The sequence below is a fragment of the Amblyomma maculatum genome, chromosome 10 (genome assembly GCF_055883805.1).
Source record: "Amblyomma maculatum isolate TAMU_Amacu chromosome 10, ASM5588380v1, whole genome shotgun sequence".
In the NCBI taxonomy this organism is placed as follows: domain Eukaryota; kingdom Metazoa; phylum Arthropoda; class Arachnida; order Ixodida; family Ixodidae; genus Amblyomma; species Amblyomma maculatum.
The window spans coordinates 122,953,569-123,025,657 of record NC_139353.1 but is presented as its reverse complement, the minus strand read 5'-3'; the positions used below and the strand labels follow the sequence as shown (position 1 = coordinate 123,025,657).

The window sequence follows — 72,089 nt, the reverse complement described above, 5'->3', positions numbered from 1 at the left end:
AAGTAACGACGCCATATGATGGACCTGAACTTCGTGGAGCACATGGCGTCCCTCTGCACCCTTCAGCAAATTGTACAGTTCGAGTTGTTATAGACGGCGTCCGCCACCATGAGCAGTTTTCTGTACTTTTACCGTGTGCGCATTTGGTGATTTTTGGATGGGATTTTTTGTCAACCACTTCAGCGTTAATTCCTTGTGGCGACCGTGTCATCTATATGACAGACAGTGATTTTTCATCTGACATTTCTGCACGGCATCATTCCCCTCATTGCCGCAGCTGATACTGTATTGCCTCCACATTGCGAAACACTTATTACCGTTGTTTCTGAACACATTAGTGACCGGGATGTACTCATCGCACCATCTCATCGTCATCTTGCACGTGGAATCACATTCCCATCAAGTCTTGTACGATTCCGCAGCAGCTCAGCGATAGTGCCGGCCACGAACACTTCCCGTGAATCCCTCGTGCTGACTAAAGGAAAATCCCTGTCATGCATAGTGGATGCTCACCCTATATCCATATGGTGCTCAATGCCCCGCTACCTCCGCAACGTGATTCATCGCAAGTCTCTCTTTCCATGCTTTCGAAGAAAATCAATCCGAACCTCATACCGCACCAACGTCAAGAATTGCTGCAATTGCTTCAAGCCCACCAAGCCATTTTTGATGCCACTTCCCCACCACTGCGACTGACTAGTGTTGCACATCACCGCATCCTTACCGAAGGTAACTCAATTGTACGCCGACGACCTCATCGTGTTTCTCTCTCAGAACGAAAAGTAATTGAAGAAAATGTCAATGACATGCTCCGTCGCCATATTATTCCTCCATTAACAAGCCCATGGTTCTTCCCAGTAGTATTAGTTTAAAAAAACGGATCGGTATACGATTTTGTGTTCATTATCGCGCACTCAACAAGATTACCCGTAAAGACGTCTACCCGATGCCGCGTATTGATGACGCCCTTGACTCTCTCCAAGGTGCGGAATATTTCTCGACCTAGGACCTCCGCTCAGGTTATTGGCAAATACCTATGTACGAGGACGACAAAGAAAAAACCGCTTTCGCAACTCCCGACCGACTTTACGAGTTTAGTGCTATCCCCTTCGGCCTTTGTAACGCACCCGCAATATTTGAAAGAACGATCGATACTGTATTTCGTAGCCTCAAATGGAGAACCTGTTTATGTTACTTCGATGACATTGTTATCTTTTCGTCAACTTTTACCGACCATCTCACGCGCCTGTATGAAGTCCTCACGAGTCTTGCTTCAGCGGGCCTTCAGCTCAACACCAAGAAGTGCCACTTTGCAGAGATAGAAATTAAAATAATGGGACGTCTGGTTAGCCATGACGCCATTCGCCCAGACCCTGAAAAAATAACCGCGGTCTTGAACTTTCCTCGTCCGCAACGGACTACACATTTGCGTAGTTTCCTCGGCCTGGCGTCCTGTTTCCGGCGATTTATAAGACATTTTGCAACTATTGCTGCGCCACTTCATGAACTACTTAAAGCGCGCAGCCCTTACGTGTGGACTGAACAGTGCAACACTGCTTTTAAAGACCTAAAGCATGCCCTCACATCAGATCCTGTTCTTGGCCACTTCAGCGACAGCGCTCCTACCACCCTGCACACCGATGCCAGTGGTCACGGCCTTGCCGCTGTACTTCTGCAGCGCAATGCAACTTCATGTGAGAAAGTGATTGCCTTCGCCAGCCGGACCATGACTCCAGCAGAGAAAAACTACACCATTACCGAGCAGGAATGCCTCGCCGTCGTCTGGGCTGTTCAAAAGTTTCGCCCTTACCTATATGGTCGGCATTTCACAGTTGTGACCAATCACCATGCTCTTTGCTGGTTATCTTCACTGAAACATTTGGCAGGCAGACTTGGCCGTTGGGTTCTACGCCTGCAAGAATACCATTTCGACGTCTTTTTTAAATCGGGTCGCCAACATCAAGACGCCGACGCTCTTTCTTGCTGCCCCGTTTCGGAATCAGCCTGCTGTTTTTCTTCACAATGCATTTCCACCTCTGACCACAGCTGATCATCGCTTCTACCGACGCATATCACTGCAGTTTCTTTTGACGGCTCTGAGAACAAGCACGCTCTCTGCTCACAGCAATTAGCTGATGCCTACTGTCGGCCCATCATCGACCGCCTTATCGGCGCTTCGAGCCCACCAACGCTAGGCTTCGCCGACAGCTTCGCAATTTCAAGATTGAAGATGGCTTACTACGCCGCTACGTGTATTATCCTGATGGAACTCGCTGGCTCCCAGTCGTACCGCGTGTGTTTCGCCCACGTATACTAGCGGCTTTCCACGACGACGCTACTGCAGGTCACCTTAGTTTTAACAAAACATACGACCGCGTGAAAAGACGATTCTTTTGGCCTGGCCTGTCTACCACTGTAGCTAAATACGTTGCTTCCTGCCACCTGCGCCAACGTCGCAAGCGGCAGACTTCCCCCGCTGGTCTCCTACAGCCCCTCCCTGTCCCGCCACACCATTCGACGTAGTCGGCATCGACTTATATACTCCACTACCTCTCTCCAATGGGGGCAACCATTGGAATAAAACAGCTGTCGACCACCTTACAAGCTATGCTGAGACGGCCCCTGTACCGACTGGTTCCGCTGAAGAGGTAGCTAATTTGTTTTTGCGGTCAATTTTATTGCGTCATGGCGCTCCTCGGGTGCTTCTAAGGGACCGCGGGACGGCCTTCTTATCGACAGTCGTATCCGAAGTTCTTCATGCGTCATCCACCCTCCATAAGACAACCTCAAGCTACCATCCCCAGACTAACGGTCTGACTGAGCGATTTCACCGCACCCTATCGGATATGATATCCATGTACATCATATCGGATCATCGAAATTGGGAGACTGTTCTACCATTCTTCACATTGGCCTATAATACTGCAGTACAGCGGATTACCGGTTACTCCCCATTTTTCCTCGTTTTCGGCCGTCCTCCCACTACAATCCTCGACACTTCCTTCTTCTCTACGCCCGACTACTCCTCATCATTACCAGCCCAGTTCTCATCCCGTGTGGCCAGGTGCCGTCATCTTGCCCGTCTCAACACAGAAGCGTGCCAGCAAGACCGCAAGAATCGCTACGATTCGATGCATCGCGTGGTCTCTTTTGTCCTGGTTGCGAAGTACTGCTATAGACACCACTGCGCACCCCTGGCCTTAGCGATAAATTTCAGCGCCGCTATCTTGGTCCCTACAAGGTAATCAACCAAACTTCCCCAGTAAACTACGAAGTCACACCTGTTGATCCCCCAGCTGACCGACGCCACCGTGGAACAGAAATTGTTCATGTATCTCTCTTGAAGCCGTTTGTGCGCCGCGGTACATCGATTGGTTAGGAGCGGCCAGGCTGGCCGCTTTCGACCCCCGGGGCAAATTGTGTGAGCCCTCCACGGATCTTGTTTCATTTGTACATACCATGATCTTCTTTTTCCTCTTGTACATACCATCATCATCGTCCCGCGGCGCCGGCTCCGGCGCGCGCTTGGGATTTCTCCATCAGATTAAACGCTGACACGGCATACATTGCCTTGCCTTCACGACCTTGCCGTCTGGACCTGGCCTTCTTTCATCATATTTACACAGAATGCATGCTTTTCGCTAACTGAGATACCAAAAGTTATTAACCAGCATCAATTGTCCTACCATTGTTTTTCCTTGTGGATGAAATATATTTCTGTACTGTTTCACAGAAAACGTTTTGCACAGTGCATATGTGCGGATAAACTAGCTCGGAGGACGCGAAGCGCTGTACAATCAAGTTATTGTCTCGAATACATTTGCATTGCGACTTCGTTAAAGAAAAAAAAAATGATACTGAAACCGTTATGATGCAACTGGAAACTATCGTATGCTTTTTAATAAATTCACCATATTAAAGCCAAAACAGGTGAAAAAAGCAAGCCTAAATGCACTTGGTAATATATAAGATGCCGCAAATGCATATTTTATACAGAAAACAGGAATTCAAATAAGCCGAAAGTTGAATCTTGCCACATGGCTGCCTAAATTCATGAAGCCAGTCGCATATTTCGAACGTGCGCCACATGTGATTCCGATGCCATTGTTTTGCTTCTTGTACCAAGTGAAGCTTCGTGCAATGCCGTTGAGCCCCCCCCCCCCCCCCCCCAACCGGCTTCCATAAAAATATTATTTCTTGTAAATTTGGGTATTGCAAAGACGACGCTTCAGCTGTGTCGAAACTTCATTGTAGTAAATGACTTTTTATGTTTTCGAGATATCGTCACCAGAAAACATACAAATTTCTCAGGAAAACATGACGTTGTGTTAGAAACATTCGCATTCTTGTAATCAGACATCAGGCAAAGGCATCAGACTCTGTATCTTCCTGCCTCTCCTCACTAACAGGCAACACTTCTCCAGCAGATTCAGCAGTTTGTAAGGGAAGAGGTTGCTATCAGTTGTGTTTAGTATGGTCGTCGGAAAGCCACGCGAAGCCAGCGAGAGTACAGCCATTGTAGTTCACGCTACAAAACAAATACTGATGAAGAACTGAACCGATTTAAACCGTACTTTCGCCCATCTAACGCGGTTGAACCGCATTTGAAAACATGTCCATTTGTTACTTCGTCTGATTAGCAACGCCGCCACGCAGTCGGGTTTGAACCTTGGTACTCCGGCACAGTAAACGAGCCTCTAACTCCTGCGTTACCGCAACGGGGCATCTATCATACCCTAAAATGCGGAGTTTAAATGTCCCCTACAAACATCTGTCTTCGTCAGTGGATGATTTAAGTCCCTGCTCGAAAAGGCTAACAGCCACTAAGCCTTTTCTCCAAATCCGTTTAGTGCATCTCTTTATCATTTTGCTGTAGTTAAACCCGGCTCGAAAAATTAATTTCATTTATTTATAGTCATTGCGAATAAAAGGAGTAAGAGCTGTGAGAAAAAGAAATGGAGGACACGTTTACTGACTAGGAAAATTACTGCATGACTACTGCGCCACCATAGACCTCAGAATTATCTTCTGCACTCAAGGCTATTTCTGGAAATGAAATGTGGCCACAGCCTTGTGGTGGTGGAGGAGGAGGACGATGAGGAGGAGGAAACAACAACTTTATTTAACGCATTACATTAAGCGTTAAGAATCTCCTGGGCCAGGGTCACCAAGGCCAACTGATCTTGCAGCTGGTCAGAGGCTAACCAAGCCCGCCACGTTGGGGGAGGAGGGTGTGGAAAGTGAGGAGATTGGAGGGCGACAGGGCATGAAAAGATGCAATGCTCCAAGTTTGCATAGTGTTCTGGGCAATTTGGGCATACAGGGGAATGCATGATTCTGTATAGAAAAGATCGGGCAGGAGTAAGCAGTGTATTTAGTTGTATGCGCCTAAGAATGCGGATTTGCGTGGTAGTGAGAGATTTATCAGGAAGAGGGATTGCACGGAGAGTTTCTCTAATGTTGTTGTAGTGAACGTTGATTTCTTTTTTGTAGTGAAGAGTAGTGTCCCACGTTGGTGGATAAGGCCAGGGAATCCCAGGCGCCCGGTGTTGAAGTTCGCGGGCTAGGCGATGCACTACCTCATTGCCTGGGATTCCAGCGTGATCAGGAATACACCTCAGTGTTACAGTGTGGGGACGAAGTTTGGTAAGTGCTCTGTGTAGATCATCGTGTAGTTCTTCAGGAATGCGACCCGTGTGAATGGCGCGTATAGCTTGTATTGAATCAGTGTATATGGTATATCCTGAAGGGTTAGGGGGTGCTTGTGCGAGGTCTTGAATAATGGTAACTATTGGTAGGGTCTCGAGAGTCGCTGTAGGAGGAGGATCTATGTAAGGACCGAGGGTATGCGTCACTACATCGCTACAGCTCTGAATTGAGTAAGCAGCCGCTCCGACGTTAGTTCGTGATGCATCTGTGTAGATTATCGTGGAATCGGTTGGGTGAACATGGTTGGAAACGCGAGCGTAACGTCTGCCTGTGTTAGTGTCGGGTGCAACGTTTTTTGGAATGGGGATTATTCTGAGGTTATCCGGGAGCGAAGAAGGAAGGGTAATTATAGGGAGGTCTGTAGGTTTGAGTGCAACCTGCTGTAGTATCCAATGTTTGGTGCTAGAAAGACGTGCCATTTGCCGGTCGCGATGTTGTTGTATGAGGTCTCCCAGGGGCAAGAACAGCCCCGTAGAGTATAGGCGCTCTGTGGACGTATGTACAACGACGTTAAGGGCGGCCTTGTACAATATGTGAAGCGCAACCTCAATCTGATGTCTTTGGCGACAAGTTAGTGTAAGGTAAGGAATTGTATATAAAATTTTGCTAAGTGCTAATGCGTGGACAAGCTGCCTGACTTGACCCTCGCGTAGCCCGGCGTGCTTATTGACTATGCGGCGAACTAGATGCGTAAGCTGATTGCAAACTTTAACGATTGTAGATACATTGGCCTGATTGGTTGACTGATGCATATGAAGTCCGAGGATCCGGCAGGATGATACACGAGGGATGGGGTGACCTGCCATTGTGAGATTGATCAGCTGGTTATGTTGGCGTTGATAGCGAGTTTTTGCAATCAGCAGCAATTCGGATTTTTCAGGTGCGGGAGATAGCCCTACTTTATCAAGGTAACTAACGACTGCATCGATACCTTGCTGTAGGGTATCCTCTACTGCTCCAGGAGACCCCGAAGTGCACCAAAGAGTAAGGTCGTCTGCATAGAATGTGTGTGCATAGACGCTAAAATACGAGATATAGGAGCCATTCCAAGGTTAAAAAGGATGGGTGACAGAATAGCGCCCTGAGTAGTACCACGTGTGAGGGGGAAAGGATCAGATATCGAATCGGGGAGACGGAACTTAGCCGTACGGTCGCGGAGAAATGCTGTGAGGTAGCCATACATCTTTGGACCACAGCCAGTAGAGGCAAGGATGTTTAATAGAGGATCGTGGGCAAGGTTATCAAAAGCTTTTCGCACATCAAGGGCCACTGTGGCTTGGATCTGGGAAGTGGGCGAAGGGTCAAATTCGTTCATCAGGAGAAAAAATAGGTCCTGAGTAGACACACCTTTCCGGAAGCCAATTTGTTGAGGGGAAAAGAAATCTATGGATTCAAGACGAGTCTCGAGCCGATTGAGCACCACCCGCTCCATGGTTTTTCCCAGGCATGATGTTAAAGAAACTGGACGGAGGTTTTGAAGCGCAGTTTTTTTGCCTGGCTTTGGAAGTAGGGTTATAAGTGATTGTTTCCAAGATGCTGGGAGTGTGCTTTCTTCCCAATGTAAGTTTATAATGCTCAGAAAATGTTCTTTGCCCTTGTCAGAGAGATTTCGAATGAGTGAGTATGTAATCTGGTCTTCACCTGGGACTGACTTCCGCTTTAGCTGTTCTAGCGCCCAGTCGAGATCCCAGAGGGTAAACGGCTGATCGAGTTCTACATTGGAAGCACTAGTGTACGGAGTATAAATGCTGAGTAGGGGAGGAGAATTGTAGAGATCGCGGAGTTGGGCTGTTAAGGCATCCGCGCCTAGTTGATAATAGTGCTTCTCGAGAGTGGGAACAGGCGCCGGTTGAGGACCGAGTAGTTCTCTGAGTAAATGACAGGTTCTTTTTTGATTTAGTGTGCCGTTAATGGTGTTACAACTTTTGTTCCATTGATTGGTTTCAAGTGTAATGCAGTGTTCTTTAACCTGTCGCGTCAATTCGGTGGCTCGGTCGGAGAGGTGAGCATTGTTGGGCTGAGTGCGAAGAGTGCGCAAGAGTCGTTTCCGCCTCTTCCAGATGCGTACAAGGTAAGGGTCCGGATTATCTGACGGGGCTGAAGTGGAACTCTCCTGCGTAGCTTGTTTCTGAGCATGTTTGAGTGCTTTTGTCTAGCTCTGAAGACTGCCAGTAGTATGAGAGGTGTCGCGTATAGTGCGAAAGGTATTCCAGTTTGTGTGGGAAATTTTACGTTTACGCGGACGGGTACGGCTAGGGTCAGTGATGTTAGTAATGTAATGATCGCTGAGCAATTTTTCATCTGTAGCTTGTCAGGTGACCTCTCGCACTCCGCGGCCCACTGTGCGGTCTGGCATTGTGGATTGTTGGTTCCTGTAACCTTCCCGGGTAATGGAGTTTGGGGTATTATAAACAGTTAATTGAGCACCGTTTAAGGCGTCGTTGAGTATACGGCCAGGTCGGAAGGTGTGTGGGTAACTCCAGATAACGTGCGGGGCATTAAAATCACCTATCAAGAAGTCGGAGCCTCGAAACAATCTTGAAGTAAAGTGAATTAGCGGTTTGAAAAGCGTACCCTCCTTAGAAATCTCCTGCAGGATGACGAACGCATGGATTTCCTAAATCATTCTCTTAAACGGCCCCGTCCATCTACATCCCCTGAAGCAACTGCTGCATCCTCTTCTGTCCCTCCCGAGAAGCGCGCTAACGTAGCTTAAGAATGGTAGGGAACAATCACATACACATTGTACAGTGGAATAGCAGAAACCTGCATACCAATCGAACACTCTTTATCCAATGGCTCCTGACTTTACCCTCGCAGCCCCACGTCATACTCATTCAAGAATCGCGTGCTCTTAAAGGTATTCCTGGCTACCGTGCCCTGCATGCAGCGCATGACAGCGACTGTGCCCCATTAGTGAGCACTCATATTCGTCGGGACATCCGATTTGAGGCCATTGAAGTCCCCAGTCGTCTTGAACGTCACCTTATTGCATTTACACTGTATTCTGATCACTTATCTCGCCCTTTATCCATTCTAAATTTTTATAACCCTCCTAGAGAGTACACGCTTTTCAAACCGCTAATGTGGTGGTAGAGAACAGCTGTGGTTGCGGCGCGCATCTTTCTCTGCCTCTTCTTCTTTTTCTCGTCTATTTTTTCTGCTGTCTGCACGAGGCAGCGGTGGTGGCTCAGCTACAGAGCCAGTAGCAGGCCCGTGCATTTTTTTTTCTTTCTTCCTAAAGCCACAATAACAACAACATATCCGCAGAGAGGGTGAAGGGTGGCTTACTGGCTCTGATGGGGCTGGGACAGGTAGGTCACAGCCGCTCGCGGCTTGGTCTAGCCTACCACTGAATTATAATCTGTTATAGACCGCCATTGCACCCGCCACCGCTTCACTGGCAGTGGACGACGGCTGCTGCGGCGCGCGTCTTTGTCTCCCTCTTTCGTTTTTCTTGTCTATTTTCTCTTCGGTCCGCACGAGGCAGCGGAGGTGGCTCAGCTACAGAGCCAGTTGCAGGCCCGTGGATTTTCTTTTCTTTCTTCCTACAGCCACAACAACAACAACATATCTATTAACAATTTAAACAGCGCGAACACGAAGACAAAGGACAAGATAAAAGAAAACCGCAGTACAAGCGCTGTCCTTGTACTGTGGCTTTCTTTTATGTTGTACCAACTCGCCCAAGAAACTGTCTTGGTAAACAACATATCAGCTTCGAACACGATTCATCTATTTAATGAGTAGTGGGCGTTTTTGTATGCGTGTATGCAGTACTCTTTGTGTGTATTATTAGAGCATGGTTTAAAAACCCATTACACGAAAATCCGATTATACGCGTGTGGACACCATGGTACGGGTGGCCGCCGAATAAGTGCTACAGATACAGTGCCTTTCCCTTCCTGTGAACCAATTATTAAGGAGGAAGTATTTCGAAGCTCATGCTGAAAATATGACAGTGGCTTACCTGGACTAAGCAAGGATTTACATACTGAGAGATACTTTATCCTGGCTGAACTTGTTGTGCTCATGTATGTTTAGCAATGAGAAACATTTGGGTATATAGATCTTTTATTTATTTTGCTTGACAGACAAAGACTGTGAAGAAGCATGCAGCGGTCTCAATTTATACAGTATCTAGATTTCGAAGAGTGTCCAAACGCAAAGTTTCATACATTGAATAGCTCACCGGTGTCAAGTCCATTTGGTGCCACATTCCAGAAGAAATAAACCACACAACGCCAAACACCTCCTGCATATGTGGCAGGCCCGAAAGTCAATCCGGAACACCTTGGAAATCACGCGCTGAAACTGAAAATTGCGCAACTTGATCAACGAATTGAGGATTACACCCTAAACTCTCTCACCAGCAATGGGGACAGGTGTGCGATAACATGCAAGGACAATTAGGTCTTTCCCGCACTTGGAACTTCCTGCGGTACCTCCTAGAGCCAGCCAACTGCAAAGCTACCCAATTTGACAGTATGGCAGAGGTAATATACAAATGCCCGGGAACCGACGCAGACCTCCTACGAGATTTACAAACGTTATATATCAGCTCCCATCCCTCGACCACCCTTCCGACGTATGCTGGGCCTGCGAATCCCGAACTCTATGCCAACATCACGGAGGCCGAAGTACGACTATCCATGACGCAGCTTCTCGTAAACTCCGCCCCTGGAGCAGATGGTGTCACCAACAAATCTCTCCGAAACTTAGGCGATATATCCATCACAGCACTTACAGCTTTTATGAATGAATGTTGGGCGGAAGGCCGAATCCCGGAATCATGGAAGCATGCGAAGGTCACATTCATACCTAAACCGGGTAAACGGCTATCCATTGAAAACCTAAGGCCCATTTCTTTAATATCATGCATGGGAAAATCAATGAAGCATGTTGACCTCAACCGACTCCACGCCTATGTTGAGGATAACCACATCATGAAAACCACTATGCTTGGCTTCCGTTCTCGACTGTATGCGCAAGATGTGATGCTGCAACTTTCCCATCATGTTATACAACCCCCAATTGGCTCAGGTACCAAGGCTATTTTAGGTCTAGATTTAGCCAAGGCGTTTGGCAATGTAGCACATGAGGCTATACTTACCAACCTCCACTCAATAAATCCCGGTCCTAGGACCTTCAAATACATTCGGGGTTTTCATACGGGCCGAACGGCCCAACTAAATTTTGGAGCCATCAAATCTCACACTATAACACTTGGCAGCCGCGGCACCCCACAGGGGTCCGTGCTGTCTCCCTTTCTCTTTAACTTGTCACTCTTACTCAACCTCAAACTCAACCGCATACCAAATCTGTCCCATACATTATACGCCAATGATATAACACTCTGGGTGTCATCCGGTAATGACGGAGAAATTGAAGAAACTTTACAACTAGCTGCGGACACCGTTACGGAATGCGTAGATAATGCGAGCCTCTTCTCCTCCCCCACAAAATCTTCTGCTCAAGCGTGGCAAACCAGGCGCTGAGGGTTATCCCCAAATCCGGGTGTACGCTATGGGACAACCTATACCAGAGGTATCTTCTATACGGGTTCTTGGAAGTAACATCCAGAATAACGGCCGAAGCACGGACTCCCTCAATCGCCTCAATGGCACTGTCTCTCAGACAGTGCGCCTTATACGTCGAATCGCCAACCGATACCCGGGCATAAAAGAAACAGATCTCCTCCGTCTGGCCCAGGCATTCGTCATTAGTAGGAATCTTACACACTACCCTACCTTAAACTTAGCGCAGCAGAAACACAATGGGTCGATTCCGTAATCAGACAGGCGAACAAGTCCGCACTCGGCCTCCCCATAAATACCCCAACTGAGCGCTTCAACGGGCTCGCAGTACGCAACACCCTCAGTGAGCTAGTAGAGGCCCACCTCACTTCTCAGTACGAACGGCTAACCCACACACCGTCAGGACGCTTTATTCTTAACACCCTCTCAATTGGTTACCCCGCAGCAAGGCAGGACAAAATATTCCTGCCCAAGAACCTGCGAGGTCAATTGAAGATTCCACCTCTCCCGAAAAATATGCAGCCTGAATTTCAATCAGACAGGCGAGTACAGAGAGCCAAAAACCTACACAAGCAATACCACTCCAAACAAGACACTATCTATGTCGATGAAGCCGAATTTGCGGACCGCAGTGCCTTCACGATTGTGGCTGTAAATTTCCAAGGTCAACTGCTCACGGCCGGCTCAGTCGTTACAAATGACCCGGAGGAAGCGGAGGAAGCGGCAATCGCCCTTGTGGTAAACTCGACCTCAGCCCTACATATTATTAACGACTCGAAAACCGCAATAAGAAACTACAGCAAAGGCAGAATATCCCCTCTATCGCTAAAATTGCTGCTTGCCTCTCAGACGACAAACCGTCCCATTCAGCTGATCTGGACAGCAGCACATTCCTACCTTCCGGGAAAATAGGCTGCCCACAATTTCGCCCGAGGACTCCTCAGCCGGGCAGTGGGACAACCCCTCAGGAGGTCGGCGAGAGACGGTATGGCTTCATATCAAGAAATTACCCAATAGTTTCGACAAACACGAAGCTTATACTTTCCGGGACACAAATCGCTCTCGAAGGTGCAGGAGGTCACCTGGCGAAAATTAGACACATTCCTTCCCAAATCCTGTCACCTACGTCCATGCATATCCTGCATTATACACCCTATATTGTAAATTATGCCAACAGAGGGCCAACCTAGACCACATACTGTGGGCCTGTCCACGAGATAGCCCTCCGCGGGATCTGCAGCTCTCCACATGCGAGCAGTGGGAGGCCTCTATGCTGAGCTCTGACCCGCAAATCCAACTCCGGGTAATCGAGCGTGCAACCCAGGTCGCCAGAGCCCAAGGACTCCTGGCCACCTAGAACGGTAGCCCCTGCTGCCTGACTTCTTCCTCGCCAAATAATTGTTTATCCTCCTCCTCTCGCACACACTCTACATGTGTCCTAGCGGATGGTTAAAAACGTCGGCTTCAAATGTCCGGGATAGCAGATGCACTTTCGAGAACTTGAACAGAGTGATCAGTGACACGATGTGCCTTGACATCCTTTTCTGTTGTTTCCCATTGACTGAAATCATCCATTGGCCCTATCTCGGCGGATATGAGCCGTCTATTACGCTCGGCAGTCTTGCATTATTTCGCAAGCAATTCCTCCCTCTGTTCGGGCGTCTCCGCTGCTCTCTTCACATGCATACGCTCATTCCCTCTTTGCGTCTGCTATGCGCTGCTTTTTACAATCTGCATCTTGACGTCTCCATTTGGCAATGCGTCCTTCATTTTGTTCCGGCGCCTTTGCTTCGTCGACAGTACATTGGGCACGCTGCCGAGAGCTCTGACGTCATGCGCAGCACGCCCGTTACTCATCTCTGGTTATCGCGCATGCGCATTAGGGACCCCTCCCAAACGCTGCGAAATGCTCGGCTGGATAGCGTAGAATAATTGATTGATTGAATGTCCATTATTGGATGGGAAGGCTCATGGCCATGGATGGAGATAAAGGGGAGTAGACAGAATCTTCATTGTTTAGTTCGTCACTCAAATCACATTGCTCTAACCAGGCCACTAAGCGAGCCATACTTGGCAAATATCATTTGTGTGTTAGCATCAGTTTCCAGAAGGGAATGGTAGCTCACGCGGTAGGGTTTGATCTCGAAGCGTCGAGTAGAAAAAGCAGGGCAATATCAGAGTAGATGAGATATGCCGCCGAGAGATAGAGTCGTACGGTAGGGGCGCGTAATCATTTTCTCTGTACGCTGACGCCAGCGGGCCATAATACGTGGCGTGTAAGCCGCGTGGGCAATGAGCTTATTGAAAAAGACTTCGTGTCTTCGGGTGAGGTGGGTTTTTCTCGTAAAAGGTGGGTCTAGTGTGGCCACCTGCATGCGATGCTGACTAAGGCTACCAAGACTGGCCCGAGTATAGTGCATAAGGGCAAGATAAGAGGTGAGTTGCCCGCCCAAGGTCGAGTAAAGATGAAGCAAGGGGGGTGGGGAAGTAAATGTGGACATCCCACCTGCCAAGGCAGCCGCGCCGTGTGCCGCAGCATTGCTCCCTGATTCGTACGAGTGACCTGGGGTCCAGTGAATAGCAACAATTCTGGTCGCGAATTGGTGGTGTTTGAGGAGGCGCTGTATGGCCGTAGCTGTTGCATCTTGGGGACCCGGAGTAGCGATTTTCTTGTAAGCTTCATAGGAATCAGTAAGAATACATAATGAACCAGACCCGGTGCAAGGTACTCCTGACAAGGCTCCTCAAATCGGGAGTCCAGCATGAAGAGTGGTACCTTGAAGTAGGTGGCAGTGGCAGGCATAAGCGCCTGAAATGGAATGGTTGTCATCGCATATCCAGCCCATAAATGCAAATTCGCTTCTAATCGATGCGTCGGTGTATATATCAGTCGTATCAGGGATTCGCTCTTGTCGTGGTGCAGCTCTCGTAGTATAGTATAAGTTACTCGCGTCGGCGAGTGATGATACTGCGCCACTCTTTTCCTGTAAACCAATTATAGAACGCCGGTGGTGGTGGTGGTGAAAAACGTTTATTAAATATAGAGTCACATTGAGGTTGTTCTAGGATCAGGCTTAGTGCCCTTCCCCTCACAAACACTAGGTAGAGGCCCTAGTACGGGGACCCAAATGGCTTCCGCTGAGGTTGCTCTGCGGTCAGGCTTAGTGCCCTTCCCCACACAAACACTCGATGAAGTCCCTGGTACAGGACCCCAGTGGTTTCCGCTGCCGCCATTGCTCCTTGACCAACACCTTTTTGTCTTCTAGGTAGGAGCAGACGAGTAGGGTTGCCTGCCAGTCCACTCGGGTGAGATTTGGATTAGGTGCAGAGACAGGGTTGAAGGGGCATGCCCACACCATGTGGAAGAGGTCGGAGGATATTTCACCACAGTGCGGGCACTCCCCGGAAAAGGCATTGTCAAAGGGTTTAAGTGACGCCGGGCACATCATGGTATTCGTAACCATGTAACACTTCTCCTCCACTGAGGCAAAAGACTGGAAGCTAAAACCACATCACAACTTAGTTGGAGGCCATTTTGGCTCCCAGTTGCGCGCTAAAATGCATCTAATTGATTACCTGATTAGCACCTCAATCTTTTTATTACTTGCACACCTTTCCTTGCCGCTCTGTCTGTTGGTACCATTCAATCTGCAATATATTAACTAGTTCGTCTTTTAAACTTCCGACAACGGCACGCTAACACGAAATCCGCCTACATAGCCATACAACGGTTCAGTTTTAGTTCAGTTCAGTTCAGTCGTGTCCGACTCTTCATGACCCTATGCACTATATCACGCCACACTTTCCGGTCTCTCACTATCCTCCTAACATCACATAACTTCATCTGCAGTGCCTTGAGGATGCCATCTAACCATCGCGTTCGCTGCCTACCCCTTCTGTGGTGACCCTCAACCTTTCCCAACATCAGATCTTTCTCCAGTGACTCCTCTCTACTCATCAGATGACCAAAGTAGCTGAGCTTTAACTTTAGAATTTGACCCTCCAATGAGCACTCAGGGTTTATGGGCGACAATATCGACTGATTTGATCTTCTGGCCGTCCAAAGAACTCTCAAGAGTTCCTTGAGGACTCTTTCCCCCATTAATTTTCCCATCCTCCTTTCCTCAGCTATTTGCAAAGCCTCTTAAGATAACCGGTTTGCTTTCTTGCATTTCTTTTGCTTTGGAACTACCTTAGTAGCAACTTCTTGTATTATATCACCAACATCATTCCACATCTCTTCAGGCTCTGTCTTCTAGATCTAATTCTTGAAATCGATTCCTCAATTCCACGGCATATTCTGATGGAATTTGATCCAGATCATAACTGGATCATCATACCATAAGAAAGCTCGCTAGCTTTCCTGTTCGACTTCCTGTATTCGTGTCTTCCTCGGCCACGGCAGTACAATCAGCACCCCGAAGGCAGTGTGCTATATAAGTGAAAGGTGCGGCAGCTCCCCTTACGGGATGGAGAGGCGTTTTGCTTCAGCCGCTCCGCTGCCGCCTGCCTCCTTTCACGCTACTAGACCAGTGCTCTAGTTCAGTATTCCGCATTCTAGTATAAAACGTCGGGGCTATTATCGTTCCCTAGAGTTGTGGTCCCGATGTTGGTGCTTTTCTAGCTAACGGCTCGCTTTGCTCATTTTCCGACACTAGCTTCGTGCGCTTCGCATTCCGGATGCTCTCCTGTGATCCAGTTCACCGGGCAATATCTGAGGGATGGTCAAGCACAGCTTGCCGAGAGAGGCTAAAAGTTTCCCGCTCTTGCGCAATGCTCAGAGAAGGGCCGGTCGAGATGTCGCTCGGAAAAGCAATGGGGTGGAAAGATCGCTGGGGAAACTGGCAGTTCATGTTTTTTTTTTTGCGGTAAAGACTCGGATTGCTAAAATTCATTCGTACCTAACCGACAGTAGTAAAAGATATTTATCGTATTAAATGTCTATGTTTTGCGATTATCAGCACTGAAATAATGTAAGACTTAAAACCTCACAATTTGCTGCCAAAACCCTTACCCGGCCTTGCACTCACGCATTGGACAAGCTCACACTGACTAGGCGAGTGCAACGCTCTTTTTAGCCATGAGCTGCTAGACCCAACCAACACCATCTAAAATAAATTAGTTGTGACCGAAAACGCATCGGAGCTGAGCGGACGCTCTCCGCGTGCGCTCCGTGAAAACTCATGCATTTGTCCGGTCCATCAGTTTTGATAGCGGCGAACCCTCTATTTCCCTGATTCCGCCTTCCGTAGACAGCAACACCAATAACGTGAACGGATTTTTGTTTCAACTTCATGAGACTTCGAAGTTATTAGCGATCGCCAGAGCGCTAACCCTAACGAAGAATATGGCACACACGACCGGGAAGACGGCACCGCTCTGCACAACGTTGGCATGACCGCAGCCTTGACTCTCCTGCCATCGCAGCTCATTCCTTCGGAGTTGAGCACTGAGCAGAGGAGAAGGGGAAAGACAATAACTTGATGAATATGCACATGAGGTTTGACTGGATAACCTCTAAGGGGCTGGTAAACAGAAGCACTAGGCGGAGTCCATTATACGGGACGCCAGTGGCGTCGGCCGCTGCCCGGGCGCGTTCCACCAAGGACTTTTGGGCCTGTAAGTCAGAGCAACCAAGCAGGGTCGCCTCCCAGTCCTCCCGGGTGAAGTTGGGGTTAGGAGAGATAAAAGGATTGGATGGGCAGGCCCACAACATGTGTTAGATGTCTGAAACCTTCTACGCACAGTGCAAACAGCTGACCGAGAAAGAAGGGTCGCAGTGTTTTAGAGCTACCGGGCACAGCAAAGTGTTAGTACAGCAGAATCCGCTCCTCTGCCTTTGAGAGGCCTTTATAAGATGAGGATAAATACTATGGCAAGTTAGTAGTGAATAACTATCTTTGAAAGCGTAGGCAGGAAGAATTGTAATTCTCAATTTTCGGGGTCGGAGGGGAATGCCCGGTGAGATAGTGCGCGGGCGGTGGCGTCAGCTGCCTCATTTCCCTCAAGTCCCTTTTGTGCAGGAGCCCAAACAATATTCCGGCGCAACGACGGAATTACGTAGTTTTGTAGAGGGTGGAAGGCTAGGTTAGTACCCAGCTTTGCTCGACGTTCCGACAGGTCCTTCGCGAAACGGAAATATATTGTTTTGGAAGTGGGATAAGATGCAGCCAACACAGTTTCAACCTCCTCAGCGTGTGTTATGTGCCGGGATCAAAAAGCAAGCCCGTTTACTGCCTTTGCCTGATGGAAGACTGCGGCGCGGGCGTTCACGCAAAATCCGCCGGGTTTTAATCCATAGTGACGAGCCCGGGCTTCCGTCCGCGCCAGGCACCGTCCATTAAGGTCCTCTCGGGTCATGTTCGCGGGAAGAGGGCATACGTGAAGGGTGCGTCTCTACTGTGATGGAATGCGTACGCGCTCTTCCATGAGAGTGTTATGCTGGATATGGAGTCGGGCAAGGAGGCGCCGACAGACAATGTTGGTCAAGTGAGCTTCCCGCCACTTCCGAATTGTGTTCACCATGCTCAGCCCCAGGAGACGCTGATTAGAGGTGTTTACGTGGAGGTGGAGAGCTCGTTTTATAATTTTGCGGAGGATGACTTCGATGCGTGATTCCGTTCTCTCAACGGCAGGGTCCTCTGAGTAGCGTCACCTGGCGACAGATAGCGGGACTATTGTAAAAATGAATAAGCGCATTTAAAGCATGCTGTACTCGTTGCTTCAGTGGCGCAATGGATCAAGATTACTTACCTGAGCCTTTATTGAATGAAATATGTTAGAATCCTGTGCTAAGTTTTTCTGATTTTTTTTTAAATTGCAACATTAAAATAAGCTACCGATATCTTTCCTGAGGGGTGTTCCCCTTTAGGTTGCATCATATGATGTTTTTATTTCTCAATAGCCGCAAAACCAGCCGTGAACACAGCAACGAGACAACAGCATGACAACGCTAATACTATTTATTTTCACTATGATCATTTCCTGCCTTTAGAGAGTGTATGTTACCTTTAGGTTGCGTTCAGACTCTTCTCGGTAACAATCGTTGTTCAACCCGCTGAGAGGTAACCAATGACGAGAAAGAAGTTGCGGGACCCTACCGTTGAGGGGATAGAATTACGCGACTTCGTGTGCATGGTCGTTTTGCGTCTGTAGGTGGAGGTACAACGTCAAATAAAGAATTCGACTGATTACAGAGGCATGCGCCAATCGTAACCCCCAGCGCTTGTTAGAAACCCTACGAACGATACGGCCTACCTAGTCCCCCACCTTACGGAGTTTGGCCAATGTTGCTTCTGACCGTGTGTGGTGATGTATAAAGAGCCCTTACACATGTTCACAGATCGGTCCTGTCTTAAGGGACAATGTCATTTTGACAGTGCACTATGATTATGGGCATATGAGCACAAGTTCAGATATTTGTGGGGGGATCGGAGGCCGCACTGCGAGCATAACGGTCCACTATGTTCCCGCCGGTTCCAGGTTAGCCTCAATGTCTCTGAGGGAGCTCTCCGTTGGTTGGTTGTAAAACTTTTAATTTCATCGGAAACGGGGAGTCCTGCGCCCGCGGATTAGAGGCTTGCAGGCAGCCCTTGGCTTGTTGCGGCCTCTTCCGCCAGATGGACGGTGCGGTGCTGGATCGCAGGGTCCGCGCTTCGCAGCAGGGTATTCCAGGCTTCTCTACTTGTAATATTTTGCCCTATCCCTGGAGATTGTGGGCACTCCCAAATTATGTGGTCGAGGGTCCCTCTTGCCGCACAGTGTTTGCAGAGATCATTTTCCCTAAAGTATGGTAGCGCGTGAAACGCCCAGACCGGGTTCATGAACGTATTAGTTTGTAGCCGCCTCCACGCGACAGCTTCTCTATTATTTAGTCTAACATCTGGCGGGGGTACCAGTCTACGTCCCAATTTATAATGGTCGATGATTTCCCCGTAATTTTGCAGACGCTAGTCGTATGCCCAGTGTTCGGGGGGCTCGACGGCTACCCGGAAGTAGAGAGCTCGGGCTAGCTCGTCAGCCGCCTCGTTACCAGGGACGGCAGAGCGAGCGGGTGTCCAAATTAACTGATTTTTCCTATTTATCGTTCTCTGGGTGAGGATTCTGGCTGCCTCCGGCGATATCCTCCCCTTCCCAAAATTTCCACAATGTCACACACGAGATCATTCTGACCCACCTCTCTCAAACTGCGGCAAAAACGTGTTTCAATACGTTCAGCAATTTTACATCTGCCGGCAACCTTACATTCGAATCCAGGATAGGGAGCAGAGCGTGGTGCTCTCTCCGCAGTTATTCAATCTGGCCATGATGCACCTGCCAGCCCAGCTCGGGGCTATAGCCAGCATGCAGCATGCTCTGTACACTGATGACATCACCTTATGGGCGACGGAGAGCTCATTTTTTTTGCTGTCGCTAATTATGAACTTGGCTTCGGTTGCGTAGGAACACTTGACGTACGGGGTGCCTCTACGTCACATTAATTCACTTCTTGTTTACCCATTTCAGTCTGGTACTATCAAATCGCGCGCCGATTCCTTCCTGTGCCCTTTTCCGGCTCCACATCTGGTTGCGTGAGTTCGCATCCTTGTAGTCACATCCACTACAGCACCGTTTCTTTTTTTCCACTTTCACTCCCACCTTCCTCCCTTCCCTTACAGCGCGGTTCAGGTATCCACTGAAGAGGTGTGACAGATACTGCACCTTTCCTTTTCTGTAAACCAGTTATTCTAATTACCTAAATAAGTTATTGGCCTAATTATTTTTCGGACACAACAATACATTAACCTCTACCACTTCTCAATTACTCACAACTGCTGCAAACACGATTTTGCGCACTTAAATCTGTAAACATAGCAAAGCAATGTTTTCGCATTATAACGCAGCAGAATCGTGAAACAAACAGCAGGCAGACCCCGCCGGGGTGGTGCAGTAGTAAGACGCTCAACTACTGTCCGGAGTGACCGGGTTCGAACCCGACCTCAGCGGCTGAGTTTCGATGGAGGCGAAACGAAGAGGCGTCCGTGTGCTCTGCGTTGACAGCGCACGTTGAAGATCCCCAGGTGGTCGACGTTACTCCATAGCCCTCCACTACGGTTCCTCTTTCAACTTTCACTCCCACCTTCCGTCCTTCCCTTATGGCACAGTTCAGGTGTCCACAGAAACAAGTGTAACAGATACTGCGCCTTTCCCTTCCAGCGAACAAAAGTGGTATTATTAACAGCGGGCAGCAGGCCGTACGCGCGCACGTAGATCTTAAAACTGACGAGAACGAGCATCCACATTCAGTAGGATACGCGGCTACTCCGAAAGATGGCGCCTATGCTGGACCTCATGGCAAATACCGCACAAAAAAAAACAATATTCAACGATGGTTTATCATGACTTCCCTCACGCGATTCATGCGTCATGCGACCTCAATGACGTCATTAACAAAAGAGAGTGACGCTAAGGCTAATACAAGTGCGTCGTCGATTGCCAGCACCACGTCGTGGCTACTGTGCATCACGTATTACCTCAGTGACGTTGGGCCTACAGGAAAGAGTGTAATGCGAGCTGCTGTTTATTGAAATTACTTTCGAACAATTTTTGCATCTCACTATTATTGTATATTAGTTCATTACGTCAAGCAGCAAGTGAACAATCAAGACAAATATAATGCATGTAAGAGGATGAAACCATCTTCAGTGTAAGGGCAAAAGAGGCTCCCCCGTAAAGCGACTGTCAGTATTGCGGCACGCCGACATCAACTGTTTTTATCAGGCTTCAAAGCGGAAGCAGCTGATAAGCTCTATCATCCTGTGCAGGCTTCTCCCAAAGCTGCATTCACTCCTGCATTGCCCTGATCGCAATCGGCGTTAAGTCTCACCAATGAACAGATAGCAATGTTCCCAAGCCGAACCCCAGCAGCACGAATAGTCCAAGAGGACGGGTATCATTCCTTCAAACGTCCAACTATAGCGGCTCTGGTATGAATGTTTCACAAGACGTTGCTAACATTGTTTCGACTCAGGGGAGCAGCCTTTTTACAAAACGCGTATTCGCTCCACATGCAATATATCAGAAGCAGAACATGTGCCTAAAATGCAATAACATCATAAATCCGAGCCCCCCTCTTCATTAAAGGTTCAACTACAGGCTGGTCAACACGTTGGCACATTCACACTTCAATACCTGCATATTAAAGCGACCTGGAAAACTTTGCAATAAATGGTATAGGAGAAATTCATGCAAAACACATCAGTTCGTGCGTACAGTCATTCGCGTAAAGTCAGGCGCGGCCGCTGCGTAGAAAGTATAGTCAATAAAAATGTGTTGCTAACCCAACGCCACGTGCTCCGAAAACGATCCTAAAATGAACATCGCAAATCCGCGTAGTGCGAAGTGGCTGAGAAACAACACTTCATGAAGATTCAGCGTTATATGACGATGTCTGTTGAGGTTGTGACGGTTCATATCAAAAAGATTGTAAAGACTTAAATCTACGCGTGACATTCACAACCTCAAAAACACGCTACGTTGTCAATATTCTATCAAATAATGCGTGAAGAAAAAAAAGAGATGAAGCGCTAGATGACGCTGGCAGCTTGGCGATTAGTCAAAAAAGGTGCACTTGGTAATTGGGTTCATGATGGATCCTGGACGGCACTGGAAGGCTTCCGCGAATGGCGCGAAATTGGCCACCGCTTTGTTGCAGTCGCCGCCGTACAGGTTGTCAGCGGGCGTCTGCGAACAGCTTAGGAGGCACGCGGTGATGAAGAAGACCTGCTCTTCGGTCATGGTCTGCGACAGACAGGAAGTACACTCAGCTACACTCAGGTACTCAGCTGGAGTAAAGGTAGATAAAAAGTTCAGGCATATGCTCATAATATGCCAACCGCTTTGTCGTCGTTTCTAGCTGTATTTTGTCTTTATTCTGTCAATCCGAATAACAAAGAATATGCTTTGTATAGCCCTCTAGAATCAATTGTTCGTGCTTTGGCTACGCTACAGCGATATCTGCAGACAGAGTTTTCTGTGAGAGCGTTACAGAGATCGCAACATTCCGGCGCCTGAATTTCTGTCTCAATCAAGAATGGAAGCGAATTTGAGATAGGAAACAAAATTTAAGCTATGGAGTAAAACCCCGCTTTGGTGCAAGCGTTTCCTGACCCGAGGTCACAACGACATACGTTGTGTTGACTCCACAGATAGAACATATACTACAGCGTCATACGTTCGTGAATAGTAACTTAGCAAAATTTGTATCTGGGCTAGACGGTAAATTTATTTGGGGAGAGAAAAACAAGTACACTGTAAAACACACATGGAAGGAAACGACTGGACAAGTGCCAAATCTCAGGTTATTTAATTGTCGCCACGACAGCAAATATATTGGTAAACTGAGACATGCGAGGAAAAAACGTCGAATCCATCTGCTTTTAATGAAGCGCAATCTAACGCTGTGTGTGCCACTGCGAAATTAAGACTCCCTCAAGAGGTTCAATACCTCCTTTTGTCTGGCTTCCTGGGCAAAAACAATCGATAATCAATTGCTGCCCTCAGCAGCTAATAGATGTCTCCGCGACACATTTTCCCCATTTGCTCTAATATTTCTCACTTGCCACAACCCCTGCTCAGTATCTTAATCATGTTCAGCCGTGGCTCACACGCCCCGCAGTTTTTGTTATGCTCCGCTAAATTGGCCCCTCTCTCCCGTAGCGCCTGCAAATGACCCCTGCCCGTTCATTAACACAACACCCAGATTGGCCTATATAGGCCCTCCCGCATGCAAATGGAATCTCATAGGCATCTTCCGTACAGAAGCTGACAAACTGCTTAGCATGCTTCTTATGCAGCAATTCTTTTTTTTTTCTGCAAACAAAATGTGTGAGCAAAGTCAGAATAACTTCTTTGGTGCTAAAATCACAAATGCAATGCCATGTCGGCTTGGCACCTTCACATTGTGAGCAACCTTGTGATCTACGGAAACAACAAGTTTGAACGTGTTTCTTTCCAGCGAGCTCTTTCCCATCCATGGCTTGCTTTGTTTCTCAAAGGAGGGCCTCCGTCACAGACACAGTGAACGTGCAGGAGTCCCCGGCCGTAACTACGATGTCCACTTGCTTATCAAAACTAGACTGCATAGTATAGAGGCACGAATTCATGAGAGCGGATCTCAGACAGGCTCCCGACAGACCTCTTCACTGTTTTTGACGCCACAGACTCGTAGATAATAAGCCCTTTTCTGGCCGTGGACCTTATTCACGAAATAGGTATTTCAAAACAAAAGTAAAACAACTTCTAAAAACTGCATCGACCCGTGTAAAGAGAGTGAGTGCGTAGAAGCCATTTCCTTCCCTCTCTGCTGGAAGGTGTAAAAATACTGCCCACTGCATGAATGTACGTGAGCCAGTTTAGTTTGTTCAGAAGAACAACAAAATCTTTCAGCCAAGTCAATCCGTTCAACACTACCATGCCAAAAAGACATTATTTAAGCGCATGGTCAACAGAAGCTAAAATAAGATTACACAAATATATGCTATGCAGGATCTAATACATATACTCTGTCTCCGCAGACAAGTTTTATCTCGAAAAAAGATAAAAGTGGCTCCAAGATGCAATTAAAGAATATTCAGTAAGTAAACCCCAACAAATTCGTAAAATTTACCGCTCTGCCTTCTCCTATAGCACACCTGACTACAATCAGTAGTTCACATTTAGGCAGAGAGCAAAACAAATTTACATCAACATAGAATATATATCCCACTGGAGCATCGCCACAGACGATACGCACGATCTTTTTGAATTATTGCCTTTGAAAAGGTCATGGGCCTGTAGCAAACTTAGGTATTTCACTCTGCACTAGATTTCACTGCCCTAATATTACTGTGGATAGCATCCTCCGCCCTTCTCTGGAATTCCCTCAGGCCAGCATGACGTAGCATCCTTCCTTGTAGTAATGAAGCAGTCGTAGGTTATGTTAGAAAAGGTAGCGCTCTTTTCCAACCCATTTTGGAGCGCCAAATGGTAGGGCGGCTCGTAGACTTCTTCATTGGTTTTCTCTAAAGGACGTATTGAAAACGTTTATTACGTGGAAGCCTTCACAGCATTAAGTACTTGGACAACGTGGATAGCATTTCGGACAGTTATACGCACTGTGGGAAGGGACTGTATTTTACGCACGAACTCTTTTAACAGGGTTCGATGCAGTTTTAGATGTTTTAAGGAGGCACATGTATGTTGGGAGAAGGCTCGGCGAGAAAAGAAAAACTTTATGCGCTACGAGTCTCCGCACTCAAAACCCTGAAGAGATCTATCGCGAATCTGTGAAGAGGATATGCTCTTACGAAGTGGTGCTCGAATGTTCTCGAGTCTAGTTTTGATATGCACGTCCACCAGGCAGCACTGAGAGGTCATTGTATCTCTGACGGAGGACCATCTTCGAAAAACGAGGCACGCCATGGGTTTGAGAGCGAGTTCACTAGAAGGCAGCCGTTCAACCCTGCTGTGGTTGCTCATAATGTGAAGAAGGTAGCAAGCCGACATGGCGTTCCAGTACCATTTTCAGTACCAAAGAAGCTTTCCTGACTTTGGTTACCGAGTTCGTATGGGAACCAAAAAGGTGTGGCTGCAATGAGAAGCATGCTAACTACTTTGTCAACAGGTGTACGAATTATTCATGCGATTCCATTGACGCGCAGGAAGGCCTATATAGGACAAACTGCTTGTTGCGTCACCCACAGCGTAGGAAATAATTTGCGGGTACTATGAGCTAGAGGAACCAATTTAGCTGAGCGTCGCGCAAACTGCGGGGCGTGTGAGCCATGGCTGAATGAGATTAAGATGCTGTACAGGGGTCGTGTCAAGACGGAGCGAGAACTAGTAGAAGGGTATTACATGAGGAAGAGGAGAGAGAGAGAGAGAGTAAACTTTAATTCGTTAATGGAATTGCGCAGGCGATTTCCTCAGTCCAGGATACCATTTGCTTGGGCTGCCTCCCGAGCCCTGGTGTACAGGCTGCGCTGCTCAGAGAGACCCGTGTGGGCCAGCTCTGCCTCCCACTCCCTTTTGCTGAGCGCTGTTTTCAGTTCCATATCATGTGCAGGATACCCGAGATATCGTATGCAGTACATGTGTTATTTTTGAATTCAGTAGCCTGGAAAGCAAAGTACCACAAAATCTGGCCCGAAGAGGAGGAAAAAGTGTGATAGTGATACGTCAATAAAACGTTTTAAGCAAAAAATTGATTATCTTCAACGTGTTTTCCGAAAAGCTGCTGTGTTTTTTTTTCCGTGCATGTGTTCGTTTACATATATATTTGCTGGTGTGCCTGCAATAAAATACATGCGTTATCGCTTGTCCTGTCGTTTGCTTACTTCCGTGTGGTTGTTTTACCCCTTCAAAATATGCGAATAGCAAATACTAAAACAAAGGTCACAGTTTAGCTCATTGGTAAGAATTCCTAATGCATGCACTTTGCAAAAAGGCGCAAATATTTCACATCATACCCACTCAACTACAGGCACTGTTATGACGAAAGTAAACAGACGTAAACAGAGAGGCTCAGTCTGGAAATGCAAGGGTTAGCAAAATTGCCGTGCGTTCAGCCGAGAGGCATAAGAAAGCATTTGACAGGGAGAGAGAGACGGGGAGACGTAACGAAAACGGGAGTGTGAAAAGAGCACTTCAAGTGCCGTGTTGGCGCATACTGTCAGAAGAATGTGCCTTCGTTGAGAGCGCTGTAGGTTTCGCGATTCGCAATGCCGCGCGCCTCTCTGCAGCAGCTGGCTTGTTTACGCGAAAGATGCATGGCAGCTCGAACTCCTGTGTGTCGGCGTTTCTTGCTCAACAGAAGAGATCGTGCCCAGATCGATGGTCTCAATGAAAATAGCCCGTGTCACGCAAAATTTAACCTTGTAAAAATTGAACCAAATTGAGATTCAAGTACAATGGCCACGCGCATATCCATGATCGCATGCACATTTGTTCCGGGGCGCTAGCGGTCTGGTTAACATAAATGCACCTCGTAAAACATGTTTTTTCGGCCAACGCTCGAATTTAACACGGGCTATGAAGAATAACGTAGTGATGGGCTTTGCGTATTTACGACCACTGCGGGTGTTAGCGCGCACTAAATAACGCAGCACACACGAACCTGTCGTTTTTCTTGCACTGAAATGCGACCGGTACGATAGTGTTTGTCGAACACAAATTTTTATTAATTTCGCAATCACATGGCTGTTGTGAGCTCCACGTGTCTCTTGTGAGCTGTTGTGAGCTCCAGCGTGCAGAGACGAGCGCTATGGCGCTTGTCACTGCACGCTGCTGCAGACCATCCTGACAGAGAAACTCCCGTATGCTTGGGGGGCAGTGGCGCTGTATAGAGCACGGGTTTTTCAAATATATATTTTCTAGTGAAAGATAGTCGTAGTTCATTCAATCATTGCTCCGAAGAAAATTACGTTTTCATAATTCTACAAACTACACGTATATATTGTTACGAGGTGGCATGACAAGGGATGTAACACGGCGACACAACAGAAACAGAACGACATGATGACATGTCGGTGAATTATGCTTTCATGGCCAGCGTGCCTGGCGCGAGCGCTCCGCCCCGCGCCACTGGCCGCTTCGTCATCTTCGTAGCACTACCCGGGGCCACCGACCGATCGCCCCGATCGATTGCTAGAAATCCAATGCATGACGTGACGATGAACACAGACACAGGATTGGGACATGAAACGCTAGACAACACAACGAATGCGAAGATGGGAAGAATGCCTGCACTGGAGCATCAAGTCCAATCTTCACCGTTTGCCGAAACCAAGGCTCATGGACGCGCTGAACGGCTTGGGCGGGGGTGCTGTCTTCAATTGAGTGGTCGTGAGGTCGCTTCGTCGTGGGGTTGGTAGTGTCGGTAGGGTCGGTAGGGTCGGTTTTGGGCTCTTCCTGGTCATCGTCCCTACTGAAAAAACTGTATGTGAGCTGTACAAGAAAGTGTGAGAGTGAATGAGAATGTATAAGAATATCTGAGTTCTTGGGAGATTAAACGTGGATTTATGAGAGCACGTAGAGCCACTGTGCGGGAACGCATGAGATTGTACAAGTTCTTGTGAATTTGAATGAGCCCATGAGCGAGCTCACAGAAGCACGCACAGCCACTGTGCAAGATTGAATGAGAATGAGCTGGTCACGTATTTGTGCGAGCTTGTAGAAGCACATGGAGCCAGTGCGTGAACAGATGCTCTAAGAGAGCATGCAAACTACGTGGCCATGTACATGCTTGCATGCTAAAAATTTAGTCGTTGAGACTGTGTAGATCCTCCCAATATGAAAGAGGTCAAAGTTAGAGCTTTTATATAATGATTACTTCATGATTATTTGCGACAGGTACACTTTTTCATATTTCGCAATTTTGGTCTTGGCTTGCAGCACATTTTCAACATTAGTAGAAAAGTGCTTGCTTCCTTTCATTATGCAGAAATCTTTATATGACAACATGCACGCTGAGCAATAACTACTCGACATATCGAGCTCACTGTAAAACAATGTCAAAAGCGAGATACTTCAACTAGATCTAATAGCATCATTTGCTTCTCTTTCAACCATTCGTTTCTGAAAGTTGGACGAAGCCATAGATGCACGACAAAGGCTGTGTGCACAACATTGATGTGTTGCCTGCCAAGTAGATGACGGTCAAACTGGCGATCAAAATCTCCCTTACATTGTGTTTTGCATATGAATGGAGGCAACTCACTATAACTGCACACTATTACCACCATTAGGCATCACAAGTTTGTATGAAGAACTGGCTTCGAGTTTCATCTGTAGAAGGAAAAGCAAATGTGATAGCAGAAATGTGAAAGCCAACTCCAGTACTAAACTTCACGAGCTCATATTCACTTGTAAAGACCACAGAAAGACAATTCTTAAACGACTGAACAGCACTAACAGATGGGATGGGAGAGAAGATGACAACAATTCTGCTTCTTTATCTCCCTTACTATCTTAGAGCACTGTCTCAATCGACTCATTATAACCAACCAGCCTGACTCTTTTTCAGCACAAGGATAGGCTGAGCAGAACAGCTCCTACAGCCTTTTGAGTTTTGACTTGCACATCTACACCTATATACACCATTTTTAAGTTTCCTGAGACTATAGCAAAAATTTGCTAAACTGCACTACTCTGAATTGAAGCTTTCTGCTGCGTAATGACACTTGCAAATGTTGTCCGTCTCAATGTCAAATAAAAAGAAAAAAAGGAAAAGATTGAATCGGTGATCTCAGACTAATGAAGAGATACACAAATCCTAGTACTTTATGAGAGGTGATACCAACAGTATGTGTTGCATCTTGAAGCTATGCACACTATACACATATATGCTGAATCATCATATTGCAAGGAAATGTATTTTAGATGGCATATTTTTCAGTGTAACTGTAGGCTGCGTCACGCGAGATGCATTGAGGAAAGCTGCACGTCCAACTCCACGAATATATGTTGTGCAGTTTCCACGAGCAGTGCATAATCAGTATGCTGCATGGAAAGAGCAGCTTGATTGCTTTAGCTTCTTTACTGTATGCTGTAGGCCACAGAGATAAGTTGAAATATTTGTATGGTCAGTTTCTTAATTGAAGTAAAGAGCGTGCAAACACCCCACACTGCCTTCACTTGAAGCTTGACCGGTAAGCTATTTTTGCATATCGCATATCTTTCCTGATTGAGAGTTCAAGCTTTCACCCCACTGTCCTTGCTTTTGCTATAAGCTACAGGCACTAAAAAATTTCGTCACCATTTAAGGGTTAAACACTGAAGTAGTGAGGCACATATCACACAAGAAATGATCACTCTCAGGTGACCAGTTGGAGCTGACAGCCATAGATGTGGCGCCTATAAAGGAACAGCGGGCGAGCCGAATTGGGCTCGCCCACTGTTTTTTATGAGCGAGCACAATTCAGCATCTTCTGTTTCCAAACAAATCACTTGATCTGTAAAACGCCGTATATTCTTTCAATATTAACAAACAAACAATTGCCACTGTAACTGTTTATGAACAGGAGTTTTCGCAAGGAACATGGCAATGAATTTGGGCCAAAGCTCCGATTCGCCGAACCACAGACCGCCGTCAACCTAACGTCCATGACAAGCAAAGCACGCAGTTAGTTTGTCCAGCATCGCGAGAAAAGAAGCGAAACTCACGGTGGTCTTTCGCTAGCACTGCTAATTTTTGAATGTACAAACTATAGGCGCGTATACACGACAAACATGCAGCGTTAGCGCGTAGACGCCCGACATCGTGCTTGCCACTGTTCGGCGAGCAGCAAAGTCGTTAGGTCAGCGACTTCCGAAACCGAAACAAGTCGAAACCAGACGAGGCAGCCGAAGCGGATCGAAGTGCTAGCCGTAGCCATTATGAGTTGGTGGCGTCGCGCCTTTTTCTCTTGTGTGCTGTTGGGGCGCCTTGATGCTTGCGGCTTCATTATTTCGAGATATACGAGGCACAGAGCGCAACAAAATAGCTCGTGCGATGTGCAGAAGCGTGGTAAGGTTGTGTGAATACCTGTGCAAAAAGTGTGCTCGCGTGCCCGACAGGTAGTGCGTTTCCTTTGTGCGCTCTCACTGCAAACACTACGCTGACGACGGGACTATTGGAGGGCGGCCACCACCCGGCATACATACGACATCTCGGAGGTAAGTTAATTTCCATCTTCCCTGTACATTCTTCTAAAAACTTTGCGCAGAACTGATGATGCGTGCCAACACAGCGCTAGTTCGCAAGCATCAAGACGCGCATGTCATTATAACATACGGTAGTTTGCTTTTGACGAGGGAAGGGTGAATGCATTTGCTGTGTCTAGGAAAAGAGACAGTGCCAGGGGCTGCACGCTCAGAATAGAATATGCCGTACAAATCATCACTCGTAAGACCATTGCGGGGTGCACGATGCTGGCGCCTACTGCAATTCAGCCTTCGGCAAGAATTTAGAATGGGCCAGTTCCAAGTGCCTCGACCAGGGCCTTATGTTGCGCTGCAGTTGAAGATCCGGCGCTTGTGCAGTTGCAACTACACGGATTGAATAAGCGGTAAAACCTACCTGCGTCACTACAGGGCTAGAATTATTCTTATGTTTTATAAATATTGCGGATTACGAGGTATGGAGCCGGCGAACATGCGACGGCAGTATGATTCAGCAGCAACCGTACATAAACTATATTGTCGAGCCTTGGGTAGTAGAAGGGAAAAAAAAAACTTTTTTAGCTATTTTGAATTTTTTCGCCTGTATTGGGCTTGATATTTTCTTTTTCATACTTTGGTCGTAACTGAAGTAATCCCCAAAAACTACTAAGCGCATATAAATGACAGACACCAAACTCAGACTTTCAGTCCAGACATGTCAGTAAGGTGTAAAGGTAATTATGCATTCAACAGTACCAATAGTATTGATTTTCTTGTTTAATTATTTACAAATGAAGCGAAAAAAATCTGACTTGGTGCTGAGATGCCCCATTGGCATCTTCTCTAATATGAAATGTGAATCAAAATGTGCAGTTTTTCCGTACTCAGTATATCACTGATTCATCACAGATGTGAGAATATGAAATTCATGCAAGTTTCAAAATGAAGAGTGCATGCAGAATTCCAAGCAAAACAAGTCTTTGATTAAAGTATCATTCAGTTGTGGTGTTTTTGTTTAAATTTATGCATGTTTTGTAGAAGCAACGGTAGAGTTGATATGGAATTAGTGTTGTGTCTGGATCTAGATTATGAATGGCTACCACATTTATGAATTGCTTGGTTGCCACATGCACTTCCAGACATTGTTTGAACAGTCACATCACATTCTGGATTTGGCTTCTTTTTACTTTTTTTGCATGGAACTGTTTCCACTTTAGAGTGTGTAGCCTTTCACAATTCATAATTGATCGGGTGAGCATGTTTTGGCATGATAAAAGGTTTGGAAGTTCGAGAGCATTGGCCCTTCATGATGCACAAGGGGCAGACTGCTTACTGCACTGGTACCACTATCTTCCTAGATTCCTAGATATCACTCATATTTCTATACAAAATACATGTTTTCAGAAATCCATATTTCTTGTCCGACTTTGCACATTCTTCAGTTGACATAATGGGAGCTAGGGACGAACTTTTGCCTTTCTTGGTGCACTGCTCCTATTTCGTTTAAAGAGCCGCCACATTTTGTGTAACCCGAGTTGGGGTGCAAACACTACATGTTCATAGGGTGGTCAGGGAGCAAACTTGGTGGCACTGTGAAGGCCATGAACAATATGCTGATGATAGGCTGCCTTTAGACTGACTGGCTTGCATTTCTCGGTGTGTTTTGTATCTGCGAGGGTTCCATAAGCTGCCACATATATTGCTTTGATTTGATGTTGAGGTGACTGGCATGATTAAAAAGTCAATGTGATGATCGATGTCTTCAGAACATTCAGAATATGCTGGGATTGTACTCCTGGCTTAGGTTGCAGACATTGTTTGCTGGTTATACCTTTGAGAGGAAATCTAGTAGATGAAGCTATGGACAGAGTGCTTGCTTGGTATTCCAACCTAACCACCCAAACGTCACTGTTTACTGGAAACAGATTGTTCAAGCTTCCAGCCTTCCACTTGTTTACTCGTACATTGCAGTGAAGTGCATTTATGCCTTGGCACATGGCAGGCTCAGGGGCTCGTTCGTCGCCACTGTACTAGGTTAGACCTCCAGTTGACTCGAAATGGCTTTTGCCATTGCCATGAAATAGTGTTTAAAAGAAGGTTCGATGACAGAAATACTGTTTGCTCTCTTAGTAGGTAAAGAAGAGTTAGCATAACATTTCTTTCGAGTTACATTACCTGGCATCTCTAGATGCGCGTTGTGCCTGTTATGGGCACTGAATTCTTGGTGTGCGATCAGAGGTTCCTGCAGAATCGCAGACTTTTATAATGCTACTTAAATTATGAGCAGAACGAGGTGATAGATGACAAGACTTTACTAATGGTCAATTCCAATCACAGGGTTTAGTGACTTACAGAACATTATTTTCTGCTCTTTTTGGTGTAACTGTATTCCAATTGCAGATCCGGAACACAAGTCCCATCTTCCCAATGCAGATGGAGAGCGATTGCTGAGCCAAGATCGGTCCCTGGAGCAGTGGATTGTTCTTCTGAAATCAACAGAACCGGCTAGAAGTTTGCTTGAGTATTTGTTCAGCTGCACCTTCTATTTCCAGTAGCATGCTCTGCTGTGCTGACTGTGCCCTCTGTGCTCCATAATAGATGATCGTTACTTGCCACTGCTATGAATGCAAATTGCTGTCATGAACTAGTGCTTACTCTTGAGGACAGCAAGTCTAAGAGTAGCAGTATTATGCAATAATCTTTTTTAAAGACCTCAGCTCGGAGTGTGACTAGAAGATTTTGTGCAGAAATCATCTTTACGTGCTATTCATGATCTTAAAGCCATTCCTGAACTCTGAAACAGTGAAAAGGGTGAACTGCGACTTCCTTTTATTTGAGAATAGTACCAAAGAAATTTTACCCTGCTTGCCCGCACTCGGCTATACGAAAGAATGGCATAAACTGTTGATGTTATTGCCATCCCAAAAGGCAGCGGGAGAAATGCAGACCTATTACAGGTTTAAAAACAGCTGGCACGTGTAGACCAAGCATGGGCTAGCACACAGAATAACAGGCAATTCTTCTGTCAGTTCATGGGCACCACCTACTTGCGCTGGCATGAGTTCCAAACGCAATCGGGACACAATCTGTACTGGATGCAGGTGCTCTTTTGCGGAGCAGGCAGACCACTTCACTTCTTGGATTGTAATTCACTGTATGTGCAGAGGAAAAGCAGGTGAACGTGTCTCTGCTGGCATATGTCGCATTGCCTGCTGTCATCCTTTTTACTTTCAATATGTGCTAATGACAGGAATGCTCATAGCACAAGTAGAGTGAAGACACTGATCTGCGCCATTATGGAAATGCCGAGATGTTAGCATGGGCAAACATCTCTTTGCATCACCGCGAAGCTTGCTAAGGCTCAGTTCAATGTACGAGCAAGCTAATACAATGCGGGCATATGTCAGACAGCTCTTTAGCTATGGGCCTACACAACTGCTGCCATACCTTTAATGAGAACTCTTGACTAATAAGGCAACATTTTACAAAGAGCAAAGTAAATGATAAGAATGACTTTTTTTTTCATTTAACAAAGCTGGTGGTCACAGTGAAGAACTCATGCCACGATTGTTAATATGCCTCTACTGCCCCATTTGTAAAGCAAGCATACTGAAATTCTCGAATGAGCATGGTTACAGTCGTGAGCAGCTCTGTTAGATGTATGTCCATAAGGGTGGCATATTGTTTCGTTGTTCAAAAGAATTCTAAACAATAGGTGGTTTGGAACTTAAAGGAGAAAGAACAGAGAAGCTGGCTGTAGAGGCAGAAATACTTGAAATGGTGGGTGGTGGACAGGTGCCAAGCTGTCGGGATCTGCACTTTGCAAGGAGCCTCGTGCTACTCACTAGCCGCAGCTTGGCCATACCCAGCTTATATAAGCTTGGCTTGTACAAAACATGCCTGCAAATGTAACCCTCTTCAAGGCTGCCTGCACCCTACTGTGGTGGTTTCAGTGTTTAGGGCATTTGACTAGTGAGCTGGGTGACCCTGGCTCGGTCCGAGCCGGGGTGGTTACATTTCGGTGGTAGCAAAACGCTAAGTCCCCATGTGCTGTACAGTGTCAGTGCACATTGAAGAAGAGCAGATAGTCAAAATTATCCAGAGCTACCTACTATTGCTGACCCTCATTGTCTAAGTTTCTTTGGCATGTTGAACCCTGTCATCAAATCAAGGTTGCCTACTGTTAGCGTTAGTAGATGACCTTCGTAATGCCACAAAGTCTGCCCCTCACCACTCTCCGAAATTTCGTTGTTTGCAACTCAACTCAGGTTACAGCTTGATGACCCCTTTTTCTGAAACACTAGCAGTTGACGAACTCACTCCCATGCAGTGAACTCTGAGAAAAGTGCTGATTTGGTCATAAACATTTTTTTTTCATGAGAATTTGGTCAGTCATATGACCATTGAAAAGTCATCTGTTGATATGTTCATGTGACAAGCTAGGTAGCTTTATAGATGGCTTGTATATGATATCAGAAGTGCTATGATGGTGAACTATGCTTAGTGTCTGCAAAACCTTCATGATAATTGTGGTGAATGCAGATGACATTTTGCTCCACTTTTATTTCACCAGTGGGTTGAGTTGTCAGTGCAAGCTATTGATAGTTTCACTTTCTTCATGCAGTTTACATAGCTGTGGAATCCTCACAATAGCAGAAGTATTATATTTATGGTTCACTAACTACTGTTTTTTTTAAATATAAAATAAGTAAATGCGCCGTCAGCAACCCTGGAGTGCAGCGTGCTATTCACCTGGACACCATAGATATTTTAATCATGCCATACCCCTTTGTTACTTTCAATTTTCAGTTCTACAAGTCTTGATCACGGTAGCACAGCACTATACTCTGGGATAACTGTGGCTATGCAGCTGAAGTTAGGCAGAAAGGAAGAGGCAACATACCTCTTTCCCCTTGCCATGTAGAGTGGGTTACTTCAGCCCTAGTGACCTTGCATTAACTCTCCAACTATCTCCCTTCACTTCAGCCCAGTACACTCCTAGCCCAAATAGTGAGCAAACCACTCTTCACGGCAAGGGGACAGAAACTTTTCTCCTTTTCTTTCGTACCTAGACTCGGCTGCATAGCCCCAAAACATTGTCCCCATGTACAGCAATATTCAATGCCACATTTCTTCTGTGTCAGAGCACCCTCTGCTTGCTCTGTACCACCCTTGCAGCAGCCCAGTGTTTTGTTTACCACAGAAAATCATGTCTGTGCAAGCTGTGTTGGCATGGAGAGCTGCATATCTGAGCCAACGTTCATGCTTTATGATGAGGCTCTCATTGATTGGCTTTAAGTTCCATGAAATGTGGTCATGTGTGTTGATTAGTGTCACATGAAGTAAAATTTCACTGACTAAAACACAATCATAAGGATGTAATTTGGGTGAGTTGGTAAGGTGTCATCTTGAAAGTAGCAGCACGAAAAAACAAGGACGTGAAAAGAAGCAAGCAGATGCTAACTCGCAACTAATGTTTATTGATGCAAATAAGAAATATATAATGCCAAGCAACACTGCAAACCGCTCAATCACCAATAAGCACACAGAAAAACATGAATCACTAAAACTTCCGAACGGTTCCATTTGAGTAGATATAGGTAGAGGTCAACTTGGCTGTGCATTGTAAGAATGCACTGGTTGCTTTCAGTTTATTTCTGCTGTGCACATTCTGGCTGTCATCCATTGCAAATCAGCTGGGAAATCATTGAAGCTAGACATATTTTACAACTAGGTAATGGATGTGTTAGTGAGCCATCCATCACGTTACCATGCAGTGAGTTGGGTTACCTAGATAGGGAACTGTTCTTAAATTTTAGTGATTCATGTCTTGCTTTTTGCTTATCAGTGATTGAGTGGTTTGCGTTGTTGCTCGTCTTCTTTATATATTTCATGTGTGCTTCAATAAACATTAGTTGTAAGCTAGTGCCCGTATTGTCTCCTTTCATACCCTTGTTTTTTCTTGCTGCTTCCTTCAAGATAAAATACAATCTTTGCTACTTCGTCATAAAATGAATTTTAATGAAGTTCCACATCTCTTAGAAAAGCAGTATTGTAGTTGCAGGCATGTATTAGGCCCTGCAGTGCCAATTAAGATGCTCGCTCGATGTAAAGCATAAAGAAAGGCAGGGCTTGTCTGATCTCGAACCTAGTGGGAACTGGTGGATTATGGATAGGCTGTTAAAATGCACTTGCAGTTAAAGTCAAGTAAATGCTTTTTTATTTGTAACTAGGGGAACTGTGATGGCTGATCTGCTCTTTTGCCAGGCTGGTGACGAGATGTAGTGAAAGGAGTTATTTTATTTCACTGTTGGTATGTCTCGGGTGATGGCAACATTGTTTCTTCTCTGGCATTGTAGGCAATCGCCCTTCAACTAATTGAATCCCAAAGTGAAATTTTGAATTAAAAAAATAATAATTTAAGATTATTTAGCAGGCAGAGGCAAATTTTATGCAGTGACCTGCACCAGCATGTCGTGCATCATTTCAAGAAAAAAACAACAGTATTGTGGTGTTCCTACTCTGTGCCTTTATTTCTTGCTCACAAAGCCTCTGCATGTACGTGTTGCACCATATTACGTTTTCACTAATTTGTTGGGTCATGGTACTTTTTACCTTGCAGCAAGTTCCATGTGACTTCGTAAGCAATGGCTCCTTCAAGCTCTATACCCTTTGCCGGAATTGTGCTGTGCTGTGGTGGGCAAGAAGCAGGACATTGATGTAAGTACTGAAGACATCTTTCAGTATGTGTAGTTTTTTATTTGCCTAACCCACTACTGCATTTGTGACCCCTCATGTTTATTTTGACATTTAGGTTTCTTCAGTGTTTTCTTTGCTTGCTGCCGTTGCTTATTGGCTATGACATTTGGCTGTTGAGTTTGAGAATGTGGAGTGGAATGGTGCCTGTGGCCTGTTGATAGAGGCAAAATGCAAATTTGCCTGCCCACATTTGGTGCCACTGCATAGCTTGAAGAACTTTTGTGGAAGAGGGCTCTGGAAATTAACCCAGAGCCCTCCCTCATGATGTCTCTCATAGCTCATGTTCAGCTTTAGAGTAATAAAAGGACATTGAGGACAAGCTGAAGCTGTCTTTTATTATAAATTACTGCATTCTATCCACTAAAGTGATACTTACTGAAAATGCGAGCTTACTTTAAGATAGGAAAAGCCAGAAGTTTTGACACAGATGTCATTACCAGCTGATTTCATAAGTTCTACATGATGCATCCATACTTTATTGGGCACAGGCCCCAGAGGCTGGGCTGGTAAGGCATTCCCTTCAATATGATGATCATGGAGTGTGGTTTACACAGGCCTTTGATATCATTGAGTACCCTTGGTTTTCAGGAACTATTTCAAGGAGCTTTGGAACTCCTGAAATTATTTGCTTCTTAAAATTCTCAAAAAATTGCATGGTTTTTCTCTAAAAGCGAGCCTACATGAAAACTAAAAGTGCACTTCAGAGGGAACAATCGAAGAGAGCATGAGCCTATATAATATAAACCCAAAGTGACAGCCTGGCATGCGTCCAGACCATGGTTACAGGCGGCTCTCTTTTTCGCGGTAGAGCATGAGCCTATATAATATAAACCCAAAGTGACAGCCTGGCATGCGTCCAGACCATGGTTACAGGTGGCTCTCTTTTTCGCAGTTGCCACCTCTCTTGTCCCTATTTAATTTTTCTTTTTTTCAGCATGTTTGTCTTTGTTTTGCTAAATTTCACACATTTATGCAAAACTGCTGTGAATAAATGTTTCTCAAATTGGAACTCCTTGAAGACCTTTCTGGAGGGTTATTTTTCTGGTCTTCCTGTCTTCAACTAGACCCGTTGATGGCTGCTTTCTTATAAATCAGCTCTGACAAATTTCCTCTCTAAAAGGCCCCCCTGCACTTTTTTTGGTAGCTAAACTGAGTGCGAATATAATTTGTATGTAAAGTGAAAAGAGAAAACAGGGGAGTGTTATTGATAATACTATGCCATATGTAATCATAGACCATGAATGAAGTATGGGGTTTTTCTGGCAGAATATTTCTGCAATGCTTCTCTGCTCAGCGCAAACCCCTTCACTGTGGCGGCCAAACCTGTTTTGGGGGCAGAAATAGGTGGCTGCCAGGAGACATTTCTTGTGACAATGACCACATCCATTACCTGCTCCACTCAGTAACAAAATTCATAACCCCCCCCCCACTTTCGCCCTTCTGGTTTTCAATAGGGAAGGCATGCTCGTCGTCAGATTCGTGCATAACATGAGGTTTGATACAGAAATATTCAGCATTGCACCCAATTTCTGCCCCAAAGGGAATTGGGAGGATATTTTTGCATGTCTTCAGTGCACAATCACGTGATACATCAGTGACATAGCCTATGTGTTACGTACACATATCTTGTGGAGTTTGTATTCTTTTTTTCCTTGAGAGAGAAGCGCTGCTCAGTCAAAAAGCATGATGCAAGGGAATTTAGAGTGAGCGCCGATTCTGTGCGTTTGCTATCTTCTGCTTAGCTTTCATTCTTTTTCTTCCGGTGGTTTAGTGGCATTGGTGGTATTCGAGCAATGCAAGGACACGGAGTCAAGAGTCTGCTCCTTCATAGTGCGCTGCAGGGATTGTGCATTTGTTTTCCTCATTGTAATGAAAACATGCAAGGCTAGTGCATGAGTTACTTGCACACACGCATGCCACACACATGCTGTTTTGCAGTGGCAGAAAAGAAATAACTGTCAAGACTGAGAGCATCTTCTAAGGGCACAAAACGTTGGTGTTTGAAGTTAAGCTGTAAATTCACAAAAGATGTGGTTTAGCTTATGAACCAACAATTTTCTGGCACTATCGTTTCACACAACGGGTTTAGCTTAAGGTACAAAGGTGGCCGATCGAGCCCTGCGCTGTAACGCGCTGCGCACAGAAGCAATCAAATCTTGAGCGCTCCCTATACTGCTGCTCAGGTCAAAGCAGCCCAAACCTTGTTGAAACGAAAGTGACGTGGCTATGTCACTCCTGCATGTCCTGCATGGGCTTCTTTTTTTTCATTCTACTGGGAGGGAGTGAGAAAAGGGTTGCCTGGTCTGTGCGGGAAGGACGCAAGGGTGCTGGGATGTTGGCTGTCCTTTAAAATGAGTGGCGGGTGGGAAGGGGGAGTGGAGGTAATGGGAGGGGAGTCTAGCTGTCCTGCGAGCTAAACGCACAGCAGTATACATGCTTTCTTTTTTTTATTTAGCAGTGCGGAAAAAATGAATGAACGAGGGGGGGGGAGGGAGGAGGGCAGGCTGGCCAACGCAGGCAGCACGGTTTCAAGTGAGTGATAGCTTGGAGCTACCTCGGCAAAGCACAGAGCAGTGTGCATGCTTGCCTTTTTTTTGTTGTTGTAGCACCGAAGGTTTGACTGCTCTGTGTCCGGACATGGGCCGGTTTTGTACCTTGAGTTAAGCCCCCCATGTGATACAAGCCTGAGTCGCTTTGGGGCGTTAAACCCCATAAAGCAAACCTTATGTGAAACATCATGTATAATTCTATTGCTTAATCCAAACGTCAAAGTTTACGTGCCCTTTAGAAGATGCTCTGTCTTGACAGAATTACTTATTTTTGCGCCACTACAAAAGTGCATGTGTATGGGCACGTATGGGCATGCGTGTGTGCAAATAACTCTCACTCTGGTACTCAATATGTATGCAGCCCCGCACACAGCAAGTACTCTTGCACATTTTTTTTAGACTGCAGAAAGCAAACGCACCATTCCGGCGACATGCTGCGAAAAAACAGACTCACGACTCCAGAATCCCGCATCGCATTGCATATCAGCCGTCCCACCAAACTATCGGAAGAAACAGAACGAAAACAAAAAAATTGCAAACGCACAGAATCGGTGCGCACTACACTCCCGCGCATCGCGTCTTTTGACTGAGCAGCAGGCCTCTGTAAAAAAAAAAATCTAGGAGATATGTGTATGTGACATATAGACCTCCTTCATGTTTGCAAACAAACAAGACGATCGAGGTGGCGCTGCTCTCGTCAGCGATCCCACAGTAGGCAAAAAGCACGACCGCGGCCGCGGCACTGTGGCTAAGCTTGCCAAAGCCGTGTTATTGTGATCTGTATAGGCGCCTTCTTGGCAGACGAAATGACCATGTGCTAGTATTTCGTGAGCCTCAGCGGTGAGGATGAATACGATACATTGAAACGTACACGGCGTGCAGCGTACGCACCCGCACGCCGTACTGATGGAGATTGGGTTCAAGACGCCCAAGAGAAGCGTTGCTGCCAGCCAGAGAAAATGACCGACGTTGACATCTATTTGCTGTTTTCCCCCAGAAAATTAGGCGCAGAACGTATAGAGAATTACAAAGCTTCGGATGCTTACAACTACTTTGAGTCGAGTAAGCTGACGGTGATTTTTCTCGCCATAAATAGCGCGCGCAAACCGCGTACGAAATAGTCCGCTCGAAGCATCATTGCGTTATCGGATGATTCTTCACACCGAGCGGCAAATGAGCGTTCTTGATAAGCACGAAGCACCTCGCTAGCGTCGAGTGGCTGTATGGTTAGGATGATTTAGGTCAGCACGACAACAGTAGCCTTGACACCGCACGGATTTGCGTACCAATTCGTTGAAATCACAAAGCGGCGCTTCTTTTATATCTGCTCTGTTCGTGGGCGGCTGTCGTCGTTAGGCTAGCAATTTTATCCCGGGTAGTCACGCTTAAAGCTTCCATTACCATTACGAGCTGCAGCGGCCGCTGTGGTTCCATGGGTTCCGGCAAAATCGTCCCAGGAAAAAATGGCCCCAGATAAAACGTCCCCAAACAGATGGAATCAAACGTACTGCAAAGTCGAGCTTTCGCCTTGCCTGGTGCTTGGCTTATCAGCGATGAATAGCGCTCATTCTAATCAACTTTTACTGTTCTTATCTTACATCTGCGTTTGTGATTTTAGCTTGAACTTTATTTATATCTTGAACCCCGCCGTTTTTTTTTTCACGTTTTGTAGTTTTGTTTACTAAAGGCGTAGACTGAGTTTCCTCGTATCTATAGCCGCAGTAATGTATGCTACAGTGATTCTTTCTACCCGTCCGCTTGAAATTTGCAAAACATGATACTGATGCCATGCGTTTACAAAAAAAAAAATCATTATGGCGCCGAAATTTGTGCGGTCGAGGACAAGCACGTCTCTCGAATGTGTAATATTACCCGGGTGATTAGACCTATAATAAAGAGAGATATTTCCCAGCTTGGAAACTGCCAACACTGCATAATACTCGCTGGATGTTATATAGTGGTGGGGTTCTTTTTTTTTTTCGCAATGCTTTCTCGCCAAGCCTTCTCCAGTTCCTGTAAATGTGTAAAGCACCCAGATGACCCAGTGGCCCGACAATGGTTATATCTTTTCTAAAAAAAAAAAAAGGCATCCAATAAGATGTTCAGTTTTTTGCGAAGTGAGTTCCGGGCAGATTTTCAGCCAATTTCTTCGGTGACATTTTTTCCTAGGGGCAGCTTCCTGAGGGGACCTTTCTGCACATTTTTTCCGGGGCCGTATATTCCACGGACCTTCTTTTTCGGGGCTGTATCTTCTGGGGACCCCTTTTCTGGGGCCGTTTTTACTTTCACCCGTGGTTCCGTAGTTAAGGCGGCCAAGTTCGGTCTCGGCCACTGTGGCCGCGTTAATGTAGGATAAGCCCTCCCAACTCACATTCACAATCAACCGCTGTGAATACAAATAAAAGCACTCAGCATAAATAAAAAAATGCAGCTCCAACCCAATTGATTAGTAGCTGCCAACGTGAAGTGGGAATGTTCATCAGGAAGTAGATTAAAATAATTTGACGTGAACGCGGTCAAGGTTATGCAACATATATATATATACCACGGATCGAGGAGTGCAACACTGATCTCTCGCGTAGCAGCTCACTGCGCATACATACAATTACCAAAGTAAAAAAAAAAAAACGGGCTTGAGGAACAGTTTACATAGGTAAAACATCTATGCATGCTCCAACAAAGAAACAGGCCTACGCATTACAACATATATATATATGACGGCCTCGTCTACATATGTTACCTGCGCACCCGCGCCCGCACCGGCACTAAAACAGTACCAAGATCCCATCACGCGTCGTAAGAAGGCCAAACCCGAGTTATTCGCGACCTTTAATCCAGTAGACCGCTCTGGCGTAAAGGTGAATAAGCTCCAGCTTAGCCGCGACGAAGTGTTTGCCGCATATTCGATGAGCAGGCATCGGTAGCCAGCCTTGGCGCTTCACCACGGCGGCCCACCACTGTTTACGGCGACCATTGTAGGGCAAGAAACCTGTGCAAGCTTACTAAACTTCCTCTAGTGTACCTTTCAGCACATGTCATAGCGACGCGATAAGTCGGCATGGTGCTCTGCATTTCCCGGCAGCAGCAAGCCATCGCGTAATCACGGTAGGCAAAGCGACAGAAGTGTTGTTTTGCCTACCAGGTGAAAGTCACTAACGACGACAGCGCCACCGCATTTTCGTGACGTAGCCGGAGTGAAGGAGGTCTATAGGCTACATCACCCATGTGTCACGTGACTGTGCACCCAAGATGTGCAAAAATATTCTCCCACAAGGATTTTGCTATATAATATAGGTGACGCATTGAGTTTTGCAAAGGGTCCAAGTAGGTCATTGTGCTCCTACTTACACCCTGGCCAATTCAAGGGGTGAGAGGCACTTAAGAGCACAATTACCTACTATAATCTATATGATCTCGAATGGGCCAGGTGCAGCAGACAGCTTGTGAGATTGAGTATAGTGACATAAAATCTTCACTTCATAAGAATACATTCACTTCAACTCCACGTAGCCTTGAATGCCTGCTTTTCATTTATTGGCAGTTATGTGACCTTGAGGGCTCATAGACTGGCACTCAACTTGTAAACACTTGTCATCTTATCATTTGCTCTCTCTGTGGGCTTTGTTCTGTGGGTTTACAAGCTTTTTACTAAAGTGGATACAGTGAGTATGCACAGATCTGTTCTCTGAAGCATTGGCTGAGTGACAGCCCAGGTCAACCCTGGTTAACTTAGAACTTCTAGCACATTATTTTTTCTGGGTATGGCTTTGGCATCCCTCCTGACATCCCAGCTTCTGACACCAAGTATGCATAATCATGGTCTATCACTAACTCCAGTGCTGTAGTTGATCATCACATACTTCTGTGGTGCTACACATTTTAAGTTGTCGCTGTATATGAGCAGTGTTTCAGAACCTACTTAGTGCTGAGCTACGGTACAAATTTGAGGACTAATAGTAAGTGCTCTGCTTGGTGGCTTCCACAGACAAGGACACACTTGTGGGGAAGGCATGTTGCGTACATACCTGCAGCCAACCCTTCCGACTTTTTAGAAGACTTCAGATGTTTGACCAAACTTTCTGATTGCACGATCACTGCCCTAAATCTTCCGATAAGGGGCTTCTGCCTGCAAAGAATGGCTTTTGCGGAACCAGCACCGAGAAATCAGCAGCGGCATTATAATTTCGAGCATCTCCATCAGAGGCCACACTAGCACCATCGGCATCATTGGCTAAGCAGGAAATCAGTCAAAGCAGACTTTAGCCGAGCAAGAGTAGGTGTCGCTGGCTGCGAAAACAGTTGGTGTACTGCGTTTCATGTAGGCAGCGATGCACAGCTAATGCAGCCACAGTAGATATAGATGCTGTGCTGGCTTCGCTTTCGATCTCAGCTAAGGGCAGCCACTCAGTGTACTTGAGGTTAAAGGCTTTGTCCAAATGTCATGTTATCTGACCCTTCTTATTGAGCTCAGCCACATGCCTTATGTTACTAAGCTGCTCTATGCTTAGCAATGGCGTGATTGCTCTTTTTTCGGAACCAACGCAGCCAACGACGGTCACGGATGAAATTACGTGTAAAAGGGCTAGTTATGGTTTTGCATTAAAAAATTTAAACAGCGCTCCGATGGTACTGAGAGAAAACTGGTGGTGGGCATGCAGATCAGTTTTGCGTTGCCTATAGAGACGTAGTGAGAAGATTTGCTGGCGGCCTGCAGATATCTCGACGGACGCACACCTTTAGATATGCATTGCATGCTTGCTGCTGCATGTGTTTATGCTTAGGATGTTTAGATTAGGACGCATCCGACACTGCCTGAAAGTAGCAGCCACCTTCCCCTTTTGTACACAAAAGCTGCCTTCCCCCCCCCCCCCCCCCCATTTTTGCAGTCTTCCCATTTTTGGTCTTAGCAAGTACGTATAAAGGAAGCTGGGGCCACTAGTAGCGCGATTGAGCCTTGTGAACAATGTCAACATCTGTGCTACAGGCATCAATGGCTTGCTTGTCACATCAGGGTACTATGTACTCTTCGGACACACGGTGCTGTCAAAGTGGTTGGTTCACTTGTTCTGTGGAGAGATATTCACGGTAGGCAGAAGGCATGGCTTTTCAAGTGCAGTGACCATTGTGGCTCCAAGCTTTGTTTGGAAACTGAAATCAGCGAGTTGAATTTGTTGGTTTGGGTGTATATGTAGTGAAGAAGCACGCATATTTTCTTCCCTCTCCCCTGAGCCCTGCAAGCTCAAAGATCAAGTGTAGCAGCAACTTCAAATCAAATCTTAATAAACAAATTTGGTCACTAAATTTCACAGCATTTCTCAATGCATATTTCATGTTCTACATGAACAATATAACAGCAGCAGCGACATTTTGCCTAACATTAAGCGTTTTCAGCTGTTTTTCACAGCTGCCTTTTCATGCAGCCTGGTAAACATGTTCTGTTAGCCTGTGAATATCGAGTTTGCTTCTGAACGTTCAGAGGACTTGACATTAGGACATGAGTGTTTTGCGTGTGGAATAGTTAATTCAAATTTTACCCTTGTGGCCGAATTCAAAAACATGTCTCCACTCGACGCTATCTCAGCTCCATAAAGTGCAGAAAACAGTCTTTTCTCTACTTAAGGTTCAGTTCAGATTCTTGAATGCTTTTCAGCATTTCCTCCGACTTACCCTTCAGAAATATTTCTCCACTCCAGACAGCACAAGTAGCATACGGGGCGAGACTTATGGCGAATTCGAGTGGGAGAGCAGGTGCCCTCGAGAGCACTTAGAAAGTGCTCTCAGACAAGCGGGTGCCCTCCAGTGGTAGAGCAGGAGTAGAATCACTGGCTTTCAATGGTAGAGGAGGAGGTCTTTTCCTTTGCTGAGAGCACCTGAATGCACTCCCGGCTGCTCCCTCATCTAAAGCGAGTGTAGAGGAAGTCACATGACATAAAGCGGTGTATACGCACCATCTTTTTTCTTTTCTCAAGTCGGTGACGCTCTAAATGGTGGCTGCAAAGCATTTCTCAGGTTTGAGAGTCACTGCTGGCATCGAAAGGGCCAAAGGAGGCAGATCGCCGCGCTGTGAGAACAAAGGCATGCAAAGCAGTTCTACATGGAGTGTTTGCTTCTCCTCGGGTTGCAACTGCTGCTACAGCGGGTAGGCGGAGAATGCTGGGGAGGGAAGCGTGGTCACAATGGTCGTGGCGTACGGCTCTCGACACGCAGAGAGCGTTCCCGTGGGAGGAAAATTACACCCTCGCTCGGCGTGCTCCTGTACTTCTCTGTACTGCTCGGCACCTCTGCTCTCGTCCCCCAACTGAATGGGCCATAAGGCCAAAATTTGGCCCGGAAAGTGCATGCCACTACGTGTAACATGCTCATTTTCTAATGTCAAGTCCTTGTGAACAGCATCCACAAGCTGCCTCAAGAGTCACAGGCTAGTAGGCTGTGGCGGCCGCTTTTCGATGGAGACTAAAAGCAAGGCGCCCATGTGCGGTGCGACATCAGTGCACATTAAAGAACTCCAGGTGGTTGAAATTTCTGAAGTCCTCCACTACAGCATTTCTCATAGCCTGAGTCGCTTTTGGACGTTAAAAAAAAAGTCACAGCCTAGTAAAATATGTTTTGCAGACTGCATGAACAAGGCAGCTGTGAAAAATGGCTGAAAACAATTCACATCTACCAACATTCACTGCCAGTGACATATGGCTCATGTAGAACAGAATTTAGGCATTGAGAACTGCTTGAACTGCTGTGAACTCTAGTGACCTAGTTGCATATTTGCCCTCTGAGTGCTCAGCGGCGAGCGTTGAGCACATGTGAGGTTCAAAGAAGCATGTTATAGCGCATGCACTCAAGCCAACAAATTTGTCTTTCCAGAAGCAAATGCCGCTTCTGTTTCCAAGCAAGCTAGGAGCTTTAATTTTAAGTGCACTTGAAAAGCCATGCGTTCCACCAACTGCAAATATCTCTCCACAGCTAAAAAGACAGAATTGACCCTCCCCCCCCCCCCCTTCAGCACTGCATCTAGACATACAAGTATATTTGAGGCAGTCAGAAAGCCATTGAGACGTGCAGCACAGGTGTTCCATGGCACAACTGCACCTCCGGTACCTCGCTGTCTTCCTATTTACAATATGACATTCCCCACGATTGCACCACTGTCCCCAGTGGTTCACAGAAACCACCACTGCACATGTTTCATTTGCTGTTAGCCATCAAATGCTTTCTGCAACTTGGCACTCGGCGTGCTCTGAAATGTTGCTAAGGTATCTGGTGATGACTTGAAATGTGTTTACACCACAGTAGCGTAATGCGATGATCAACTACAGCATTGAAATCTGCAACTGATGATAGTTATCCATGCTCAACGTCAGCCGCAGAAACTTAGGAGGCTTTTCTTGGTCGTACTTGAAACAGTGTTTCAGTATTTTCGAGTCAGATTGAGGTTCTCGGAGCCAATGCTTCAGAGAGTGGGTCTGTGAATCCTTATTATATCCACTTTCATGAAAGGCTTGGTATGCAGTAGAACGAAGTCTGCACAGTGTGTGAAAGCTGCGATGCCCCATGTTTGCAAGTGGAAGTCTAGGTGTCCCCGTAGTAGTGCCATTGCCACTTATAGATGCTCTGTTTTCTCATGCACTCGAGGAGCAATTCAAGTGGAGCTTCATTTAAAAAAAAAGGCCTCGAGGACTGCTTGGAGTAAAGGTGTTAGTCACGGCATGTTTGTGAATATAAGTTAACCTGATCCCTATGCACTGTTTCCACTGCCTCGGATGGTTAGCGTATTTCTCGAGCTTATTGGAAGGAAGGCTGAGGGGCCGTCATGAATCCTAACCAAGCTTTTAGTAAACTTGGGGAGAGTTGTGCCACTTCTACATGGCATTCTCGATCACCATGGAAAGATTCCATCATCTCACTAAGCTCTTGTACCCCGCTATTGCCATTGATAATTCGCTGCTGGGCTCAAGTAATACTCGTGCACTTTTGAAGATGTGTTATCAACTGTTTTTGTACAAGTTGCAATGATGATATACTTTCCATACTGTTCTGTGTGAAATTTTGTTTTTCTTCTATGATCATATATGTAGAATTGCATAATCTTTCATTTCAGGTTTGGTTTTATTCCTAGCCCTGTGTGCTAAGCCATATCCTAGAATGCACACTTCTATTTCTCAAAGTCCATTTAAATCTCTGGTTTTGCACTGCTCTGTTCACTCTAGTTATTGTAGCTTTCCATGAAGCAGTGTTCAGATGTCTTTGATTGATAGGATATGGTTCAAAGACCCTTGAAATATCTGTTCGACTAAGGTATTAGATTTTGTGATGAACTGATGCTGAACACCTGTATTCTTGTGTCAGTTCGTTATATTTCTGTAGTTCAGAATCGAAACTTTTTGAATTGTTATCAATTAAAAATAGAGCACCTAATTACCCCTTTCTCAGAATGTCTTGTAAAGACAGCTGAATTTTCGGATTTTGGAATATAGTCCGGCTTTTTTTGCATTTTGCAGACGTCGCACAGTGAAAACCTGTATCCAAGCTCGAATCCAACAGGCCAAGAGCAGCTGAAGAAGGAAACCTGCATCCAAGCTCGAACCTGGTGGACCGAAAGCAGATGTTTTGTGACCACAGTGTATCAGCCAATAAAGCCAATCCAGGTGACCACATGTATCTTTTGGAAGCTTGCATTCTTTGCACTTGAGACTCATCTCATGGAGAGCATCATTTCTGCAAAACATTTTGTGTCATAACTGTAGCAGAAACTGATTGAGGCCTTGCACAAGGCCTAAAGCTGGCATATTAGTATTATGCACAACACAAACATGAGGTGTCATGTAGGAGCCTTGCAACCATGCAGAGTATCACCATAGCATGGTAGCATTCCCATGCTGAATGTCTCATCGTCTGAGATAAGACTAATGTCTTGCACCTTCAGAGTGCACTCATTCCTTGCACTAAAGGCCCCAATATAGTCTGACGTTTTCAACGCGACTGGCTAAGTCTGCGACGTTAGCCACGGCACGTCGGCTACGACGGGCGCGTCAAAAAACTGCCGCTTCTACAGTCTGGCGCGGCTGGCGTGCCCGATGCCACGGCGCGCATGCGCACAAGAGGCCCTCGAGGGCTGGTACGTTTTCGGGGTGCATTTTCGAGCAGACGACAGGGCACCTACAGGGACCTGGCTGCAGCTTATCAAGGCACTAAATACTGTTGTGATCAAGGCAATGACGCGATGTGTTTACTGCGAATGTTCAAATGGCACAAGGCATTTACAGCCAGCTGTGGAGACGTCCAGCCCAGCAACGGCCTGAGCCCGCGCCGCCGCCGGCTACAGATGGAACGATGATTGTATATGTGCGTGTTTTACTGAAAACTAATCAAAATTTAAGTATATGTACGATTACAGAGGAGTTCGAGATTACACAGTAATGAGGATCACTTTCTCGGCTGGCCGCAGTTCCTGTAGAATTCCATAAATTTCGCGAATTCCCTGGTTGTTGAGCCACTGACGTTCCGTGAGGCCAAATTGAGTACGACCTTCGATTCCGGCGTGTACCGGTCACAACTCTATGCGAAGCCGCTTCCGCAGTTTTTGGTATTCTTCCTATGAATGTACTGCAGATAAGTGAAACAACATCATTGTTACACCACCTAGAGCAATGCATTAAAACGAGCATGGCACACGCACCGCAGCGAAGAACGCAGCTGTGCCCAGCCGCACTACTGACAGTTTGCATCGCAGGCATTTTTCTTTCCTCTGAACGTCTGCAGAGTCAATCCGCTTGGTATCATAGATGCAGGGCCGCCCTCGAATTCCTTCTAGCAGCTTTTCAGCAACAGTGTCTGAAATGCGCGCGTGGTTATAGCATGGTCTCTGTCTACATGCAAGCCGCCATCTTCACTGCGCGTGAGGAATGCTGGAATGTGTGGCCGACGCGGCTGACGCGGTCGGCGAGAAATAGGCGAGATTCTATTTGCGCGTCGGCGACGTTAGGCCGCGTCAGCTCGCGCTCGCTACGTCCATCACGCCGTGCCGTTGGAATAGACCTCGGTTTTTCGCCAAAGTGCGCACGCGCGCGTTACATCGGACTATATTGGGGCCTTGAGTGCCCACATCCATGCACTCTGAATGTTGATAGCTATGCACAAATTTTGACGCACACACACGGGTACAAAAGTCCTCACAGTGTGCACGCCTTCGCGCCGTGAGCACGTTGCACGTTCTCCCACCGTGCACACATCACGCGTCCTCTTATCGCACATCCTCGTTCGTACATCTTCGTTCGCACATTCTCGTTCGCTCATTCTCGTTCCTCATTCTCGTTCGCTCATTCTCGTTCGCACATTCTGGCGTTGTGCGGGTCGATAACCACGCACAGATAACCACGCAGAGCCTCGTACAATATTTTCAGTAGGGGTGTGTTGTGGTAAGGGCTGGGGACGAGGCTGGGGACAGCAGCTGGCCTGGTCTGAGCAAAAAGAGCGGCGGCAGAGCTGGGCGGCGATCTCCATGGGCTTTTGGCAGATGGACCCGGCGTACGGTTGGTTGGCTTCAACGGTCCAAGGCGAGGATGGGGATGAACCACACCTCCAACCAAATGTTACGAGGTGGCATGACAAGCGATGTAACATGGCGACACAACAGAAACAGAACGACATGATGACAACGCGATGAATTATGCTTTAATGGCCAGCGGGCCTGGCGCGAGCGCTCTGCCCCGCGCCACTACCCGCTTCGTCATCTTCGTAGCAATATAAAACATGGTTGATAGACTATTGGACCCCCATAACTCAGCTCATACATGTGAGAGGGGTTCGGATTATTATTGCTTCCATAAATAAATGCAAGCTGTCAGCAGCGAATGGGAATGGACTTCGAAGGTAGAAATTATGCATTAACAAAGTAGAAGTTACAGAATCATGTTAATAACAAGATTATGTTCAAATGCGCCTTTAAAACCTTGATAGCTTAGTGTTCCCGCAGTAGGCCCCAGCTAGCCCATTGAGCTGCAAGTGGAACATAGCCAACCGTGGCCTACCGAAGACGACCGGCCATTCGTGAAGGGGCCGGTGCATAAAAAAAAAACAAATCAGTTGGCACTGAGACTTCCGTCTCGTCTCGGTGTTAATTGCGCGAGCCAACAATAATATTGATTATTTCTATGCTTGGCCGCAGAGTATTACAATGTTTAAGAGCAGTATATGTAAATCGGAACGCACTGTAATTAGTTCTAATCTGTGATAGTAACGCAGCTGCCAATGAGCGTTTAGTCTAAATAATACTATGTTGCTGAATTGCTACTGACAGAAAATTGAATATATTTCTCGGTATTTTGAAACATTAAACAGGGAACGCGGTGATGAGTGCTGTGTTCAATGGGTAGAACATTCAGTAGTGGATATGCGAAATGAACGAATGGGCGTTCATTCAAAAATATCATAAGCAGTGCAGTGTTCTGCACAACGTTTAGTGGAAAAGGCTTATTTCTGTACGTTAAACTAACAACAAGTGCATAAACGATAAATGAATGAACAAAGACCTTAGAACTGGTAAATTTCTATAAACTTCTCTGTATACTTGCTGCACATGTGAGTGCCACGTTAACTGGTGGTCGATGGTAACTCCAAGAAACTTTGTTTCATTACCTTTTCTGGACAGGAGGTATTTAGAAAAGGTTGCACCTTTTAGACAGACGAGTGTTGTTTGCACAAAAGATCATACAATTGCTGTTTGTTGGATTTGGCATATAATCATGAAGACAATTTGGCCAATGCTTCTTCAGCCATTTCATCAAGCACAGTTTCATTTTCAGGAGTATTTTACATGAGATATCATGGAAAAGTCATTAATATATGTCAAGAATAGATGCGGGTCTATTATTGATCCTAGGGCGCTCCAGTATTGGCGCTCAATCGTTCTGATGCATTTCCGTTGAAGACCACACCCTATTGTCAGTCAAGAAACTCTTAGTAGGTTCAGTGGAAGAACTCTTTCATCATATCTTAATACATTCATGTGACTTGACTAATCAAATTTTTTTTAAAATCAATGAATATGCCAATGGTGGAAAGAATTGTTCCGCATTTTGAAGGGTTATTTTATGTGACTTTTACTAAAACGGGTTCAGTCGATCTTCCTTATGTGTACCCATATTGAGAGCCATTTAATATATTATTCTTCAGAAAAAAATATTTAGACGTCTCTAAAGAAACTTTTCCATAACATTAAACGTAGGTGATATATTAGATACTGGATGGCAATTCTCTACTTTTAGCTTATCATACTTATGAAATGTCCGTACTATTTCGAAATGTTTAGGGCTGAATGGAAGTCGCCTGTCTAGAAGAAAACATTATTTGTATGGCACATTGGTGGCGTTACGTGACATAAAATTGTATTGAGAATTTTAACTAAAATAGCGTGATCGAGTGATTAAGTGTGTTGTAGTGTTAACATCGAGGCTACAGCTGCTTCATTGATGAGGCTGAGAAACAATGAAGCTGAACTGCACTCATTTTATGGGCAATGTAGCTTATTATTACCATGGTTTGTTTCGGTGCTCAGAAGACTACTTCCAGTATATAGTTTTTGGTCGGGAGTCATTATCTGAAGACTGCCTGATAACTTTCCCCGTCGTAGCGCTCGTATTCGCGGAATGTGTTACCTTACCTTCAGAATAACATTTCTTGAGTTGGATTAAAAGCTTAGCTGATGTTTTTCTACGCTATGTATCCCTCCAGCAAAGCATTGTTATGAGTTGTTTTGTTTTCTTGAATATATTGTTACTGTGCGGGAATGACTCCAAAAAACTATGGATTATCCACGGCTTGATTTTAATCCCTTTTAAGTAAAAACGCAATGATCTTTTCCTGCTTTAATAAGCTCTACCAAGGCATATGCGAATGATATGCATTTGGTACTGACTGATTTAAGAGTATCAATATCTTCCCAGGAATATTGTGATAAGGACAATACATAGATGGCCATCTGCTTTGACCTGTGGGCGTGACCTTAGTTCAAGAACAAAAATAGCGAGGAGACCTCAATGTCACATGCTACGGTTCCGGTTATGAATTAAAAGCTTTGAGAATTAGTAATAATATGACCTAATTTTCTTTTGCTAGTCACTGAACAATGCCTGGGAGCATTACTCACCTCCTGAAGGCTATGGTTTTTCAGTAAGTCAATCTATGCAAAGCTGGTCGAGTCACAGTTTAATGTACAGATATTGAAGTCGTCCGTTAAATGTAAATGTGTATCACTGTTATGCATGTTGCCAGCAGATTGCTGGCAATTTCGAATATTAGCTAAAACGTTCACTATTTAACATCATCCATTGTCTGCTCTCCACGAGTACTGGAAATATGGTGCTGAGTACTCCCCACACCATAAATGTATGTTCCTAAATAAGAGGAGCCGACTGTTCCGAAACACCTGATATATTCAACTGACCGATCCCACTGATCGATCTGCGCTTGCGCCAATTTTCCAGAAATTGCACCACCGCCATGTTTGTTGTCGGCTGTCGGCTGGTCAGCGCGCCCACGTGCAACTGCACTATTGCAATCACCGCTCCACAGGCATTCAAAGCACATTTCTCATACCTCACCACCGGGAAAAATTTATTGTCTTTATTTCACCAATTTACAGTGACTGGTACATGCAAAGCAAGCCTTTTAAGGGTCTTTTTTTCTGAGTTTTTTTACCAATGGCCTCGTTCATTTGTGAAGCGTGTGTCCGAAATAATCGATGGCTACGTACAAAAAATCGTATCATCGTAATTTGTGGTTCTCGTGATTGGTGGTTGATTGGTCTATGATAGGCGATGTCGAGTTAAAGAAATTATTTATTTTGTTATTGTTGTTATATGATGAAAAAAAGAAACAAAATGAACCAATTGGATAAAGAGGAGTTCAAAGGTGTCGAAATGCTCAGAATGAAATTCGATGCATGAGAATGCTAATAAAAAATTTAGATTATGTCACTGATCAAATAATTACAAGAACAAATTATAAAATGAGAAACTGGAAAAAAGGGTTGAAAATTTGTAAAAAAAACTCACAATAAAAATCCAATGCCTGATGATCTAATAACACACATTTAAAGTGCGTAATTGGCCAAATAATTGAAATAAAAGTTAAAAATATAAAAATGGTGTTCAAACGTGCTAAACTGTATATAACGAAAATTCAATGCTTAGTTATTCGAAATAAAAGAAAAACTGAAAAAAGTATGAAAAAGGTTAAATACACTAAGGAAAGGTCAATGCTTGATGACGATAATGAGAAAATTAAAGTGTAAGCGATCAACTAAAAATTTTAATAACTGTATGAAAGGAAAACGCGCATCAAACGGTGTCAAACTGATTTTGACACCACTGAACTGCTTTTAGGGCTTTCTTGGCAGCGCGTACAAGAAGAGAGTGAGAAGTTTGGGCTTAAAATGAACATTAAAAAGACGAAGATCATGGCGTCTTGCCGTATCAAGTCCTGGAGCATCAATGGAGAAGAAGTGGAAGCTGTGACAGATTTTCTGTTCTTGGGCGCTAAGATTACCTCGGAAGGAGACTGCAGCCATGAAATTAGGAGACGCCTGCTTCTGGGAAAGAGAGCAATGTTAGCCTTGACCGCCTAGTAAAGAGCAGAGACATTAGTCTACCAACCAAGATCCGTATAACCCGTGCTATGGTCTTTCCAGTTGTGATGTATGGATGCGAGAGTTGGACTGTGAAAAAGGCTGACCGCCGAAGAATTGACGCGTTTGAATTGTGGTGCTGGCGAAGACTCTTAAGAGTTCCTTGGACTGCCAGAAGATCAAATCAGTCGATATTGTCGACCATAAACCCTGACTGCTCATTGGAGGGTCAAATTCTAAAGTTAAAGCTCAGCTACTTTGGTCATCTGATGAGAAGAGAGGAGTCGCTGGAGAAAGATTTGATGTTGGGAAAGGTTGAGGGTCGCCGGAGAAGGGGTAGGCAGCGAACGCGATGGTTAGATGGCATTCTCGAGGCATTGCAGATGAAGCTATGTGATGTTAAGAAGATAGTGAGAGACCGGAAAGCGTGGCGTGACATGGTCCATAGGGTCACAAAGAGTCGGACACGACTGAACGCCTGAACTGAACTGAACTGCCTTTTCCAATACCACAATATTTTCAATTATTTAAATAATTATTTTACCAATTACACACTCTAATTTGGTATTTAGCGCCGTCAAGAAATCACCACATTTTAAAAATAACAGCTTGAGGGGCAAGTTGGTGCATCATCGTATTAAGATGATGCACCATCTTAAGATTTGGGGCCATGGGAGTTTACAGAATTTTTCCCGTCAAGTACATGGGCCTCGTGGCTTCTTAGATGTTGGCAAGATAAAGTTGCTCATTATATAGGGACTACTTAAGTTTATGGGGTGTAGAGTAGGACATGTCCTACTGTATATGTGTGGTGGTGTTTTTAGTGAATGACTTATGACTTTGTGGTGATATTTGCCTGTCCAGCGTGGTAGGAGCTGCTGGGCAAAGCAGAGGTGTGGATTTACAAGACAGTATAGATTTTGTGACTGTCATGTTTGGTTGATGTTTTCGGGCTGAGAGGAAGAAAGTGTCAATATTCCCTTGGGAAAGAAGAGGAATAATAGAAGAAGAGGAAGAAGAGATTGGTCACCGCCATGTTTGGACAAGGTTAAGGTCTGCGAGGAAGTGAGTGCCTTTTTCCCCCTGGGCAAAGAAGAGGAAAATGAGAAGAAGAGGAAGTTGAGACGTGCCTGAGTGTAGAAGAGGAAGTGTTTTCCGGTTCTTCTTACAGTTGGTAGTGTGCGCGTGTGCTGTGTATCTTCTCCTGTGTTTGTGTTTATTTGCGCCACATATCCGAATACCACATTTTAACACTTGACCCTCTTTTCAGGATTTGTACTTTTTATTTATTTCACTGTATTAACTAATTACAGACTTTAAATTTCTTAATTAGCAACATCAGCGTTGGCTTTTCATTCCGAGTTTTTGACACCTTTCAAGCCACTTTTTCTAATTCATGAACTTTGAATTATTTCAATCCCTGAATTGACCAATTACACTCTCAATTTTCTTCCTTAGCATGGTCAAGCAAAAAAGGTACAGAATTTGAGCCCCTTGAAAATAAAAATAACTCCGTTTTTTTTTTTAATTTTGCACGCTTTTCAACTGTTAAAAATTTTAATGAATTGCACACTACATCTTAATAATTAGCATGATCAAGCACTGACTTTTCATTCTGACAGTTTTGGTGCCTTTGAAGCCCCCTTTTTCGAATTTTCGCTTTTCATTTCAATTTAATTACACATTCTGAATTTTCCTTTTCAAATTTTCAACATGACGCACTGGCTTTTCATTCAAAGATTGGGACACACAAGTTTTCAATTTTCAGTTGTTTCAACCTATTATGTGGTTAATTACGCTTTATTTTTTAAGTGAGCATCACCAAATTGGCTTTTCATTCTGTGGGTTTTCACACTATTGAACCACCCATTTTCCAAATTTTTATTTACTTATTTATTAAAATAATCACATTAATTCCAATTAGTTCGCCATCGCCTATCACACAACGACGACTATAACAAGTTACCATGGTATGGTTTTTTTACGCACTCCCATTATTTCCAACAAGCGGTGCCGACAACTGCTACTTCGACTATACTTCAACAACGTCGACGGCTTTTCGGCTGAACGCGCTCTATAGGCTATCCCCTAAATACATAAAGCTGGAGTAATGTATGTCCTATGTGCTGTTATAGTGCCCAGGATCAAGACAGGCGAATTTTCCCTATCAGCTCCGGCATACACACGAGCTAAAATTGTTCGGAAGCACGGCGCGCAGGCTTTCCAGGCTGCTGGAGCGACCGGTTGACTAAATGTACCAGCATGCACGGCGACAGTGGTGGCATCGTGAAACCGGCAGTTGGGATCGGTCTATTGATACTGCCGAAGGAACGAATTAGTAGCCGGCAATACCAATGCACCTGATATTTTCAATTGATACAGTAGATTTTACGCTTCAGAAGAGTAGTAAGAACAGGAAAGGGAATCAATTTGCATCATGGCCAAAGCATTTGCCTGCGGAAGAAAATGGCGTACTGCGAAGTAAAAATTTATAGATCAATGTAGCCGATATTCGATTTTCGAATCGGCAAAGAGTATGCCACGCACTCCATTTTCAGCTTGCTGTGGTTCGATGATGGCCTTTACAGTTTAGAAACAAAATGCTCTCACAGTATTGAACTACTGGTTCACCTTACAATATAAGTAATTTCTATCTTTTAGACGGCCAATATTCTCCTCTCGTTTTTGTACGGTGACAAAGCAAAGCCATTTTTCAGAAAAACTGATTCGAAAATTCGTCACTTCACAAGGATTCGTAAAATCATGCACGAGCAGATCATGTACAATCTCTTACAATGCTTTCCAGCCCCCTTGCGAGTCCAATACTGGAAGCTACTTACTTCGGATAGGCGGACGTCATCATGTTTGAGGTTCCGCTTCCAAGCGGCGAACGCCACCTCCATCGCGGGAATTTCTTGAAAGAAGTCGGGATTGCCACCGGGGAGGCAGCCCAGCACGCGATCTTCAAATATAACCTTCACGGCAACGCTTAACCACGATGACACAATGTTGCCCTGATGGTCCACCTGCAAGAAAATGTATGGTTTCATTTTATCCCCAATCACTGGCCCTTATTACCGCCTGATTGGTGGTAATACAAAGTTACGCACTATCTCACGTAGCCTATTTTACACAACATAAGTTTTTTAGCGATTAGAAAGAGAAAACTGACTTCCAGAATCACGTAAGATAGCTATACGTATTGGCGCAGTGTGTGAAATGATGGTATTGATAATAAGAAGAGTAGCGTCATCTAAGAATTGGAGCCAAACAAACTATCGAGAAACATTTGCAAGCAATGCCAAATAAAATCGAGCGGATGACAGGTTGTGCCTGCAGTCTTGGTAAAGGAGGTGGAAGCAATTAGGAGTTTATACAATAGTATAACCTTATAAAACATACGCATTTTCACTAAGTATTATTTCTATGTAGCGCTGCGAAATTATCTCATTAGTAGTGAGCTTTTACTCAATGCTTTAGCAGAGATTATAACCCTCCGTAAACTGCACGGCGGACAAAAGAACAAAGTAAGTCTAGGCACACACATACGAGCTCGAGCAGGGGCACTTCGTCGTTCTCATCAGTGTCTTCGTGATATCCTCACATAGTTCACTACAATTTCGCAAGAGCGAAGAGGCGCCACCCTGGCAACCTATGGGGAGCGCAAGAAGAGCAGGTGGCAGTACGTTTTGAGGTTGCTCACGTGCACAGTTTCGCGACCTTGATGAAGCATGTTCGAAAAGGGAGTGAGTGGCTCCGTGATATAATTTACAGGGGAGGTTTGGTAATAATGGCGTACGGGTCAGTGGTACTCGGTTCGAAACTTTGATGACAATCCTGGTGGGGTTACAGGAACCCAGAGCTAAACGAGAGATCCTGTAGTAAGAACGTGTGGCGCCATATATCGTGACGACGTTTCTGGTGGTCTTGAGAATCCAATGTAAAACTCTGGGTCAACTGGCGACATTTCATCCGCATTCTTTGCAATGTCTGAAAAGGGAGTCCACTCGGAGGAGTTAGTACGATATAGTAAGATAGTGTCCATCGTGAACACCTCATATCCATAAAGGAGAAAGAAAGGGCTAAAGGTGCGTACGTCCCGAAAGGAAGAACAGCGTCCCAGTTGGTCAGATCAGCGGCAACTTACGTCGTGAGCATAATTTCGACAGTGCGATTGAAGCACTCAGTCAGCCCTTTAGTTTCAGTGTGATAGGCTTTGGTGGATTGATGTATGATGCGACATTTAGTCAGTAGAACTTCAACGACGTTGGAAAGGAAGAAGCAGCTTCTGTCACTCAGTAGCTCATGCGGCGCGTCGTGACGAAGAACAAAATGATGTAGCAAGAAAAGGGCAACATCACGGGCAGTATAGGAGGATAGGGCGCCGAGCTCGGCATACCGGGTAGGGTGGTCGATGGTGACAACAATCCAGCGGTCCCAAGAGACCATGCAGGGAAGTTACCCATACAAGTCAACGCCAAGACGATCAAACGTATTGGCCGGGTGTGAAAGTGGTTGCAACTGGCCAGAAGCAGGGGATGTGGATGGCCTGTGACGCTGACAGGTGATGCAGGAGCGGACGTGTTTACGAGTATAATTATGCACGTCACGCCAATTGTAACGGTGAGAAATACTTCGAAACGTTTTGACCTACCAGGATTGGCCCACTGAAGATCGGCACGAAGAGGCCCTAATTTCAGATCGTAAATGGCGGGGAATAACGAGAAGCCACTGTCGGTCATCAGGCATATAGATTCGGCGATAGAGAAGGCCGCCTCGTATGACAAAGTGTGGTGCTTGATGGCGTAAAACCGAGAAGGCGCAGCGTTGGGAGAAGAGGACACGATGTCGATAAGAGCTGCGAGCCAGAGGTCCTTGCGGTACCCCGAAGGCATATCAGCGATGGTTAGATATGAGAGGGCGGAATCAGTCGCCGTGGAGCAAGCAGTGTCACTAGATAGGGAAGAACGATACAGAGTGTCGGCGTCCATGTTTTTTCGACCAAAGCAATATATAAGCGGATGTGAAATTGCTGAAAGCGGAGAGCCAATTGTGCGAGGCAACAGGACGGGTCTTTAAGAGAGGACAGCCAACATAACGCGTTGTGGTCCGTGACGACGTCAAACTATTAACCACGTAGGCAGGGCCGGCAATTTGTTAGTGCCCACCACAATGGCCAAACACTCTTTTTCCATAACTGAGTAATTGAAGTCAGATGCATTCAGCAATCAGCTCGAGAATTCAACGTCGTCGTAGCAGTCGCCAAAGCCATGAAACTTCGCCCCAAGCATAGGTGACGTGCCGACGGCGCTGATCGCCCCGTGCCTTAAAGCGTTCATGCGAAGCAATGGTCCGCACCTTCTTTGACAAGGCGCAGGGTCACCGTAACGGAAACATCATCGCTTGATGAAAACGGCAAGTTGTCCAGGATGTACAAAAGGTGGGTTGACATACAAAAGAAAGAAAGGGCTGCAGCTCGTGTCTAATGCTTCCCAGTAATAAAAGCATAAGTAAAAAGCAGCATGATGCCTCAGTTTTGAGCTTCAGTCACGTACACTGAATACACATTGGTATACGTGATATTTATGCGCTCCGTCAAGTCATTTGTTGCGGGTGCTAGGGTGTGAAGTGGCAAAACTTCGTGGCACATAGACCCAAAACTCCTCAGCTACATCCGCAGGAAACTGATATACCCAGTCACCTATTTGACCCGAAGGGGTTCATGGCGTGAGATGACAGAGCGGAGCAGAAATAGGGGCACTTGATAAGCTGTAACCGATGTGGTAGCGGCTGTTTCGCAGGCCCAGGCAAAAGGATATGCTCAAGCGACAATCCAGCGGTTTCCAAAGCAAGGTTTTGGAAATGGACCTAATAGGTTCATGCTGACTGACCATACAGCACGCTGGGGAGTTGTACAGGGAGCGACCGCCCAGTTGGAGCAACTTTAGTGTAGTTGTGGTCCTGGCATTGTGTGCAACTGGTCGCATATGTGTCAAAGGGTGATCGCATGTTAGGCCAGTAACATCGTTCTAGTGCGCGGCGGAGCTTCCGATCCGAGATGACCGCACATGTCTCGTGCAGTATGCGCCAAACATGCAAAAAATGCCACAAATAGAACTAAAATAATCAAATTACTTCCTCTTCCAATGGAAAACCTTGTGACGCCGTTACGACAGCTGTCACATAGCATCAATGCTTTGAAAGCATTTGCCCGTCAATATGATGGCTTTACCCCTTCATGGATCACTGCCTTGTCGTGGCGGAGGGGCTTGCGAAACTCGATGAAGTCGTGAGCTCTGCTGTGTAGGGCCACCCAAGATAGACAGGTCACGGCAGAGAGTTCTGACAAAATGTGATTCACTGGAGAAGGTAATGGCAACCCACTCCAGTATTTCCTGCCAAGAAAACCCTATGGCCAGTCACAATACCATTAATGATATGGCGCCGGAAGATGAGCCCCCCAGGTTGGAAGGCGTCCCACATGTTACTGGGGATGAACAAAGGGCGATTCCTAGTAGCTCCAGGACGAATGAAGCGGCTGGGCTAAAGCCAAAAGGACGCTCAGTTGTGGATGTGTCGGGAAGCGACCGGAAAGTCCGATGTTGCAAGGAGATGTATCACATAGCAACATGGAATGTAAGATCTATGACGCAAGGTAAACTGGATATCGTCAAGCGAGAAATGGACAGATTGAACATTGATATCTTGGGTATCAGCGAGCTCAAGTGGACCGGAATGGGAGAATTTAACTCCGGCGACCATTATGTCTTTTATTGTGGGCACGAATCCAAGAGAAGGAATGGGGTCGCTCTCATAGTAAACAGAAGAATGGGCAAAGCAGTGCTAGGGTACAACCCCAAAAACGACCGAATGATTTCACTTCGGATCCAAGGTCACCCTTTCAACATAACAGTTATCCAAGTCTATGCACCGACCACTACTGCTGAAGAAGCTGACGTTGAGAGATTTTATGCGGACCTACAATGCCTTTTAGACCGCACCCCATCATCAGACGTCGTTTTTCTCATAGGAGATTGGAATGCCAAGGTAGGGAGTGAAGAAATATCCGGAATTACAGGCAAGTTCGGTCTTGGTGAGCCAAATGAAGCTGGGCAGAGGCTAGTAGAGTTTTGTCAAGAAAACAACCTGACCATAGCGAATACTCATTTTCAACAGCACAAGAGGCGCCTGTACACATGGACTTCATCGGACGGTCTGTACAGGAATCAGATCGATTATATTATTTGCCGGCAGAGATGGAGAAGCGCTATACAAGCAGTAAAAACAAGGCCTGGGACCGATTGTGGCACCGATCATCAGCTTCTTGTTGCCAAGATTAAGCTTCGATTGAGGAAAACGCAGGAAACTAGAAGGCCTTTCAGGTATAATCTGGATCAAGTTCCATTAGAATATGCTGTGGAAGTGAGGAATCGATTTCAAGAATTAGATCTAGAAGACAAAGAGCCCGAAGAGATGTGGTCTGATGTTCGTGATATAATACAAGAAGTTGCTACTAAGGTAGTTCCAAAGCAAAAGAAATGCAAGAAAGCAAACTGGTTATCTGAAGAGGCTTTGCAAATAGCTGAGGAAAGGAGGACGGCAAAAGTTATGGGGGAAAAAGAAAGATACAAGGTTCTCAATGCGGATTTTCAGAAAATAGCAAGGAGAGATAAGAATGCCTTCTTGAACATACAGTGCCAAGCAGTTGAGGACAACAGCCAATTAAGGAACACAAGAGCTCTGTATAAGACAATCAAAGATATCAAAGGAAACTTCTGTGCTAAGATGGGCGTGATAAAGAACAAACGAGGCAAGGACCTCACTGAAGCCGCAGAGATAAAGAAGAGGTGGCAGGAATACACTGAAGAACTGTACAAGAAGGACTCGAATGTGCAAACCCAACATAAGACGGTTGTGATAACTGATCTTGAGCCGGGCATCCTGAAGAGTGAAGTTGAATGGGCCTTAGCCAGCCTTGCTAAGAACAAAGCTAGCGGAATTGATAGCATTCCAGCTGAGTTGCTTCAAAACCTCAACCATGACGCTGTTAACATTCTGCATACATTATGTCAGAAGATTTGGACAACCCTGCAGTGGCCACAGGATTGGAGGAGGTCAGTTTACATCCCCATTCCAAAGAAAGGCAGTGCCAAGGATTGTTCCAACTACCGCACGATCGCGCTTATTTCGCATGCTAGCAAGGTGATGTTGAAAATCCTCCAAGGTAGGCTGCAGCAGTATGTGGATCGGGAGCTTCCGGACGTGCAAGCTGGGTTTCGCAAGGGCAGAGGAACTAGAGACCAAGTTGCCAACCTTCGCTGGATCATGGAAAAAGCAAGAGAGTTCCAGAAACCCATCTACTTCTGCTTTATTGATTATGCGAAAGCGTTTGACTGCGTAGATCACAGCAGATTGTGGCAAGCTCTCCAAGAGATGGGAGTTCCAATTCACCTCATCTGTCTCCTCAGGAACCTGTATGAAGGGCAAGAGGCCACAGTCAGAACTGGGCATGGTCTTACTGATTGGTTTCCGATTGAGAAAGGAGTGAGGCAAGGCTGCATACTGTCGCCCTGCCTATTTAACCTATATGCAGAGTGCATCATGAGGAAGGCCGGTCTGGACGAGTCTTCAGCTGGAGTGAAGATTGCTGGAAAACGTATCAACAACCTTAGATATGCGGATGATACCACTTTAATTGCAGAAAGTGAAGCGGAACTCAAGAGACTTCTGATGCGCGTACAAGAAGAGAGTGAGAAGTTTGGGCTTAAACTGAACATTAAAAAGACAAAGATCATGGCGTCTTGCCCTATCAAGTCCTGGAGCATCAAGGGACAAGAAGTGGAAGCAGTGACAGATTTTCTCTTCTTGGGCTCCAAGATTACCTCGGAAGGAGACTGCAGCCATGAAATTAGGAGACGCCTGCTTCTGGGAAAGAGAGCAATGGTTAGCCTTGACCGCCTAGTAAAGAGCAGAGACATTAGTCTGCCAACCAAGATCCGTATAACTCGTGCTATGGTCTTTCCAGTTGTGATGTATGGATGCGAGAGTTGGACTGTGAAAAAGGCTGACCGCCGAAGAATTGACGCGTTTGAATTGTGGTGCTGGCGAAGACTCTTGAGAGTTCCTTGGACTGCCAGAAGATCAAATCAGTCAATATTGTCGACCATAAACCCTGACTGCTCATTGGAGGGTCAAATTCTAAAGTTAAAGCTCAGCTACTTTGGTCATCTGATGAGAAGAGAGGAGTCGCTGGAGAAAGATTTGATGTTGGGAAAGGTTGAGGGTTGCCGGAGAAGGGGTAGGCAGCGAACGCGATGGTTAGATGGCATCCTCGAGGCACTGCAGATGAAGTTATGTGATGTTAGGAAGATAGTGAGAGACCGGAAAGCGTGGCGTGACATGGTCAATAGGGTCACGAAGAGTCGGACACGACTGAACGACTGAACTGATGATGGCTTTACAAGTCTATGCGTTAATAAGTGGTCACGTATATGGCGAAAAAAGAATTTACAAAATCTTTACGATAACATTTTATGCAAAATATTAATAGAAAATGACACAGAGGGCGGAATCAGATACATCACGAAAAGAAACACCAGGAAGCGTTTGCTGGCTGACTTACTTTTACGCCTTCTCTGTCCACAGCGCGGAATAGCTCCTTCGCGTAGAGGTAGCCCAGGCCACCGTAGAACATTGCCTTTGTGCCGTTCTTGTAATAGAAAGGCGGGGCTAAAAGCTCCCAAGGACAGGGACAGCTGGTTCAGGACATGCACGTACAGGACGTATGGCTGGGCTACACCTTCCGCGATTCGCAGCTGCTCCAAGCCGGCGTCGGAGCCAATGAGGCCGCGCAGGCTCCGACGAGTCTCGATCCAGAAATGGGCAAAGGATGGGGCCCTCTCGGGAAACTTGGCGTACGCCTTCTCGAGACCCTCAGCGGTGAGAAATTTTTTGTCCGGCCATAGCACGCTGTGCACAGTGCGGTGCTTCGCGGCCGCAACATGTTGGGTTCTATTGTCCAGCCATGGTGCGGCCGAAGCCTTCTCGGCAGCTGTCTGCGGAAAAACAAAGCACACATGTATGATTTACTGCGTATACGAGGCGGCAGGACGCGATAACGTGTAGTCTAAGCAACGTTTTTGGTATGCAATCTGCTGTACACGTGTGAAACTATCTAGAATCTCAATAGACGAGGATGACTCCTACACAACGACTGCAAAGGAGACAGATATCTTCGCCAGAGCTTCCGTATAGCCTCTTGTACGCGCTCCGGCATCACGTAAAACCAAATGATGAATTTTATTTCTTACGCGATAACGTTGAAATCCGTGCCCTGTCGAAATTCCGGCGTTGCCACTGTAGAGTGAGAGAAAAACTTTATTTGTCAGCGGTTTAGATGAATTTTGTCTTGAGTTGCATTTAGCTCCTCCTCATGGTTCGCAGTTTAAGTCTATCAGCGACCTCTTGCGCTCTTGTCGTGCCCCAGGACTGGGCGTCTGAGTCCCGGCTTGCGAGAACAGCTTGCCAGTGTTCCAGCAAGGGAGATGATACAAGATCTGCCGGAGGCGCATCCTCCGCGAAGTCCCAGATGATATGGCCTAAATTGGCAGGCATGCCGCACAGTTGGCAGCACGAATTTACTATGTCGGGAAAGATTTTGGCATACATCTAGTGGTTTGGCGGCTACCGCGTTTGCAGCCGCCGCCACGTGGTAGCGTGCTCTCGGCTAACCCGAGCATGCAGAGGAGACAGGCTCACCCTGAGCGTTTTGTAATAAGTCGTAATGGCCTGATTTTTATCAAGTGGCTCACCCCGTCGAACATCCGCGTTTGAGATCTCAACAGCACGGGTGACAAAACCTCGAGCACATTATTGAGCGGCCTCGTTCACCGGGACGCCCGAGTCAGCGGGACCCACACTAGATCAACTACGTTCCTATCTTTTGGCGACGCGATAACACTTTTGAATGCAGTGGCGGAGATACGACCCCTATTGAAGTTGCGGAGGGCCATTTTGGAATCACTGAGAATGGAGCTGGTTTTGTTTCGAACAATTCCTAGGAGTGTTGCGGCCTCTTCTGCCTCTTCCACTCAGCCCGCGGCCACCGTAGCAGCTACCCTGTGGTATATGCTCATCGCGGTCAGAACGAAAGCCTCCTTTCATAATGTTGCATTTTGCTGCACAAACTTAGGTGGCAATATCATCCCCCTGATACTTTTTGCCTAACGTCTTCGCTCTGGCCCTCCCCCGAAATTCGTGGCGTTCCGCTTACATGTTCGTGAAGAGTGGTTTGACCCCAATGCGTTCACGCATCTCTTAAAGCGTGTCCTCGCCTGTTATAACTAAGCTCTCAGGATACCGGTCGAATGGCTCTGGCAAGCGGGTACTGACAAGTTACAAGATTGAGCGCAGAATCTTCAATTTGTTATGTTATATAACGACATCACATCATATGACAAATTTGGAAGGCGTATTTGGAAGGTTGCTACTCCCAACCCAAACAGGTAAGACCAATTGAATTGGTTAAGGCGGCGCTTCATTTTGACATATATTAGTGCAATGTATTAGTTGCTGCAGAAAGGAGCATGGGTGCGGCTCAATAATGATTTAACAAGCTGAGCAATCTTTTTAATGCCGTGATGATCTTCTATTCTTTGTACAATCTCAAGCCGAAATACTAAACAACATCGAACGTGAACCGATGAGAAGAGCAGGACACTGGGCAAAAGGCTGTAACCACGTTTCATCCCAAGAACGCGAAGAAATTGAAATTGAATAGGAAAATATGCTTCGTTACATACTCATCCTTACATCGAAAAGTCCTTGTGCGTCAGTCACTTCGGCGAGGCATACTTCGATACAGTGTGGATTACAGCTAATCGAGCAACGATAGGAAGAATCAATTCGCCCGATATTCCGCGATGATGGTATGCCGGGCCGACTCTACAAAGGCAGTAATCCTCAGCGGCGGAATGAACGAGCGGCTACTATATAGTAATTAGAACTCGACGAGTAGCAATACTCTCGCAGTTTGGGCTTATTGGTTATTCATGATGGAAAATTCTTCTTTGCGTTCTTCTTTTACATCAATGAAGAGATCGAAAAAAGAAAGCATTTATCAAGCCTGATGGAATCTAGGATTTTTAGGTAATGCAATTTTGTCTTTGGTCTGCACGAGGGTCACTGAATAATGTGCGTATTTCGTAAGGGCATAAAATGACAAAGCTGTGCAGAGTATCTAGAAGACTTTGTTTTCTTCACCACGACTTTCGATAATTACTTCCGTAGGCTGAGGGCCCTACTTAACGCAGCAAAGCCCTGCGGGCTCAACCTGAGGCCTAAACAACCTTAGTTTGCTTTCCAACATCTGCTGTCCATTGTTAACATCATTAGCAAAGACGGTATCTATCCCGATCCCCTGAATACAGCCACTGTCGTCGAGTTCCCCCGCCCTAACGACACGCCGTTGGCAGATCATCGGATAGTGTTCCTATTCCAAGCGCTTTGTAAGAAACTAAATTGCTGACGCATGGTTGAACCTCTGCCCCCTAAACAGTCAGTAGATTCATTTAACTTTGAACCGCTGCAACCGAAAGACTTCAAGAACCAAATCCCCGCTGACACGACCTCCCCCTCCCGCCCCCCCGGCGCTCTCGGGAAACTAATGCTGACGCGAGAATCTTGAACCTAGGTACTACATTCCTCGTACAGAATAGTGGTAGACTGCACTATGTTATGTACGATGGCCAAAGCCAACTATTCGAAAACCGAGAAAAAATCTCATTTCGAAGTTGAAGTCCATGCCTTTGCGGGCGACCATTCAAGGTGGTAAGCGAACGTCATACGCCCTACTTTATCGCCAATTTGAAAACTCCCAAGCCCAGCTTGCTCAAAGAACCCTGAATTTTCAGTAATTCGACGCCACTTTGGTCTACACCTCCGCGAGCTATCCAAAGCAGATTGCTTTTTGTAATGTCCTGTGGATGCACCGCCGAACAAAGACAACAACGATACCTCTCGGAATTGAAACCACCATTCCTTTCGCATACCTGCAGTGCTCACACAGCGACTTGCGACATCCAGTTCATTTCCTGAAATACTAAGCCGTTCGCCTCCTGCAGTGTTAGAACATCATCAGTTGTACACATTCTCCTTAAAATACGAAGTACTTGTGAAAAAGCTCGGGCCCAACGTGATGACGAGTCGTCAGGCGATAAAGCATCTACTCGGATATTCTGCAGGCTTTCCATGAAGAGGTCAAATAGGCTCTGGTTACCACGAACGTTGCACAGATTCTGAAACGTTTTATCATTCACGATTAGCCCCCTACGTGAGAATTTATGCGTAATCGTGCCATGATTTAGAGACGTAAGACGGCCACGATTTGACAAGTTGAACCACTAAACTATGCCCTTGCAACTAAACGGGATGGATGTCATCGGCCCATTCCCAACTTCGTCAACGTAAAACAAGTGGATCACCGGGGTCATCGACCTGATATGCGGACGCAAAAGTGCTTTCTATGGTACTTGAGGAAGAGAGACAACATCCTTCGTTTAACATTTCGCTTTGATTCTCGACATACAAGAAATTCTAATCACGGACAGAGCAATAAAATTTGAGCCTACCCGTAAATTGTTTGGTTTGGAAGGGGCGTTTAATGTCCGAAAGCGACTCAGCCTATCAGAGGCCGCAGTGGAGGGCTTCGAAAATTTCGACCAACTGAAGCCTAACGTGTGATTTCATTGCACATTACAGAACATCAGGTGGTCTTCATATCTGCAGCTCTCAAATGCGGTGTCTCTCATAGCCTTAGTCGCCCAGACGTTAGACTACCGAAAATCAAACCTAACCTTCAATGACTAGGCTCATCCATTCGTAGACTGCGGTCATCCAAGCCACACTTGAGCAGCAGTTTACCATTTCCAGACAAAAGGACTTAAGATTTGTCTCCATATAACTATCGTGGACAGAGTTTCTATTCCTCGATGCCGACAAGGCAAGCGATATTATCCCTATGTACATGGCCTTTGCCAATAGCTCCGGCGTCAGACGCTCACCCGGTTAATTCCATTCCGGCTTGTTTAGAGATCACTATGACACTCCCAGCAGTGCTGTCTCATGTCTTTGACACCGAAATACATGCCATAGCTATATACATGAGCCGCAAAGCCTGGCGGCTCGCCTGGTTTCTCATTAAAGATTAACAACGCACCGATGAGCTATGCTACAACTTACGACGAGCCCACGCAGATGACAAGATACGTCTCCGATTCGACGCAGATATGGCGTCGCCGTGAGAGTGAAAAACTGTTCCGCCGATGTCTACCGTGTTGAAAAACGACCACAAAGTCATCTTCGACGGCGTGGAAGAATCGCAGCGGTGGCGCCCGTTCCAGACATAATGCTTGTTGTGTGCCTCAAGTCCCATTACGCGTGTTGTGTTGATGCTAAAATTCCTATTTATTTTTGCGGTTATGAGTTCCTTCTAAAGCAATCAAAGCAAATATCCCATGCGGAAAGATGCAGCCCATTGTTTTAGTATTTGTTGCCTAGGGCCAACGCTGGCATGCGGGCTTGTCACTCTTTCTGTGACGCTCTGATCAGTATTGGTGGTGCAACGGTTTTTGGGGCGAAACCTTTTTATGGCTAGTTACTCGTCAGCGGGTACGTCCGTGCATCCTCGAGAAGTGTCCGACTCTTTTGCGAGATTCCGCGGCATATCCCGGGATTACACTTGTAAATCCATCCTGACTGCGTGTTCAGAAAAAAACCCTGCCTCCACCGGGAATCGAACCTCCATCCATCGGATCCCAAGCCGAGCGCTTTAACCAGCAGCGCGATGCCCGGGATCATGAAACGCATGTCATAGTTCTCTTTGCTTACTGTAAGGATGATAGTTTACTGTAAGGATGATAGTTTACTGTAAGGATGATAGTTTACTGTATGGGTGATAGTTTACGGTAAGGATGATAGTTTACTGTAAGGATGATAGTTTACTGTAAGGGTGATAGTAGCGGAAATCCGCGAGTGATAAATTTTTCGCCTGTCCTCTCATGTGAAAGAAAAAACACCGATGAAGTTTGATGCGTTCAACGAACGTTCGTTGTGTTCATTAAGGGGCGCGCGATGTACCATGTGAAGCAACAACAGTCAGGCTGTCGCATTTCACTACTGCAGATTATAAGGTAATGCGTCATCATTGTAGACAGAAGGTTGTCAGTAAAAGGTTGGCAGCAGAGTATCATGCTTTCCACAGCGAGACTTAAAAATAGATTGATAAACCCTGTCTGCACTGGAAACCGAACCTAAATCCTTTGGATCACCCGTCCAGTGCTTTAGCAACTGCACCACACCCAGATTTTTCTTTAATGCCTGGTCATGACACATTGCCTTTCAGGAGAACAGAATCAACAAAATTAACAGAAACGCTAATTACATGCGCTATTTACATATGACTCACTAAAAAATTACGATGAACTTTAGCTACTAATGAAATGCGAAAGCCTGAGCGCCGCATTCTGCTACGCAACTGGTATGAATTATTGATTAATTATTTATTAGTCGTTATTCGATAAATAATAGATTGCTAACTTTGTAAATAAACAACTATTCATTATTTAGTTCATCAACGAAATACCTAATTAGCCGTTGTTTAGTAATAAATTTTGTGTTTCATTAAATATTCATTTAGTATTAGTATTTGATCATTAGTTGACATGTGGCCATATAAGGCACACATTCGCGAACACCCTGTGATTGATCGAGACCTCTGTGACGTCATCCCGCCTCGGAAGGGCGTTATTTGCTGTAGGCCATCATTGCACCCGCCACCGTTAAGGTGGTGGACGGCGGCTGTTGCGGCTAGCATCCTTCTCTTCTTTTTCTCCCTTCTCTACTTTCTCTCTTCTGTCCGCACAAGGCGGAGGAGGTGGCTCCTCTACAGAGCCAATAGCAGGCCCATGCATTTTCGTTTCCTTTTTTCTGCGGCCACAACAGCAGCATTAGCCATAAAATGCTTTCGCCTTAATTCACGCATACAGAACAATGGCTGTAGTCTTGAGATCCACTTGGGAGATTCTGCATCAGCTTTCTGTATTGCCAAAACCCTGTCCACGCTTTACTACAAATAAATTAGGGAAGGCCATGCGTATTTATCACAATGGCAACCAACCATTCTTGAACGCCATTACAGTGCAGACCCAAGAGCATAATTAAATCAACAGGTACCCCATTCTCATTTTCTACGCTTAACTACCGAATACCATGCGGTTCCAGTGGAAAATCTTTCATTAGCATTTATTGCAATCATCCCAAAAGTATACCCCTTCGGAACAGTGTAAAAAATATTGTCTATTGTTCCTTCAATTCTGAACTGAACTGAATTGTTCCTGGCTACCTGCATATCAAACAGTGTGATTCCCAGGGTAAAAACACTTTACCTTCAAAAATGTTTTAACCAGAAAGATTTCGGTGTGCAATTTGAAAAAGAAGGTTATTTTACTCCTGGCGTCACGTGCATACTTTAGCCTTTTTGACACATCTGCACATGCTCCTCCACTATACAAGGCTCATTCAATAAGCGTAGCCTTACTATTGGAGCAATGCGCAAGGTGCTTGTCACAACTGATAATTATTTTAAAGGGAAAGCCTTTATAGGTTATGTTATGTCACCAAAAACGGATGGCATAAAGTGTCCGGAAAGGAAACAAAATATGTGCAGTGATTAGATCATTAGCGGCAAGGAATTTTGTGATAAAGATTTTAAATAAGAAATTGGTGATAAGGACAATAATGGTAACAAATTTCAATAGGAAATCGCTTATAATGAAATTAGTGTTAAGAACCTTAGTGGCATAGGCACTATTGGCAACTTCGTGTGTGCACAAAAGGCATTCTTGAGCAATTGTAGCACGTGCTTTGGTTATTTTTCGTTCCGCGGCAAATTTGTCAATTCAACCTTGAAATTTCACAAGTATCCAACCTTACCTCTACAATGCTGACCAACTGGGAGTCAATGTTCCGACGCTGTTCATCAGTGAAATGCATCACTGCAACCATAGCGGTCACCAGAAGCTTGTAGCTGGCCTCAACCTGGCTGGCGCAGAACAAAGGCCGCATGTCTTGAGCGTGACTCTGACTTCCATGCAGAATAAGCAGGATGGTCTCAGGGTTGGCTACTGCTCCATATGCCTCCAGAAACAGCCATGCCAAATTTCGGCGAATACGGCTGTCGTTGAATGATCCAAAAATTTGCAGGGTGGCATTCATCAGGGTCACGTCAGTCATGAGCCACAGATCTTCCATTGTGAAAGGCGGATTAATCGCAAGCTTGGTGTCGATGACACATTTTAAATAGGTCGTGTTGGTAAGTTGCGTGATGTCGTCCAATTTCTGCAGTGGCAATACCGCGGGCACTCTAGACAGCCTGAACTAGATGAAATAAACAAGTCGAAGATGTGGCCAAGCATGTTATATGCTTCAGTGATTTCATCAGCAGAAGGCGCTGCATGTGCGTCGTTAGCGTAAAGCTTGAACATTGCTCGGTAGACCTTGTCAAAGAACTGCCTGGATATTTGTTTAAAGACAGTCCTCCACTCCAGCATGAAGTTGTTTGGGGCGAAGAATAGACGTTGCTTCTGGCTGTCATCCGCCGCCGGTGGAAGCAGGTTCAGCGAAAACCAAAGGTTGACGTTCCAGTTGAAGGCAAGGTCAAATAGAATTTCCAGTGGAGAGAATCCTTCGACATCTTCTAGATCCTCCGGCCATGTGAGACCGCGCTTGCTCATGAACTCCTTGAAGACGCCAACTTGCGGGCCCGACTGCGCCATGCAGCCGTTGAACATGGCAAGCGCTTTCCTCCCTGCTGGAAGTCGGGCGACACCCCCGAGTAGCGTGTCTGGTAGATTTGCCTGCCACGTCATCACCATGTCTGTCAGAGCAGAGCGGGACAGCTCTGCGAACTGTTTACGGGGTGTCCAGTGGCCGCAGACGTAGGCATCAAAATCTTTACATGGATCCATGCTTTTGTCCAGCTGGCTTTCGATTAGCGCCCTGCCAAAAACACAAAGCTCTGCGTCTCAACTCAGGCATCTTTCCCTGTGTTGAGAAGCACTATCTTTCTGGAGCGCTGCCCTTCCCAGAAAAAGGAAGAACAGTTTCGAAAAGGTAAAAAATGTACAGAAAAGGTGTTTTTAGTTACTCTGCTTAAAGGGGAATACGAATTCATGACGTAAGCAAAATTCTGTGCCACTTCTC

General features: G+C 45.9%; 1 protein-coding gene and 1 long non-coding RNA gene across 2 annotated transcripts in view; one reads left to right on the top strand and one right to left on the bottom strand.

Annotated features, from left to right (window-relative positions):
• Positions 1 to 36,230: 36,230 nt before the first annotated feature.
• On the top strand, positions 36,231 to 47,866 carry LOC146177387 (uncharacterized). Its single transcript, XR_014701311.1, has 2 exons — positions 36,231 to 36,623; positions 47,707 to 47,866. It is a non-coding gene; the product is annotated as an uncharacterized LOC146177387 (long non-coding RNA).
• Positions 47,867 to 56,569: 8,703 nt separating this feature from the next.
• The window catches only part of LOC146177386 (endothelin-converting enzyme 1-like), a 26,840-nt gene continuing 11,320 nt past the window's right edge, over positions 56,570 to 72,089 (bottom strand). Inside the window, exons 3-7 of the mRNA XM_084581542.1 lie at positions 71,384 to 71,885; positions 70,821 to 71,225; positions 63,631 to 63,886; positions 63,454 to 63,560; positions 56,570 to 56,857 (exon numbers count right to left, since the gene is read on the bottom strand). Coding sequence (XP_084437668.1) covers positions 56,570 to 56,857; positions 63,454 to 63,560; positions 63,631 to 63,886; positions 70,821 to 71,225; positions 71,384 to 71,885 — 1,558 coding nt within the window. The remainder of the gene's footprint in view (positions 56,858 to 63,453; positions 63,561 to 63,630; positions 63,887 to 70,820; positions 71,226 to 71,383; positions 71,886 to 72,089) is intronic.